Source organism: Xiphias gladius, chromosome 9, assembly GCF_016859285.1.
Source record: "Xiphias gladius isolate SHS-SW01 ecotype Sanya breed wild chromosome 9, ASM1685928v1, whole genome shotgun sequence".
Taxonomy (NCBI): Eukaryota; Metazoa; Chordata; class Actinopteri; order Istiophoriformes; family Xiphiidae; genus Xiphias; species Xiphias gladius.
In genome coordinates this window covers 17,083,072-17,139,632 of record NC_053408.1, presented here as the reverse complement: position 1 = coordinate 17,139,632, position 56,561 = coordinate 17,083,072, and the positions used below count along the sequence as shown (strand labels likewise).

Genomic DNA, 56,561 nt, shown 5'->3' with positions numbered 1-56,561 from the left:
GAGACATTTATTTTCCTCCTATGTATTGTCACATGATTAAGGCTGAGTGTTTCTTATTTCTCTGCTGATCATCTATGGTGCTTATTTATTATGGATCTCCACTATTGTAATGGACATGTATGGGAATAAAGGTGACAAAGATAGTCTGTAAGACCTTAGTGAACTTGGTGTATTTGATCGAATCTGTCAAACATGTCTGTGTTTTCATTTCACCGAAATGTGACTACTGTTGAAATAGACATTAGTAAAATATAAGGTGACAGAGGCAGAAAACACAGTGCCATATTGCAGACTATTAAAAAAACATACTGACCAAGATCTTTTTAAAGGCTCCTTCAAAATGTAGCCGAGAAGTATTCCACAATACACTGTGGGTGGTCACTTCTATCATTGTGATATACAGTATTATGAACAAATTACAGTGGGCACTTAAGTGGTGTCAAACCTTTGGACCCCACTGTATATTAACAGATCCTTACATTCAGGTGGTCATCAAACACTGGTATTACTTAACTATAAGGCTGGGTCATTTTATATTTTTTCCTATTGTCAACAAATCCCATTAAAATGCTAAAACCAACAATGTACTGATTGTACTAACAAGTATTTCCTGTGTAGCCACGGCCTGATACGCAGTCCAGACCATAAGTCTGGACAGTTACACATTTGTTATTCAGGCTCTGTTTTTCAGCACATTCAGTTTGAAATAAAAATAATGAATACTGCATTTAAGCGAGAGTCGCAATTTAGATTGAGGTGGAGTTGTGTGTCAATATGGGGAGTCAAGAGGTGATCGTGCCTGTGAGGCAGATAATCATGAGGCTCAAAGAAAGCAAAAAATCTGTCGGAGAGATATCAAAAGTAGTTGGTTTGCCAAAGTCAACAGTTGGGTACACTGAAAAAGCAGGTGCACACAGGAAAAACAAAAAATGTGTAACTGTCCAGATACTTATGCTCTGGTACTTGGGGCCACCAAAATGCAAGGTTACTGTACTGAATGTTTGGCAACTTGTTACTACAGAAAGACGACATACAACCACAAAACAAAGTGTAATTCTTTTATTTGCAGTACATGTTTTTGTTATTTTTTAATATTTTTTTTTTTTTAAGAGGTGGCATCATCAGATCCCAGTGCGTGTATTCTAGTAGTGCACTTCTTTGTTGGTTGCGGTTTTAGGGACGCGCAGATCCAGGAATTCTTAAAACTACTTGCATGGCTGGATTCACTAGCAAACATTACAAACCAGCACCATACATATAATGATTTCTTGTAGGTATTTACTCATCTTTTTTGTGTTTATTAACATAATTGTCCTTACCACGCCCCAAATGAAAATCTGTCAGCCATGTTGTGACTGAAAGAACTTCCGGTCTCTAATTCAAACACTAGGTGACAGATTTGTTTGGTGGGTAAGACTGATTACGTAACATTATGACTATAAACAAGTCACAGAAATAAAAACTGATCTTATTCATAAAAAAAAGGAAAACATGGATTGACAGTACCAAACATTTTCTTTACCTTCAGGAGACAGCTAACAAAGGCTAGGCCCATCACATACTACTAGCACAGTTTGCTGAAGGTATTGCACATTTAGTTTAAAAACAAAACAAACAAACAAAAAAAAAAAACAAAAAATACATAAATCAATTCTCTCACTTCTAGGTGAAGTATACATAATGTACAAAACTAGAAGTCTGTTGAAACCGACAAATAGTACACTTTCAAATAAATAAATAATGGAATCTGTTATTCACACGTCTTCGATAGCTAATTCTGCAGGCGACTAAATATATGCAAGAACTGGCAGAAATTCAGCGTGAGGTAGTTCATCAAAGCCGACTTAAATCAGAATGACAGTTTGGAGAGATGTAGTAATAAAAAAAAAAAAAAAAAAGCAACAACAACCCAAGAAGAAAAAGAAGAAAATCAAAAAACTCAAATTAAAGCCCCTAATGTTGGGCTAGAAAATTAAGAGCACTTTAGACATCAAAGTGTTTTTTTTCTGATTGATTCTCTTTAGCTAATATGACAAACGGATACGTGTCGCCATTTTAATCCCCGCTATTGCTGCCTTCTTACAGATGTGACACTGTTCAAGTCCTAGTTTTTACTCCTTGTCTGTCAAAATACCACTGCACATTTACTACTGGACAGTTTCATTTTATGCCTTTGTAATCTACAATAACTGACTGCAGACTGTTGTACTGTATTAATAAGGCTCTGCAGCTGATAACTCTATACCTTGCTAGCAAACCCTTGATGCTCAATAACTACCAAACCATTCTTTTTCCATTTCCGGTCACTGAAAAGACAGCGGGAGCCATTGCACCAGCTGTTCGCAGGTTCAAACTTAGTCTAGTTATAACGTATAACGGGTTTAACAAAATGAAGATTTATGCATCACAAAATTAAAATGGGTGCACCACACAAACCAGCTCTTATGTGGAGTTAAGTTGTTACTACATATTTACACCCAGTACTTGCCAGGCGTGACTGCTGTGTAGCTAACTGACAAAGCTAACGTTTGTTTGCGTTATATACAGTATATTACCCGTTAACACGGAAGAGTATAAGAGGTAATGCAATATGGTTGACGCTCCTGCCGCACACTTGATAAAATGCTTTTAATAATGATGTAAACTGAGAAGTTTTTGAAATTGAAAAAAATTCTACAAAACGCAACAATATACTATACCCCAAATCATTAAAAAAACATTATGCTCATAATGTTAGACTAAGTGACCAAATAAAACTAATCAGGTTAGAGGTATTTTGCACTTATTCTAAACTGTTAATTCTGAAACATGCATACTTCCTTATGCACATAAAAATAAAACCTAGTAATACCGACATTTACAAAGGACTGGCAATGTCATACATTGTTAGGCCTACTAAAACGGTCGTTGGAAGTTATGTTACAGCCTGTGATGACACAATTCCAGTTTACATAGTTGACTGATTTCGACTTGACAGAGCTACAGATCATTTTTGGCAGCCAGTTTACCCATTCCTCAGGCATTTACTAGCGAAGACGTTCTTCAAGTTGTAATGGTGCAACCCAATTTTGTAAATTACTAGTTTGAAACAAGCAAGTTGTTGCTAAGAACTTAGGAAGGACACACACACACACTTGGCAATGGATTAAACGAATAGCTGGTGCAAGTCCAAAACTTCAAACAGAGAATGAGCCGTAGTGTGGCAGTATTTGAGAAATCACGCAGGTAAATGAATGGTTACGTCTGTGTTTAGCCCTCCATAGTTGGCAGACAATAACAAGTTGAGCCTAAGCAGAGCACAGCACAGCACAGCACAGCACAGCACAGGGCTGCAGCGTATGCCACAGTCTAAAGACAACCTTTTTTGCCACTTTGCTTTGAGCTTACTAGATAAATGTCCATGTCGAAGACCAGGACAGGTTCTAGACAGACGCACAGTGATGTTTAAGCCTCTGCTGTCTACATCCACAACACCTGCTCCTGATCTGTGACAGAGTACAATACATCCAGACGCTGCCTCTTGCAGAAAGGAGGTTTAATTATGCAAACATTTCTAGCAGGCAGAATGGCTGCTTGAAACCGCCACAGCTGGTGCAAAAGCTGAAATAGAAACACCATTAACTCCTTTGTTTTATTCATTTATGACCATGATGGTCATGATCTTCAAAAGGTCAATAAACAACTTGCCTTGATAGATTCAAGCTTACACAGCTAGTTCAAACTTTTCAGTTAGTCATTTAAAAATGAATTAGCCAGAAACACTGTGGTTGTTTGGCTCTGCCTCTCAGAAATGTGTTTGTGACTAAAGCATCAATTTGCCTTTTAACCGTAAACATCCAAAACCATTCACAGAATACTGACAGTAACGCAGAGTTCAGTCATTTAGTTTGCTAAACTTCACTTTTCAGTTCATTTCTCCTTTACAATCATCACATTGAATTAGTACTCAAAAAAAGCCGAAAAACTGTTACTAACCTATATTTCGGTTGCTGTCACTGCAAAGAAATACTTCTTTTTACTTTGATGAAAGACCTTGATAAAACTGCCTTTTCTTCGGAAATGACTCAAATACATGCTTAAGCATCTCACCGCATACATCATCACTTTCTTACCCTGCAAGACACCACAGTCTCCCACCCAAGGGTCAAAATCAAAACAAGTAGAAAAATATACAATACATTTGTGAGAACTACAACCCCATCATACATTATTGGTTTGATATGGACACTGCTGCTTTTATCCAGACGCCATAAAAACCTACATCTAATGAATACATTTCCTCCTATGTACTCAGGAATGAATGACAAACAACAGGCACTTTTCCTTTCAAAACAAATCAGAAAAACTTAAAAAGGGCACTATTATTGCATACAGTAACAATAATTTCTCTCTTTTGACTCGGCTTGTTTGTGCTGCTGTTTGACATGCTAAGGTTTAGGTTCTTTTTGCAGGCAAGTCTGGTGCGCAAAGTGTTTGGCCAACTTTTAGAAGAAAGAGAAGAAAAAAAAAAAAAAAAAAAAAAAATCACTTTCAAATTTCCAAATTCACAAGAGTACATTACTAATAACAGGATCTGATAGTAGGAAGCAGACATCTTTCCACAGTTTTCCATCAGGCTACAGAATCGCTATCCCTCTGAGACACCGAATATCAACACGTTCACATGCGTTCTCAATATCACAATTCCCTACTTGACAGAAGCACATTCTACTTACACCTTCACCAATTTTATAACCTCACACAACTCTACGTCTTGAAAAACCTCCCGAAGCACGACAAAAAAACATTCTAAAGTCCTGAACTGTTAGCAATACATCACTGTCAAAGCAAGCCGAGGAAAATGTGAAAGAGCTCTGTGCAGTCAGTCCTCCAAAGCAATAACACCACTCCAGTTCCATAATGTCATACTGCCTGTTGCAGACAGGAGAAGAGGTACTTTAAAAATACATGAGACAGTCGTCAAAACGCAGGTTATCTTGCAGGAACTCACTTTGCCATTACCAATCCCATAGCTTAAGTGTAGATCGTAAAATTAATCATATGGTGAAAGAAATTCTCAGTAATTTGAAATTTGGACTGAACAGGAAGTGAAGAATGAGCAAATTATAAAGCTTTCTTTAAGTTGAAATTTACAATGTAGGCTGTAGTAGTGACTCACAAGAAAAAAAAAAAGAAAAAATTTTACAAATAAATCTAAATGACCTCAGTTGAAATAAATGGATATGTCATATGTATTATAACAATATCCATATAATGTGAAATAAAACAGGTAAGGGGAGTACTAAGAGCATACATTTTTCAATTAAATTATGTTTCAATGGCTCACTGCAAACTCATATAGAAGATAAAACTACATCTACCATAAAATCTGTACAAAGTCAATCTACATTTATATGGCAAGTTGTAAAAGCAAGTGGAAACAAATGACTTTCAAAAGAAAAATAGATCACATTAACATTTTACAGATATTTCTTTAAATTCTCACTGTCGGTTAATACAAACCGGAAAATAGTGAAATCATAAAAATTCTCTTATCATCTTAGGTTTCTGAAAAATTAAGAAATGCCACAATAAATTACAGCCAGGACTCAAATGAAAAGAAATCCTAATTTAAAAAAAAAAAGACTATAACTTTCATAAAAAAAGGAAAAGAAAAAAAAAAAAAGAAAAAAAAAAAAAAGAAAAAAGATCTGTCCTTTCAGAAATATTTCTCAAAAAGCTAGCTTGCTAATCGCTACACTACAGAGGACAAGCACAGAGAAGAGGTGGGAGGAGGCAGATGCAGGGGGCGGGGCCAAGAGCCAGTGTCAGGCTGGTGGTCTCCGGGGGGACCAGGAGGTGTGGCCCAGCCCAGCCCAGGACCAGGACCAGGACCAGGACCAGGACCAGGAGGAGGTTTAGATGATAGTCATCTGCAGCAGCCCAGGGGGCCGGTGGCCGTGGCAGCAGCGTCGGTGGCGGCGGCGGCAACAGCGGTGGAGCCGGCCGTCTCCAGGCTGCTGTCGGTTTCCGTCAGGGTCGGGTCAGTGGACATAGAGGAGACATCATTGGCGGAGGCGGAGGAGGATGTGGAGGGGTGGTGCTGGTGGTGCTGGTGGTGGCTGTTGCTCACTGCTGCACCTGTGCTATGAGAAACAGGAGAAGGCCTGTGGTCAGCCATCGTATGTTATTGTGTGACTGTAGTTGAGCTAGGAAATCTGCGTAATTCTGGTGAGATGGGGCTCGTTTACACTGTATTCAATGATACTTTGGCCAAGTTTCACAGTCTAATCCAAGTTGTAATGTTACTTGTTTTGTAAGTTTTAGATATAACTAATACAACAAGGAAAGAAGAGAAAATGGCAAGGAGTGTTTTGTTTGCTGAACAGTTCCATGAGAAAAAGAGTAATATTAAATATTAGATATGTTGTAAGTAGCTTACAATGGTTTTATTGCATGGCCCCTTGTGCTGCTGTTTTTTTTCTGCCTGACAAACTGCCAGCTGGCTTGTGTTTCTGACCATAGTATCTACATATGAACTCCTATCAATGCAATAATATCATTAGCAGTGAGTAACTCATACCATCATTCTATCCCTTCTTCATCTACAGGAATGCAGGAGAAATTATATTAATTCTGGATGGGGGAAAAAAAATAATTTTTGTATTAATGTCGCTCCTCAATATCATATCAGATATTAAGTTTTTGCTAAAAATGGCAAGTTTTATTTAAAAGATGACACATTTGATCACAGCCTTCTACACTGTTTTTACACAACAAAAAAGTACTGAGAGGAAAATGAACACAGCCAGACGCTCTGAGGACTTGGGAAACACAAAGATCAGAGCCAGTTTTATTGTGCAATATAATGGATTGATTCCTGTCTAACGTTCAAAAAGAGCAGTACTACTGTCACGTTACATGGTGGATAAATGCATTGCAGCAAATTTATTATTCCTATTCTTCTTCATAATCCTGTGTTATTTGTGGATTTAGGCCAAACCCTAAGCAGGGGAATTAGAGAACATGCAACAAGTGTCTAACTAGACAAATCAGTGTGCTTGTTCAGTCACTCTCCTGCACACACACACTGTGATTCCATTAGAGGAATTGCTGAAATTAAGCATGTTCATACAAAGATGAGCTCAAGAGAAAATGTCTTTACCTCGACAGAAAAATTATAATCATGTGCAATGCAGAACTATAACTGCACAGTTGCAGGCCTTTGATATACACAGTCTCCACTTGCTGAGCACTTTATTAGGAACAGCTGTACAGCAGCTTATTCATGCAGTGGTCCACTCAGCCAATCATGTGGCAGCAGTGCATAACATAATCTCATGCAGATACAGTTCAGGAGCTGCATCAAACAATTAATGTGATCTCAGTGACTTTGACTGTGGCATGGTTGTTGGTGTCAGACTGGCTGGTTTGAGGATCTCCTAGAATGGGTTGAAACCATCCAGCGGGGCTGACAGAAAGGCTACTCAGATAACCGCATCTCAGAATGAGCAACACATCGAAGCTGGGAGTGATGAGCTACAACAGCAGCAGACCACATCTGGTTCCACTCCTGTCAGCCAAGAACAGAAATCTGAGGCTGCAGTGGGCACAGGCTCACCAAAACTGGACAGTTGAAGACTGGAAAAACGTAGCCTGGTCTGATGAATCTGGATTACTGCTGAGGCACACAGATGGTCGGGTGAGGTTTTGGCATCAACAGCATGAATCAATGGATCCAACCTGCCTTTTGTCAACAGCCCAGGCTGGTGGTGGTGGTGTAATGGTGTGGGGGATTCTTTCTTGGCTCACCTTGGGCCCTTTAATAACAATCAGTCGTGGTCTGAATGCCGCAGCCTATCTGAGTATTGTTGCTGACCATGTTCATCCCTTTGTGGCCACAGTTTACCATCTTCTAATGGCTACTTCCAGCATGATAATGCACCAGGTCACAAAGCAAAAGGCCACTGGTTTCATGAACATAACACAAGTTGAGTTTACTTCAGTGGCCTCCCCAGTCACCAGATCCGAATCCAGTAGAACACCTCTGGGATGTAGTGGAAGGAGATTGGCAGCAAGAACATGCAGCTCACAAATCTGATGATATGATCATCTGAGAAATGATGTGATGCCATTATGTCAACACGGAGCAGAATCTCAAAGGAAAGTTTCCAACATCTTGTGGAATCAACGCCACGAAGAACTGAGGCGGTTTTGAGAGCAAAGGGAGGCCCTGCCTGGTATTAGTATGGTGTTTCCTAACATTGTGCTCTGCGAGTCTATGTGCATAGATGTGTTGTGCAGCGCAATCTTGGTCAATTTTCCATCTCTGAGAGGTAAAAGCTAACTTAAACAAGCAGTCTCACACGCAAACACACAACAAACTCCACTAACCTATGGACGCTGACTGTCCCCTGATGACGCCATTCTTTGTCCTTTCTTCCCAATCCAACACTTCTTTATATATCAACTCTGAAAAAAAAACAAAGTACAATCATTTGGTTCAGTGTGGAGATGAGAAAAAACAGAGGTATGACTGCTTTGAAATCTTTAGCATTTTATCAGCCTCAATCTAAATCTTAAACTGTAAAAGGGAAGAGTATAATGGTACAAATCATATTGTGTGGTAATATAGGAATGCTTATGCTATATCTAATTTTTAAAACCTATCTCCTAAATAGATGTTTATCCCAAGAAAGCTGGGCTCGCAAACATAAAATCTTTAATATGGTGTTATTTGAATATTAAAGTTTATCCGTTTTACTCTTATCTGGCAAAATAAAATGCATGCCCATTTTTAAAGGATAATTAATTCTAAGGAAAGAGACATGGGATGATACATGTATGTCCTCCGCCAGTGTGTGTGTGTGTGTGGACTAAACTCTTCATTTTCACCAGTTTTTTTTAAGCCAAAATTGGGTCACTTTTGTCTTTTACCGACTTCGGATACTCAATCTGTTTTTATTCATCACAGCTGGATAGTTTCGTTATTTGAAAATAGCACAGAATGATACCTTATAGTGTAAAATTTTATTTCACACAAGAGCAAAGATTTGGATGCAGATAATCAGTTATATAATTTCCGTGTTTCAGGCAGTGACAACAGGAAACCAAGAAGAGATGTACATTAGTACACTTATGAATTCAGACAGACTATGCAGAGGAACATTCAGGTTTGAGAATGAAGATTAAATGTCCCACAGGCTGCAAAGCGCAAAGATAGACCAACCTTATGCGACAGCAAAAAGCTAAGCACTTACGGCAGCTTATCGGAGAGGATCTTTCCTACCTTTCCAATCCTCCACTGTGTGCTCTCTCTCATCCAGCTGCTTGTCTGTGATCACTGGCGGTGGCTGCGAGAAGACAGACAGACATATATTTTCTATATTTCTGTCCTCTTACCAGATGTTCATTCTGAGCATGAAGTCCACAAACATCACAGTGAGGTATATTTTCTTTGGCCTCAAAGAGAGCAAAGTAACAATCCTAAAATATTTCAAGAAAAAATATACCTTACATTCCAACAGAATATTACTTAACTTTTACTTGTGTGATCGAGCGAGTTTTTTTTTTAGGCCTGCAGCTAACAACTATTTTCATTATTGATTAAACTGCCCATTATTTTCTTGTTTTTCGATTTGTCTTTAAAACATCAGAAGATTGTTAGATAGATAGATAGATAAATAGCTTGTTAGAATTTCCCACAGCCTGAGGTAATGTCTTCTCCTATCTGATCAACAGTCCAAAACCCAAAAATTATTCAGTTTAATATCATGTATAAAAAAGAAAAGCATCACATTTGAAAAATTTGGAATCAGCAAATGTTTGGCATTTTGATTTGAAAATGATAAACGATTATTCGATTTTCTAAATAGCTGACTATTTATTTTCTGTCAATCAACTAATCGACCGTTCACCTTATCAATTTTACCCAACTAATACTGGCTATTAATTGGTATTATACTCATGTGATTTAAGTCATAGGACTATCTAACCACTCAACCACCCTACGTTCACACAAAATTATTTACATCTTACCCATTATCTGCTTCTCTTTTCAATCAGTGACTAGATATTGGTTTGTTGCTTTACTGTAGAGGACATGAATAATGATAGTGGCAATTTGTAACCTTTGAATTACAAAGACGGTTTATCAGTCTGTCCAACTACCATACCTCAACTTTTAAGTCCTCACTATGTCAGCCTGTAAAGTACAGCAGCTGAATACTGTGATGAGCAAGACTCAAGCTAGAGGGGAAACTTGGCTGCTGCAACTCCCAGCTCAACCTGAAAACCTACATGCTCAGCTAATGATGAAACGAGATAGAAAACCGCTGCACTAAACCTTCCTCACATTAAACCCATTTAAAACTGATTTTTTTCTGCTTTGGTGCACACAAAACCTTCTTACTAAACTTACTGAATTCAAATTTATAGCACTGACAGAGTTTGAATAAACTACAGCGAAGCCTGTTGTGAGATAGAGCAATCTGTCCTCCTCAGAGTCAAACTGAGATCTGATATATTTGTGCAGTGTCAGAGCAAACTCTGTATACAAATCTGCACTTTTCAAGGCTGAACTGTCACTTCCGAGGAATCCTTTCATGCCACAGAGGAGAGGGGAGGGAAGAAAGCAACAATTCACTTCATCTCCCAGTCCGCTTGATCACAGGCAAAATCAATTTGCTCTGGCTGAGTCATTGTGTTTCCACGAAGAGCCCAAGGGATTATCACCAAACATGAAGTCTCAACTTCAGAAACATTTTCAGACTTTCTGAGGACCATGGACTTCCCAGCACAAACACACAGTTTGCACGCAGAGAACATTTTCACAAAGAGGAGGCAACAGAGTTTTACACTTTGTAGTCCTCCGACCTAAAATGGAGTTTTTATTTCTTATGGGCTCTTCTCAAATTTCAACAGGCTCTTCTCAAATTTCAATTCAGAAGCACAACATCGCTTTACTTTCTACTTACGTGGTTAGAAATGATAAAAGCGCGACGAACAAAACTGGGTAAAGGTGGTGTTTTTGAGCTAATCAGAATTTGGCAACATTTGAGTCAAAATCAGACGACAGTTGAGTGATTGTTTGCTCATGTTGCAAGGCAACTGTCAATCAAATCTGATCAAACTAGGGCTGCCACTAACATTCTTTTCATTATCGATTAACCTATTATTTTTTCAATTCATTAATTAGTAGCTTGTCTATTAACTTGCCAGAAAAAGGTGAAAACTGCCCATCACATATTCTTCAAATGTCTTGGTTTTGTCCAACCAACACTCCAAAGCCCAAACGGTCATGATAATGCAGGTTAGTTCAGTTTTTGAGCATAAATTCAATGTATTAATAATTGAAAATACTAGTACTTACCGCCTCCACTTCAGTTGGGTCGTACCACACGTTGATATATGGGTGCTGGAGAGCCTCGTCCACTGAGATCCGTTTTGACGCATCGATTACCAGCATCTTGGATAGTAGGTCTCGGGCTTGGCTTGCTGAAATGAAAATGCGGAAGAAAATGACTTAAGAATGGTAAATATTTAGCTTTCAACTAAACAGATTTCCATTCTGCGATTTGCTCCAGTTGAGAGTGTCTGGCCTTGTTAATGTGAAGCATTCCCTGTTGAAACAGGATGTTGAGGTAGGGCACAATACAGGGAGGGACCACTCAGAAGAGTAAATGAATTGAGTATCAGAGGGAGGAAATGACAGTTTAATTTGACGGAATTGGGTAGGAATGACAACTGTTCAAAAATCTAACAGTTTCATTGGTTGGAACGTATGTGCACGAGCTGGTACGGGAATTTGACACAATCAGGTTTCCAGACAGAAATGGTTTATTTAAAATGGTGCACTGTGGAGTTTTCTTGTGAACAAAGTTATGTTTACATTCTGTATATCCCACTAAAACGCTTTCTGTGCATCATTTACGCCTAACATCTTGCATGCTTGTGTACAATAAAAATAAGACAGGGACCCACTCATAAAAACACTATTCTATAGCACTACTTGTGGTTAAAAACTTCACAGTGCCTTTAAGTCTTACCTTTTCACCTATAAAAGACTATCAAAGCTACAAAATATGCAGTTTAAGCAGACTACTTCAGGAGAATACACTGCTGTCACATATTCCTGCCTGCGTAAATTAACGAGGACAGAAAAGGATGAGGTACTTTTTTCTTGCGACATCTTGCAACAACAGTTCGGCAGGCGCTTGCTCTGAATGTTCCTGTCATCATCTCTCCATTTACACATGAAGACATGCTGGAGGTAAATTCCTCTTCAGAGTAAACAACTTGTTCCTGAACTGTCAGCTACCGTAATAAGTGCTTAATCTAAGACAGCCTCTGAAAATTTATCTGTCACTTGGGCTTTGCTGTCAGCAGATTCTATGTGTGTTTGTAGGGTTGCAAAGACATTTTACAACACAAACGGATGCAATATGGAGGATAAGTTCATGTTTTTGTTTTTTAAGTGCATGGATACGTGTTCACTGAGCCACCATGGAGCAATTATATTAATCCTCCATTTACAAAAATAGCCATTTAAAAAGTCACCCATGATAAATTCTTCATTAGCCAAAAAGAGCCAGCTTTAGTCTTTTGTACAAATTTTAAGCAGTAAAATTGAAGCATATTGTGGCATTAAACTCATGGCTCTAAAAACACTGATTGCCTCATTATTCCTGGAACCTTCTGGTAAGCAATAAAATAGCAGTTTAAATTTTCCAAAAATGGTTCCCCTTCAGGCTGGACAATCGCTGCACCTGCAATAGAGTAAGTGTGCACCAAAAAGGCTTTAACTCTTAGCAGGCAATAAATGTATAACCTCAAAACCAATTTTCTTGTGCTTCAGCAAGCCTTTACATGATTTACACAACAAGGGCATTAAGAGAAACGCTGCCTTTACCTTTCAGTTTGTTGTGTTCGGAGTCTGCAGGAAAGAGGACATCGGGGAAGAGCTTCTCGAAGCTGTAGCCAGCATACCGTGGCCGGTTCTCCACGTAAGTCCTCACAGACTGGTTGAGTTTCATCAGGAACTCCTGAGATGGTGTCCCCAGCTGCTCAATCACCTTATTCCACTGATCGATATCTTATGGTTCAAGTATTAAGAAAAGGCCTAGGCTGGGTTTGGACAAAAAGAGTGGCCGTTCCAGAGTTGGTCTGTGTCATTTTGAGGAATATTTCGAACTGATAAATAATAAAAGAGAGAGTTCGCTGGAGTTGCTATGTCTTGTACTATATTGTTCTTAGTTGTTCCTAAAACACTTGTGCAACTGTAAATGTGTTGAAAAAGAAAATTTCAGATCTTTTACTGGGCACGGGTCAAGATTAGGGAAACAGCAGATAGTAACCTCTGCTGTAAAGTGGTGCATTTAGATTTATTGGATGAATTGGGGTAAATTTCTCAAAACAAACGTCTGTGAAAGGCTGTCTGGAGAGTGATATGTTTACATGTATTTGAGTATTCAAACCTGTGGAATATCAGTCAGGATGGACTGTTTGGGACACATACACTACGAACATACGTGTTGCAAAAATTATTTCAAACATCTGTACGGTGCAATACTACATGTTAGGTGAGGCAGGTGATGCTCACCTTAAATAGTCCAGATGCTGGAAATATGTATGCAACTGTTTTTTTTTCTGGAGGACAATAACACACAAACACAGATGTAACATATACAGACCTACCTGGAGGACACACAGAGATTCTTGTTCACATCTTTGTTCATCCTTTAACAATGAATGAACAACAAGGAGAAGCCTAACCTGGTTGGAAAAACAACCAAGCCAGTCAGAACTTTGTTGGTGAGATTATCTTCCTATGCCAGAGCAAGAACAGACAAATTGCCACAACAAGGCAGCAACCATGGATTACCTCAAAGCAGCTATTCAGGTTGTTGTAAATTGACTTACAGAAATAACAACTCTTAAATCGGAAAATTTCTTTGATCAACCTGAAAAACATAAAGCTAACTGTTCCTAGCATCACTATCACAGTTTCTGAGTCAACTGAAAATGACTATTGTGGGAAAGATTACTGATTCGCTACTAATTTTTAGGGGAGAAAAACCCTCCATAACAGAAACAGCTGACATTAACAGAGTGTCAGACTGATTAATGAGGACAAACAAATGGCAGTTAAGTCTGACTGTTAGGCTAGGAGTAGCCTGATTAACTGCTTAAAGCTGAGTTGACCAGTTATGCTGAAAACTGAATTAGTGAATACAATACAATAATACTATTACCAAATGAATGTTGTCACTATTAAATGGCATGAAAATTTTCATGACAAAATGGTAGTCAAATATAGAGTTAGACTAGACTTATGTTTTCCAAATCACCGAGTCAATGTTAGCTAAAGTAAATCCTCAATGTAGCGCAAGCTAAAGTTTCAGCATTTCAAGCTAGCCTGTGTTCAATTAGCCTTGGTCATACAAAGTATTTTTCCTAGTCAGAGTTATTTTCATCATTGTCTCTCTAAAAACATCCTCTCTTCCTTTTTTAGGGGCTCTGAGCACAAAAAGGTTTCCCAAATATTGATATACACCAAAAGACCTCAGTCCTAACAGTTACACCACGCAGACAACATTAGCAAAAATAAAAAAACCCTTAATGCAGTGTGCCCTATGCTAATTAACTCATTAATGAGAACCACCAAGCAGCAAACTGTTCGAATAAACTTACGTTTCAGGAAAACATGCAAAGCAAAAATAACTAGGTCAGTATCACCAACAAAACGATAAAGAACTACTCACATTGGGGTCATTCATGCACAAAGAAGGAAAGACATTCTGACAAGTCATTGTAGGAAAACCACTGGTGTAACTAATTACTTTAATGATGGCTGCACTCCATGTAGGTTAACCAGTTTCAGGTCCTTAGTACTGAGCTTGGTTAGCTCACTGGTGTGGTTTACTGGGTCACCTGAATGGAATGGAGGCATCATTAGCATTATTAATCACACTTGTGCTTCACCTGCTGCAAGGAGTCAAAAATTTCTACCATGAAAAAAGATGTATTCTCCTCCACTCAGTTACTGAATGAATGCCGACACTGAGAATGATTACATCATCGCTCATTAACAGTAGCTCGGAAAGTTTGCTCTCTAATGATTATTTACAGGAGCAGCAGTGGTAGCAGCACAAGAATAATACCAATAGTTATATTTCATTTTAGCTGCAAATGACTCCTGGCCTCCCATTGTGTGCAAAGATATGAACAAGATGTCAGACAAAGGACGAGACAAGATTTTGGGGGTTTGGATGGAGGTTCAACTCAAGGATACGATCAGTGCCTGGAAACAACACACTACCCCGGACCATTTCAGCCATGATGCAGCCAACAGACCAGACATCAACTGAAAATGACTATTGTGGGAAAGATTACTGATTCACTACTAATTTTTAGGGGAGAAAAACCCTCCATAACAGAAACAGCTGACATTAACAGAGTGTCAGACTGATTAATGAGGACAAACAAATGGCAGTTAAGTCTGACTGTTAGGCTAGGAGTAGCCTGATTAACTGCTTAAAGCTGAGTTGACCAGTTATGCTGAAAACTGAATTAGTGAATACAATACAATAATACTATTACCAAATGAATGTTGTCACTATTAAATGGCATGAAAATTTTCATGACAAAATGGTAGTCAAATATAGAGTTAGACTAGACTTATGTTTTCCAAATCACCGAGTCAATGTTAGCTAAAGTAAATCCTCAATGTAGCGCAAGCTAAAGTTTCAGCATTTCAAGCTAGCCTGTGTTCAATTGGCCTTGGTCATACAAAGTATTTTTCCTAGTCAGAGTTATTTTCATCATTGTCTCTCTAAAAACATCCTCTCTTCCTTTTTTAGGGGCTCTGAGCACAAAAAGGTTTCCCAAATATTGATATACACCAAAAGACCTCAGTCCTAACAGTTACACCACGCAGACAACATTAGCAAAAATAAAAAAAACCTTAATGCAGTGTGCCCTATGCTAATTAACTAATTAATGAGAACCACCAAGCAGCAAACTGTTCGAATAAACTTACGTTTCAGGAAAACATGCAAAGCAAAAATAACTAGGTCAGTATCACCAACGAAACGATAAAGAACTACTCACATTGGGGTCATTCATGCACAAAGAGGGAAAGACATTCTGACAAGTCATTGTAGGAAAACCACTGGTGTAACTAATTACTTTAATGATGGCTGCACTCCATGTAGGTTAACCAGTTTCAGGTCCTTAGTACTGAGCTTGGTTAGCTCACTGGTGTGGTTTACTGGGTCACCTGAATGGAATGGAGGCATCATTAGCATTATTAATCACACTTGTGCTTCACCTGCTGCAAGGAGTCAAAAATTTCTACCATGAAAAAAGATGTATTCTCCTCCACTCAGTTACTGAATGAATGCCGACACTGAGAATGATTACATCATCGCTCATTAACAGTAGCTCGGAAAGTTTGCTCTCTAATGATTATTTACAGGAGCAGCAGTGGTAGCAGCACAAGAATAATACCAATAGTTATATTTCATTTTAGCTGCAAATGACTCCTGGCCTCCCATTGTGTGCAAAGATATGAACAAGATGTCAGACAAAGGACGAGACAAGATTTTGGGGGTTTGGATGGAGGTTCAACTCAAGGATACGATCAGTGCCTGGAAACAACACACTACCCCGGACCATTTCAGCCATGATGCAGCCAACAGACCAGACATCAACTGAAAAAATGAAATGACAACCACCGAATTAGCATGCAGGACTGAAAAAGAAAGTACGAAAAAAAAACAAACACAAATCAAAAGAACAATAGGGTAAAATAAAAACAAAAAGAAAACATGATGTACATGCCAGGTGATGTGTGTGATACGTGACAAAAAATGAACTGCATGCAGTTGAGCGCACTCTCAAACCTGGGTCAGCATCCCACAAGGCTAAGGAAAATTATTATTATCCTTTTTGACTAGCATTAACTGCATATACTGCATATTTCTGTAGGACAAGCACTATTACAATCCAAAGAGGAAATGTTTAATATTCCTTCTACTTCAGGTGCAATAAATCATTACTTTAAAGAAGTGAGAATCGAACTTTCGAGGTCACCCTCTGTATCCTCACTACAATACATGTCGTCGGAGTTAAACTGGAATATAAGGCCAGAAATTATTATTTTTGAGCTTTATTGTCAAACCCACGTGTGTGACATTGCAGACTGAGAGCTTCACAAATATTTGTCAATATTTGGCCTCTTTTTGTGTGACTGCTGCTATGGCCTCTACAAAGACATATGGAAAGCAGTTTGAGGATAGTAGAGGGTATTTTTTTGCAGTTCAGTTCTCCTGCTATGGAAGAGCAAACTATTAAATTCTATTCTGGGTTTTTCATGTGACTGCCATGGAGCTTGAGTCACCAGTGCTGCTGCTAAGGTGAGTGAAGAGGGAGCCGTGTGAGTTTGTGTATCTGTAAGAAGAGCAGTTGGGTGGATGCAAGTCGAGGTGTCAGGCAAATCCGAGAAATAGAATTTCTATAGTTGCTTACAGGATATGATCTCCGTGCGATCCACTTAATGAAAAATAATGGTTTGTGCTGTTTGTTTCACAAGTAATGCCAGACACTGCTGCAAGCAGCTCAAGGATACAATCCCTTCCTGGAAAAAGGATTTTGTGGCGAACCATTTCTGCCATAATGCAGCCCACAGCCCAAATATCCACTACATATGCGCAGCATAAAAGGAGGGAGAAGAGAATGAGCAAAAAAATGCAACAAGTCAGCAGGAAAATTTAGTGTCAATGTTTTTGGTCAAAGGGACTAAGGATGAGAGAACATTGGCATTAAAACGTTCTGTTGTTACGGAGCATATGATGCCTGTACTGAGGGGAATTTTTTTAATCTAAAAATTGAGATTTGCTTAAATGGCTATTATGCATCTCAACTTAATACGTCTAGCTATTTGCTAAGTTAATAGTCAGGTCTCTATTAAAAGAATAGTTAAATATTCTGGGAAATACATTTGATAGCTTCCTTGCCAAGAATTAGATGGCTGGATTGATATCACTCTTGCATCTGTACACTAGATGCAAAAGCTACAGCCAGGACATGGTTAACTTAGCTTGGCACAAAGACTGGAAACAGGGGGAAAACAGCTAGCCTGGCTCTGTCTGGCACATCTGTTACCTTTGGACTGAGCCAGGCTAGATGTTTCCCTCTGCTACTCGTTTATATGCTAAGATAAGCTAACTTTATCCTGGCTCTGGCTTCTAACAGACAGATATGAGAGTGATAGCGATCTTCCCATCTAACACTCGGTGAATAAGCATATTTCCCAAAATGCGGAACTTTTTCCATACGACCATCTTCCGTAAACTGCGATACGTTCCCAGCAGGAGCGCCAAGTGAAACTGCTGAAGCATGCAAGTTACTGTATCCATTTTTTTTTTTGGCTTGGTTTTTTGCCAGGCTGTACTGAGCTCAGGGCAGGCAACCTGTTAATAAAACATCAAACACATGCTAAAGCACTGCTAGGCACTGGAGTCCCCTAACAAAAAGTTTCCCACAAAGCAGTGATGCCCCACATGCCAGCTTCCCCTGTGTGTGACCTATGCAGGAACAGGGAGAGTGAGTGGGTGTGTGTGTGTGTGTGTGTGTGTGTGTGTGTGTGTGTGTGTGTGTGTGTGTGTGTGTGTGTGTGTGTGTGTGTGTGTGTGTGTGTGTGTGTGAGTGAGTGAGTGAGAGTGTGAGAGCGCGAGGGAGAGCGTGTGCGTGTGTGTGTGTGTGTGTGTGTCTGTGTGTGTGAGGTGCTGTTGAAACATCTCAAAAAGGGCCATGCAGCAGGCCAGGCAGCAGCTCCTCATTGGCCAGTCGCTGTCAAGAAGCCACTTCCTCCACTCACCATTTGCCTGGTAGCCCATGCCCAGGATGACTTCAGGGGCGCGGTAGTAGCGGGTGACCACGTAGGGCGTCATGAGGAGGCCAGTGGCGGCCGTCCTGGCCAGGCCAAAGTCCAGGATCTTGAGAGTACAGTCAGACTTCACTACGATGTTACTGGGCTTCAGGTCCTGGACAGAAAATACAACACTGAGAGTTAAAAACCTGATTTAGACTGAGATGGAACTTGACGAGATGTACTTTTATTTCTTTTTTTGCATACATTTCCTGTTATCAAACCTGGCTTGACTGAATGTATAGAAGCTAACAGGGCTTCCTACAGGTTGAAACTTTATTTTGTGGTGTGTGGTCATTGTTTATCTTGGTCCAAATTTTACTTTCATCTTATTTAGCTTTTCCCTGAGTGCTGCGTTATGTACTGCACTGCTTCATGTCAATCACCTCACAGCTATGGGAAGAAACTCAACCCTCGGCACTGGTAGTCTCCTTACAAGTGTCTTAACTTTGCTGTCGAATGACCAAAACAAAGAGCTTTTGAAATGGTTTGACTTGTAGAGAAAGTGTTTTCCCCTCTTCTGAAGCTGATTCTAACAAACAAATCTGACATTATCAACTGTCACCAACCGCATCCTGTCATAAACAAGGCTCATTGCCAATGGCTATAATATACAAATGGCTATCTGCCAGTTGATTTATCACAACAACTCATTTGCCAGCCATGACAGGGTTGACTAATTAGTATTCAGTGTAATTTACATAGCAACACTTGCTCTGGAGATTTATGCAATGACTGCTATGACAACTCCCACTGACACGGCCTAAAATGTCAAAGTGGCTGCTCACTAGCAAAAATTACAACACTCATCTCAGGAAAACTTCAGAGTATTGGAGGTACAACTCCTCCTCAGCATAATCAGTATCATCACTTCCTGATAATGAGACTATCAAACTAGAGTAGAGTCAGTTGTGCTTGACTGCCTTGATGGGCAGGAAAGACATTGGAGAGACAATGCCCACAAAAACAAGAGAGCATAATCTTCGGCGACGATGACTCATATTGTATCTGTTCACCGTATGAAAGATTTGCGTGCCAAGCCACGCCAAAGCGAGCGAGGCTTGTTAGCTCTGCCCGTGGCTCAATTAGTTCTGGCTGGCAGAGCAAGAGGAGCTCTGCTAATCTACTGCTGCTTCTTTCACTGAGGGTGATTGGATTGACAGAGTGCCGTCAGTGTGTGTGTGTGTGTGTGTGTATACAAGACGGATTCTTTGTATATTGCTGCTGGTGCTTCAGGGTGTGTGTGTGTGTATGTCATACCGTATCTGTTGTTTCAAGGTGAATATGAGCACCTGAGTGTGTAAATGTGTTTGTATATCTGTCGTTTTAGTCATTTTTTTTAAGGAAAAATATTAAATATTAGTGGTATCTAGCTTCTCCAATGTAGAATTTGAAGCTTTTCTTTGTCACACATGACAGTAAACTGAATATCTTACGATTCTGGACGGTTGGTTGAATAAAGGAAGACATACAAAGAAGTGACCTTGGTCTGTGGGAAATTATAATGGGCTTATTTCACTATTTTTTTAGCATTCTTTAGCCAAAACAATTAATAGGTTAATCGGAAAAAAAAATCTTTGCTTAATCCATAAAAATAAAAAAAAACAGAGTGTAAAAATGACAGGTTGTTGTTTTCCAAGGGGTTATGGGCCTGACTATTTCTTGGCTGGGAGCAGTGACTTCCTGGGACAAGAAGGAAGTCACTGCAGCCAAGCAAATAATTGTCCAATCTGCTCATCTAACTCATCTCTCATTAAGAAACTAAATAAGCCTATTTCCCAAAATGTTAAACTATTCCTTTAACTCCAAACCTTTACTTTTAAAAACTGTATCTGTTATAAATTGACAGTTTGTTGCTACTGAGTTGGCTTATACCAATAATAATTTTATCGACATATCATTAATGGAAGCCTCATTATTTGCTGATTCCTCTAAATTTCTGAAGCCAAAACATCCAACAAATCAAAAAATGTTAATTTACAGCTGTATATTGTGTGGCCTACTATCTGGAGCTAATCCATGCCGTTTTGAGGGTACACAGTATATAAGGTATATTAGTGAGACTCGCCCTGTGTATGATGCCTGCGGAGTGTAGGTGCTTGATTCCGCACAGCATCTGGTAGAGCAGGTAGGACAGCCTCTCGTGGTCCAGCTCCATCTGAATCACCTGGCAGAGGTTTGCATCCATCAGCTCCATCACTAGGTAGCTGCAGGGAAACCACAGAGGGTAAAACAAAGAGGCAGGCGGACATACATGCACAGAGAATCCCAAATACACAGAGGTTCCATTGGGTTGCTTATCACAGAGTATTTTACATTAGCTAATAATTGTTTCTCATGGGATTTGGCGTATTCTTTATGACCTATGTGACAGTGTAATACTACTAAAACACATTAAAAATGTAATATGTAATATGATCAAAGTGGTTGGCAGTCACCTGAAGTATTAGATGAGTTATTAGTCTCCAGATAGCCCTTAATCTACATGGCTGTGTCTATGACTAAATGTGTTGTTAAACATAAACTATTATAACTCCAAAAACTACATTTTGGACTACATTTATTTCCTCAACCACGCAGAATTTCATTTTCATGGCATTTAGAAAGTGACGATAAGGGTTCTCCTTTTCTAAAAAGTGATGACTTTGTTATCTGGGCAGCTGTTACAACATCGGTCCCTTCAATCCTAGAAAAAGTAACACTTTAGTGTCACAGTGTGCAGTTTACACTGTAAAAAGTAGGAAGATATTTGTGTATGCTCCATATTTTAAAACCATACAAGGACAATGGGTAAAATACACCATCATGTAATGTTTTTGTTCAAATTTGAGTGTAAGCACACATTCACACAAATGTATATGCTCAAATCCACATATATATTTTTTTTTTTATTCTTATAGTGCACTGTCGTGGATTTGTAATACAAGCATACATCCAAGTATACAAACGCACAGGCAAATGGAGTCTTCTCCTTCATCCTCTAACTGTGTGTTTGCCCTGCAACCCTCTGGCTAGGATTTGGTAAGTTTCCTTTTTAGCTCCACTCAAGCAGACACACACACACCTACACACACACTGGGCTTGTAGAGGATGGTATTAATCATGTTTGTTCCCATCACACTCTGCGAAACCCTCATTCCCCCCACATTTAGTTCTAGTATTCCCCTCTACGATTCTACAGCCAGTTTACATTCTCATGGACATCTTGTTGACTTCCAAGCACCCCAAGGACGCTGCTAAATATGCCCCGATGTTGCTCTTATTAAATGCAGAGTCCACACCAATGTAGAATTTATGACTACAACAAACATAGGACTTAGCTATTTTCTGTAAGTGCTATGCGAAGGCAACTGGACTTAGCATTTACAGAATGATAATAATATAGAGAGTTGGTCATTTGTATGTTGTAGGTGTGTGTGTTATGATACCCTACCTCAAGATCAAATATGATCATTTAATTGTGACTTTCATCAGTGTTTATAGATATGTCAAGATGAAAAACCTCTACCTCAAAATCGACTAAGTGAATCTAGTTTGTACAAAAAAAAAAAAAAAAAAATCACCCGTATCCTGTGATTACATGTGTTATGAATATATGCATTCCTTTAAGACATCTCCCTGCATTATGTATGTATTGTAGTAAGGCAGGATATCACACTAACCAGAAATTGAACTAAGCTGCACAGCCCCCTAAAAGTAAGAAAAGATCATCTAAGCCCCCAGCATGCCATATCCTGTATTGATTTTACAAACAGTGAGCAGATGTTATTTGGCTCAGTTATACTCACACATCTTGGAATTCTTCCAGTGTCTTCTGTGGCGTGAACACATTTAATAGGCCAATTATCTGCAGAAATTTAAAAAAAAAAAAAAAACTACAGTTATTACTGTTCCAGTCCGAAGGAGAGACAATCACCACCTCGGCATCCCTGAACCAGCAGGGTTAAATGTTCATCTGAAAGGCTCCGCCTGCAGCAGCCTGAGCATCGATAATGAATAACAACAGGACATTCTCTAATTCAAAACACTACACAACAAAACATGACACAGCAGAGAAGGATTGTGGTAATCCTTTCAATCCTTTTGAGATCAACTGTCAATCAAACATGGTGGGCAGCTTTTTGGATCACTAATGACTCTACAGCAGAGAGTTGCAAGATGGAAATGTACAGAGCTTCTGTGAAAATGACACAGATTTGACATTTTAAACTCAGAAAAAAACCTGTGCATTTAAAGCCAGATGTGACAGTTAAGGTGTCACAGCTGAAATTTTACAACCCCTAAAAGTAGAGTTGATATACAGTAACATTAAATATAAACATGCAAAAAGAACAGAAAACTCAAGCTCTTACGTTCTTGTGGTTGACACATTTCATGAGCACCAGTTCCCTGTAGGCCCGTTTTGCATGAGTTTGATTCTGAAAGGGCCGGCTCAGCTTCTTGATGGCAACGTTCCTCTCCAAGTTGTGGTCATACGCTGAACTGGGGTGGGGGGAGCAAGAATTCAGTCAACAGTAATGCATGTCAAATAAGACCGTAAGAGTATCAAAAAACCTCTCTGGCGACCACAGACATTCACACATTATTTGAGCGCTGAACATTTATCCATTTCCTCTCTTAAACCACCGGCTGGGGACTTTCTCTAACTTTGTCCTTCTGTTCTTTGGCGCTGGGCAGGTAGCGTACAGTCAGTTTTCAGAGTAGTTTTTCTCAAACTAGGACACAACTAGGGCACTAGGACACAAAAACACTGCAGGCCTTGAAAACCAAAACAATGAGCTGAAGGATGCTTGAAAGCGCAGTAGAGCTGAGGGGAACTGCAGTGTCAGGTGATAATTCTGTGTGGTTTCGTCACTACAAGTGACCCCTTTAATATTCAAGTAGTCATTTGATACGCTGTTAATATAAAATATTGATTATAAATCTTTAAGATGTGTGTGTGCGCTGACCCAATTCTGTGGGATGTTTTTGAGACTGTACTTCTTGGTATTGTTGTATCGGACTGCATTATATTGAAGGTTCTTGGTAATATTTTGTACACCTCATATACCTATATGGGGAGGGGTATATCTATCTATTTGTCTGTTCATCTCTCTGTCTGACATAGACCTGAGTGATCCTGAGATTAAGATTCAAATGTTTCAACACCCACCTTTCCCCTAATCCTCTCACATCTCCAGAAATCCACAGGGAACACAGTACCATGCTGCACTGTCAACAAACACTACATTATGCATTGATTTCTGTGTTGTATGCTCATCTAACATCTGATAGCATCAACTTTCAGAGTCAACGACTGGCAAAGTCTGAGCACTGCATCAGTAGATTCCGTCATCTTTCATGCGGAAACTTTAATAAAAGGGAGCCAAAGGTTAATCTCATTCAAAGAAGGTCTGAATTTTAATATAAGATGTGAAAAGTATAGTAAACTGATTAAAGATGAAAAACTATGAGTGATATTTGTGATATTAAAACATTTTGCTGTTTGATGTTTTATCAAAATATATCAAAGTTTTTTAATAAGTTTTATGTGACAAACATATTAGTATCTATGTTTTCTAATCTTATGGCACTGTCTCAAAATCTATTGTAAATTAATAACAAAAAAAACCCCAACAAAATAGTCTGACAAAAGGATCCTAACTAGAGGTCTACTTACTAGAATTTTCCAGAGCTTTCAACCACATCTAATGGTGGTCAGCAGCAGATAGAGCGGATAGCTGTCATCACGTGACCTAAGTAGGTGACCTTAGCTATCTCCATGACAACTGAGCAAACTCCTTTTGCTAATGAAAACCCTGAAACTCAGTTGAAAGCACCAGAAAAAGACCTTGAGTTAAGATTATTTTGCCCTACTACTATTTCCAAGGTTAAGAATGTTACACACTCAAGCAGAATGGCACTCAGTAGAGCGCTGACCTCCACCAAGGCCAATGTCAAAACAGCATAAACCAGACTTCAGAGAAAAAATTCATTGTGATTAAATCCGAATCTGCCCCATCATTTAATGGGTTCTTCCCTGGCCCATGCCCCATCCCTCCACCAAGTTTGGTGCAAATCAGTTCAATTCTTTTTGAGTTCTTCTTTTTATTTCTTTTGACTCACCAGACAATTCCCTGTGCTCCGGATCCAATGGGTCTGAGGTTCTGGTAGCGCTTTAATACCATAAAAGTTGAATCGCCCACATCTATACTGTAGTACTCCTTTTCACGCTTGTTCCGGTTCATGGTGAAGCCTTGGACAAAAACTGTGACTGGGCATCCAAGTGGAGCTCTCCTCTCAAGACCTGCTGAGCGTGAAGAGAAAGAGAAGTTTTGTCCTTTTTTTCGCCCGTTTTCAACCTTTGGTTTAACACTTTCAATCCAGCAGCCAAAACAACCACACTGAATTAAGATATAGGGGTTTCAAAATCTACTTCATATGCCTTTTTTTAAACACAGCTCCCATTTGCAAAACATTTTGTCTGTTTTTTCAAAAGATTTATGAGAACCACTCTTCTTGTCAGTGCAGAATATTTTTCATTATTTTGTTACCAAGCACTATGTAGAAAGGTTGACTTTTTTCTGCTTGACCATAATAGATTTTAAAAATATAAATATCTTAAATTCTGGCTGTGTCAAACCTCACACTGTCCATCAAGTGATATTATGACTAAATATTTGTGCCAAACAAATATTTAACATGGTGGGTGAACAGGCCCTGTCTACGTGGTACCAGCATCAAAGCAAGTGCTTGGGACCAAAGCCAGTGAAGCTCTGGCAAACTGCTGTTGTACTGCTCAGATAGTAGATCTGTCCATTACAATGTCCCAAACTAAAGGCTGTCCGGCACAGCTTATTACCTCCTCGCCACAATCAGTCGACTGAAATCAAACACTCCTAAGGTTGGTATTATCTGGGTGCCTCATGTAAGTCAATTTTCAATCTGCATTTCCTAAAATGCAAACAAATTTTATTTATTTATTTAAAAGAACTGTCAATTTGTCGGCGCATGCTAGAGCAGAGTTTTAATCTCATCTCAATGCCTTTCGCCCAATAACAGCTTTATTCACCACCAAAAGAATTCATTAATCAGAAACTCAAACCAGCCATGCTTACAAAACATTGAGGTTCATCAATTATAATCACTACTAAGTCTCTGAGAGACAGAGGACTTTATGCACAGCCCCTGTGGGAGCTATAAAACCCAAAGGTCAGAGAAATGCAACGATGTTCCAGGCAGAGAGAGACTAAGAGAAAGTAGGAAGCTGGGTTTGATGCCGGGTATAAAGACGACAAAATCATTAGTGGAATTTGGAACATTGTGGTGAGAAGGTCGGCTTTGTGATGATAGCTGAACGATCCACGGACCATGACCTGACCTCTGGATGTCTCTGACTACTGCCAGCCCACCCCCAACCTTTCACTATCAGTTAGTCTTACCTTCTCTTCTCTTCACTCTGCCCTCCACTACACTCATCAGTCTATTCTTGGTTCCCGTCAGACCTTTGCTCTTTTCTTCTATTTTGCTTTCTCTTTACCTCGCAGGGCTGCAGTCACGACCACCTGAGTCAAGTCCTATTCAATTCGGAGACTAGGTCCAGCTGGGTTTGAACTAGAAGAGAGCAGAGCTCAAATCCTATTCAAAGATCACTAAACACATCAATTGTTTGCTCTGTTATAAGATAGATTTGTGTGTGTGTGTGTGTGTGTGTGTGTGTGGGGGGGGGTTTAGCTACAATGCAAAAAAGTCAAATCAAATTCCCGAATTGGCTGAAATGCTGCAGCCGTGCCAGCTCGCCTGTCTTCCCTGTGCCACATCCTCTCGCCTCATCCTCCCTGCTTCTCCTCATCTTTTTTGCATCCCTCTCTCCTGCCTTCTTCCCTTTGACTCGGATCATAACGTCATCCTCTCTTTCCTTCTGGACAACCTTGTCAACAGTCTGCAGCTGAGCCAGGCGGTGCAGAGGTAAACGGATGGATAAAAGGTTCACATAAGAGTCTGAACTCAGTTATTTTACCTGACGGCAAGAGACGTATTGCCAAATGTTTGGCAAAAAGACGTACATGCTCTCCACAGCCGCACGCTTGCGTGTGCAGAAACAGAAGTAAGCACATTTATGAAGCTTCTAGCTTACTAAACAAATTCAGACAAACAAATTCATTCAGATTTGTCTTGTGATGGTGACAGCCATTGTCAGGTGGCTCTAAGTGATTATGTTAGCCTGTTTCCCTGTCGATATGTCTTCTCTTACCTTAACCTGCACCCCACCGTATCCCTAACCCCAACCAATCATCTTCTGAGATGCTTCACCTGACCCCTACCTAACCCTAACCCTCACCCGTTTTCTTTGCTACACCTAACCATATTCTAACTGAGGCCTAACTCCAACCACGGAGGGAAGCTCTAATGCAAAGGAAACATGATCTGAAGGGGGGACAGACTTTGTCAGGCACGAGACCAGTTTGTGCAGGCTGGGTGTGACTTTCACTAAATTTGAACCTGGTGCACGTGCACGCGCACACACACACGCACACACACACACACACACACACACACACACACACACACACACACACACACACACACACACACACACACACACACACCCAAACATATTGCTGCTTATGCAGACATGAACTGACAGCTTTGTGCGGCACATAGACAAAATACCACGTATACAGTAAATAATATGGTCTAGGAGAGGCATTCTTTGCAATCGCACTATTTGATTCAATTGCAATTTTTGGTATCCCAATTCAATTCAAGATCAATTCTCGATTCAATAAAAAGAAAGAGGGGCACTGTTTTTTGGCTCTTACTCCAGTGCACTGTGTGCCAAACCACTGAGTCCTGTCCTTTGCCCACTGAGCTGCAAATGAAAGTGTACTTCATGAGGGTCATTTTCTGACTAACAGGAAAAAGCAGAGAAAGGTGTGTGAAAGGAAGCAAACTTTTTGATCTGGGTTATTTTTAAAGTTATGTATTTAGCTTAACTGTATTATCATGGAAGTATATTATAGTTTTCTGTCTGTATGAAAATAATGAAGTGAAAGTGTCCAGCATCACTGGTGAAATTTAACCGTAGTTGGTATGTGTGTTCTGTAGTAAAGAGGTGAAAGAGGGAGAGAAAAAAAAAGCGGAGTGCTCTGCTGTATTGTTATTAACATTATGTCTCCAGCAGTACGGGGGAAAGCCATTTTTATCAAAATTGCTGTACCGAGGCAGGGCTTTTGAAATGAAACAGACTATGGACCAAGTTCATTTCTTCGCCCCACCACAGTGGGTTGTAGATTTTCAAAGTGCCGCAGTGTGTGTTGGTCAGCCGGTCATGTTTGTTAGTGCTGGAGTTTGGTGCTCCGCTCCACTAACATCAGTCTGTAGGTGATAAGGTAAAAACTATCTACAAAATACTTTAAGTCATTAAATCCAATATGCGTCCAAACGCTTGTCTTTTTTGAAGATCTACTACTAGATTATTCTAGTGAGCGTTGGTGTAGACCATCCACATACTGCACCATGCCATCGTGGTTGACTTCTGCTTTTGTCGTTCTGTCAGCATAGCCTTATTAACTACTGTGACTACAAAATCAATTTTTGGCATTTGTGACCCGACTCAGAATTGTAGACGGTAAGAATCACAATTCTTATGTGAACTGATTTTTTCACCCACCCCTAATACAGACGGGTTAACATGGCTGACTGCAAACGGAAATGTTTCTGTAGTGTCTTTGCTACAACTCACAAGCTGTAAAAAGACTAACTTGAAGTCTAAAGCAAAGCCTTGTCCTGTGATTACTTAAATGTAGCAAAGAATCAAGAATTTGTTTGTAAGATTATGACTGCTATAATAACCTTGATACATAATGTTTATTTTATGCTGTCACATCCAATTTAAATAAGGACCCACACCTTACAGAAAATAACTTTTTTTTATATATAATCTTTAGGCTGATCCACCAAACACCAAAAATCTCAGCTTCATTCGCCAGTGGTATATGGCTGCAAAAGAGATCAGAAATAACATCTGAGCACTGCTAACATGCTTTTCAGAAAGTTTCATTTGGTAAATCAAATATAGGCCACATTGGATGAGAGAGAGCGTGCAGTCATGCTGTACCAAGGCCATGCAGGTCTATCTACAACCTGCAGAATATGTCCAAGCTGATGTTAGGCTCCAGCCTATGGTGTGACATGATATTCTCTCCCATGCGAAGACAGAGCCGTATATATCAGGGTTACTGTGAGGCTGCATGTGAAAACGGGGCTGAGCGGTACGACGGAGTGTGTCGGGCTGTCAATCGGAATCCAGCTGGTAGGACGCAGACAATCGCGTTGCCCTCCATCGCACTAGGTTATAAAGCCAGGACCGCGCACAAATGAATGACAGGACGTGTGTGAACGCTGTTGGCTCTGCAATTAAGTGCGTTCTGTAATTTTATTCATTGACTACAGCAAAATTTCATCTATCGGATGATCACATGACACCATCCGTGGTCAAAGGTCATTCAGATTTATTGGTAATCCTTCAGAGATGCTGCAGCTCTTACATATACAGTACATATTGAGGTTGCAGCTGCATCACAGAAAGAAAAAGATATAACTATATTAAAAAATGTCAATTGTGGCCTTTTTTTTTTTTTTTTTAAACAAGTGAAGACAAATTAACTTTGGCAGTCCTGTCCAGCTACACTAACCCCCCCCCCCCCCCCACTGCTGTCCATCACACAGTCTCTGGTGGGAGCTGATCTATCTCTCCCTGACTATTACAGGTCTGCTCCTCTTTCACTCAGAGTGCAGTCACTCTACCAAACAGATTCTTGCAAATATCAAACAGATTTGTATTATCTGGGCAGCCGTGATTGAGTCCACTAGCCATTTAGGACAGCTGGATTTTATCAGTGAACCACTCGCATTCAGCCAAAGTAATGGCTGCTGATAAGAGCCCAAGAGGGCACATTCTATGCCAAACGTTGGCACCAAAGGCCCTAAACCACAACTCTCTCCTGATTGTCTGGAGGGACAAACTAGGGGTATTTCTGAACAAACTGCCTTTCATATCAGCTAATGTGCTAAATCACAACAATTAAGAACTATATTTGGCTACCTTAAATTCAGTAATACAATCATACAATTGCGTCCGGGAGCATGATATCATTTTGGTATCAAAAGCCAGATAGTTAGATGTGACAGACGAGCACTCCATCTGAGGAAACTTTTCCGTGTCGGACCAAAGCGAAAGCTCAACAATCACAATGTCCTTGAATATAATAGGCCGTTGAGGATAAAAGAGCGATCAAGGCGTCAACAGAGCGGCGATATTTAGGCTAACACCTCATTTGGCCATGCAGTGAATGAGACCTCAAGCCAGGTTACTTTATGCAGATTTATACTGACATGTATGGAAGTTTTTCTTTATTTTTGTACAATTTATTAAAGATATATATGCGCTATATAGATAGATAGATAGACAGATAGATAGATATATAGATCCACAAGGATAGAGCAAATGCAACAAATGAACAAATGAAGCACCACATTTTTCAGGAGAGAATCTGAACATGATCCAACGGTGTGGAAAGACATGAGAGAGTGATGAATCTTTCTCAGGGAAACTGCCGTTGCTCTCACCAATGTGTGTATGAAATGTGGCATGCTGTTTCGTTTGTGTCAGTGCTGATCTTGATGCCAGGTTAGAGCGTTTCAACCAACACATGCCGCAGTGGAGCCCGTTTTTTTTTAATCAAGTAATAACGCCACCTACTACGGCAAATCACGTTTTACACCTGTGGGGGTAGACGGTGACCTGTTAATCGAGTTTGGATACAAAGAGTCACACAGTCCATTCAGTTTTAGCACAAAGGGACTGAGAAATCAACAGACACTGACACACAGTGTTTCAGTCATTAAGGAAGACGAAAATGATCCAATATTTAAAATCAATAGGCCCAAAAATGTGTCAGTATTAAGCAATCAGATGTTCAGATATGAATGTGGGTTCATCATGTGTTAGCCGGGACTCATAATCCCCTCTCCGCAGGCCACCTTTCCCGTTTGGTGCAGGAATCAGATTTCTTGATGCTTTTGGCTGACCACTGCTGTTCTCTTGGCAGGTTGTTCAGTAAACCTCGCTAGCAACGTGCAGTGCAGTCTGGAAGCTGCATCACACAAATATGCCTACAGGAACACGTTAGATAGATAGTATAACCAAAGATGCATGCACTAGACACACACAGGCGTAAACTTGTGACAATCTCAGCCTAGTCCACCTTTGGCCGGACAATTCTGACAAACCAGACCACGTTATTAATATCACTGATAATTTGATGGACTACAAAACTTCACACTGGATCACCCGGCCTGATAAAATCGCTTACAATGTAAAAAGGTGGAGACTGTTATCTGTTTTATGACAGCAACAAAGATTAACCAAACTACAACATTATGCAACACAAGGATATTCACACTCATCCTGCAATTTGAAAGTCAGGGAGACATTTAACACCCGTACAAAATCACACAAAAACCACACAAACGGAAAGACTGCAGCTTTGTGTCCAGCCAGATATTGATATCCTATCTATGCCTTGTTTGTTATTGACTCAACAGATATGCTGCTGCAGTATAATAACCAGTGTAAACCCACCTATGTTCAGTTTCCAGTGCAGGAATTGAGTTTACTCGCCTTCCAAGCTAACAGGAATATGTAGCGAGACGATTTCCCAACAGTAAATATCCGCAAACAGATGCTAGCTAAAAAAAAAAAAAAAAAAAAAAAAAAAAACACGGTGTATTCAAGGGGTTTCTGTTGACATGCAGGATGTTATTGTCTTTAAGTTACCACAGACTGGGGAGGGGGTCACAGCGTTTTAGTTGAAACCTTTCACTAGTTGTTTGACTGGCAGCACCACCCGGTTCACAGTTTACAGTGTAAGCAGCGCTAATGTGTGTAGCGCTGATGATATTACAGGTTATAGTAGTGTGCTTCCCAGTGTAGCCCCTCAGTCTGGTTGCCTTTTACCAGTTAGGCCAGACCTGTCCTGCCTGCTGCGGTGCTCACCATATATGTTAGAGTAACACCTATTCACAGTAGCGCGTGTGTGTGTCTGTGTGTGTGTGTGTGTGTGTGTGTGTGTGTGTGTGTGTGTGTGTCCAAAATTTGGCTGTTCCCATCCCCCAACGGTTGACAATAACAGGTCAAACATGTCTCATAGGGAGAAAAGAAAAAAAATCCATATGTCGAGCTCACCCCTCTCCGGTTAGTTCCAACAGTCTCGACCCGCAGTCGCCGTTCGCTGCCTGCTGGAGACACAACCCGGCCGTTTTTCCTTGTTTTTCTTGTTTGGAGAAAAACAGCACTTTAATCCCTTTTCCTCCTCCGGATGTAGTCCCGTTTCCCTCACGCTAGCAGGCCGGGATCACCGCAAAATACATGTGTAGCTCCTACGTAACCTAATCTTTGTGCTTCCGTGGTAAGAGCAGTTTCTGCCATTTCATACCGACGTCGTCGGAAGCTTGCGATGTTTCCTCGGCTGCACAATGAGCAGCGGGGGGACGTTCAAGACCGCCTGCGCGTTCCCGGCAGCCGCTCCGGGAAAGCGGAAGCGACGGTTTCGCAACGTTTTGAAGTGACACTGCAGACAACAGCGAAACACTAATATTTTACACATATTCATAGTAGTGTTTTCAAGAATGTTTTCAAATTCGTAATATCCGTACATAACGTATACATAAACACGTATACAAACGATATAGAAACGATTTTGCCACTGAGATAGCATTTAAGATAGTACGTAAAGGTTTATATTTTTCCATTTGTTGTTAACAGTTAGCTAACAAATAAAATTGGGCACTCAAAATTTCATATGCGTTAATTCGAATAAGTTATAGGTTGGCTAATATAGCATATAACTTTTATATAAAATAAAATTTTAATATGTATATAAAAACTGGAATGCAGTAAGTTGAAACAGTTTCAGAAAGACCAAATAAATACTTGAACTTTTTTGAAAAAATAATTCTCTCTGTTGTGGCTTTCTGGTGACCGCAATACCCTTAATGCTTACAATACTTATTAACACTGTGATTATAAGCATTGAAATATCAGGCTACTCTATTTTTCACGGTGGTGGAAAGTAACTAAATTTATTCAAGTACTTTAATTGTACAGTAGTTGCAATTTACTTGGGTATTTTCTTTGTATACTACTTTATATTTCTACTCCACTACATTTACTTGACTTTTTAGAGTTGGCGTGTTTAACCATTATCATAAGTGTCAAATTTGACCCTTAAGAGAGCTCATGTTGGTGGCGGGAGGTCCCATGCAGGCATCACCTCGAAATGTTCTTGCACAGGTCAGTGGGATAGTTGTTCCTTGGGCTGTACAGGACAGGTGTGTAAATCCGGACTAAGTTACAGGGGCCTCTCTTGATGTTGTTGCTGAGGGTGGGGTGGGGGGTAAGTATGTCTTGCAGGGTGAGAATGTGGAGGGAAAAAATTTAATTTCAAATAATTGGCACATACTTTGCACACAAAACAGCAAAAAAAAAAAAAAAAAGTAGTAGGAACAACAGCCCTGGATACTGTAACTTTTGAGAATGTCCATTTGCAAGAGGCTTACTCTATACTCAGTAGACTATTCCATGACATTCATGACGTCAAATTACACTCTTTACTCCACTTCATGTATCTAACATCTTTACTTGTTACTTTCCATGTTTTTAAATTTAGGATATACACTAAGCAAGCACATAAAAGATGATGTAATGCTAGTTTATTTTACACAACAGACTACAGGGCCTAGGATCATACCCGCCGGTATGATCTGAAACATACTACTTGACTACTATGTTAACACATCGGTGTAACCTCACATCAAGATCCATTTTTCAAAATAGTACTTTACTACTGGGATTATTTTATCTGACATTTGAGATTACTTTTACGTCCATCAGTTTTTTAAATGCAACGGCATTATGGATAGTGTTACTTTAATTAAGTAAGTTTTCGCATTCCTTTCCAATCACTGAAGCCGGCAGAAAGCCATATACAGTATGTAGCATGTTCATCGAAATCTAGTTATTTAGAAAGCCTTATATATTAGCCTGTCATCTGTGTGTTAATCTATGTAAGGCACTAACAGGAAGTGGCACAATTAATGTCAGTTGTGGTTGAAACATCAGATTAACACAGTGCCGCCTACAATGGATTGGTCCTTTGCTGCCCCATCTGCCGTTAGCTTGCCCTGCAAATCCAATTATGTTCTTATGTTCCCCAGTCTAAAAATAGTTGAAAATGACGGAAAACACAGAAACAACGGTTAGTAGTTGGTAGCACAGAGGAATTTATGTTATGGAGCTGATATATCCTTTCCTTGGAGACGATTGATCTGTCATGTGTGACAAGATGCCATGACAGACAGAAGCACTCAGACCAGGGAGAGGAGGGTGGAATGGCAGCGGGGGAAGCATAACACGAAGGATTAGAGTCTGAAGGAATTTAAGGAGAATCTCTTCAGATACCGGATGCAATAAGGTAGGCCACCTAATGTGTCAAAACCAAGTTATAATCTTTCTAGTCTGAACATTACTCATCAAGCCACCTGTAGGCCTAGAAATGTGTGTTTACAGACTCAGTGCTGACTGCAGTGATTACAACCAATACATATTACCTATGCTATTCTCTATTATTTATGTAAACTGCTGTAACAACTCAATTCCCGTCTGGAATCAACACTTTAGCTGTTAGTTTGCAGGACAGGGTGACAGTAAGCAAAGCTTTAAACTCATGCAGAATGAGTGAGAAGCAGGATGTTGGTGAAAAAGAGCCTGTGTGCTCAGCCAGATTTCCCTGGATAAATGAAAGAATTTTACCGAGCCAACCTTCAGTTTTGCTTTTTTTCTCTACAACTCAGTCAACATGTGTTTCACAACTAAAATCATTGTCAGATGCTCTGTGAGAAGGGGATGGCAGTGGAATTTGCCGTTCTGATACAAACACTTCTGCCTAGGCAGTAATAACACTAAAAGGGCTAATATTGTTGGGATACAACTTAACACAGTTCTTTTGTAATTTGGCATGTTAAAGGTGGTTTAACTAGCATTTTTCATTTTTTTTTCATTTTACATCATTAATGCCAAATCAACTGTTATACTTAGGTATAACCACTTTTATTTCCATGCCCACTCATGATTACATGGGATCATAAAGGCAGTAAAATAATACTGATTATCGTAGCCACCATGTAAACACCTCATCCGAGGTTATCTTGGTTGAATTAAATCAGAGTACACATAACCTGATTAAGAGAGCTGGGTTATTTGGCAGTCTATCAAATTACCGTGGCAAGTCTGGTTTCTATCAGTGATGTGACTGTGCTCATGTGCCAGAATGAATGCAAAGCAGTGTCTCTGTACAGTGTCTAAGCAACAGAAATACCAGCAGCAGTAGTTAAACTAGTACATTCAGTTAAAATAAAATAGATTAAAGTAAGTTAAAGAAGTAAAATTATCCGGTTGGAAAACAATAAACATCAACAACATTCTTCCATTTTCCTCCTCTTATCCTCTAGTAATCCATGGACCACTAAATAATTAAAAACTTCCTAGAAGGATTTGCCCAGCTGGTTATTTCCATTACTACACAATTTCTTATTTCAAAGGTAGGTGATATATAGACCATCACGGAAAAAAAAAAAGAAAGAAAAAAAAAGCTGGTAATGGAAAGAATTCTGTGACCAAGCCTAAACATTTCCATTTTCTAAACATTTCCTGCCAATAGCTACTTTCAAGTTGAATATGCTATAACATTAATAGGACCCTCAGTCCTGAAAGTTTGGTTATGTCAAAAGAGAAAATATGTAATATTTATATTTGATGAACCTTAAGCTCCTTTGTCTATTTCATATATAAATTCTAAATTTTCTATTTTCCCTCAGGAGCTTTTGACTGTATCCGTGCTGCTTGCATTATGAACTGGGCCACCATTTTTGGGACAGAGCCTCCTGGGGAGTGATACAAAACCACATTTTGTTCTACAAGTGAGTCCTATTTAGCATCAAAAAATTTCTCAGCTGCGAGTAAAAAAGAGCCGTGAAAGAGACTTATCGCAGTTAAGTTATATCAAACGCTGCTAATATCAGTATGACACTTTCTACATATTACTACATACGTTTAAAACTTTACTGTCAACATTGACCAGGCTGGGCAGTATTACATTTTAATGATGGCTTTTTGCCTCTCGAAGGCCATTGGTAGTGACCCACCCTCCAGTGCTTCCCTGTAGACCTCTACATGAATTGGTTTACAATAAGAATATCATTGTATTCTCGTTTTTTCATGCCAACCAGAAGCTCAAAAATGAGAAAATCCAAATAAGATTTGAAGTGACATCTATAAATGTTTATTTGCAAAACCAAAAAAAATGACTGGGAAAAAAATAAAATTGAAAAAACAAAAAACTTGCAGCCCTGTATGGAATTAATGCACTTGATTGATAAAAACTAATCACGAAATGCGCATGAATTACACTGCTTAGTGTCACCTGAACTAATGATGTTTTGTTGTCAGTGCACTGGATATTTTCAATTACCGAGATCTTCTCAAGGTAATTTGTCATGTCAGAGGTCCTTCAACATGAACACATGAGTGCGTTAAAACTGCTCAACACCAGGCTCAACTGAACAGACTCTGAGCTGGTGCAAGTTGATACAGTATGTATCGCAAAAACAAAAGAATACAATTTAACAAATAAAAAGACAAATAATGTACAAATGTGTTGTATTTGTTTGATATGGCTTCTCCATTCTGTATGTTTTTATGTCAAACTAGCTGTTGACATCCCTTTTGTTTTGATAGGTAAAGTATAAAAGCAGTTGGCAGGAGTGTCAGATTTGTTTCCAATTAGATTTAATTCCACTAAACCCTAAGCTTGTCTGTCTGAAACACTGACCTCTGACCTCTAAAGGTTCACTGTGTCTGAGGCACATCTCAATGGGATTCTACTCCATTGTTGCTATCAACTCTCTCAATTCAATAAACATACAGTATAGTAATATGTATATAAATTTAGTTATTCCCTTAGAGTAAATCGGCTTGTTCTAAAGATAAACTCAGTTCTGTCAGGTGCATGAAGATTTGGTGTCACGTATAAATCAAAGATCAAGGACATTTTTCAAGAGACTTTTGATACCACAAAAAAAGGAGTACCCAGTCTTTTTCTAATGCATAATAGGGTAGTACAGTCTATTGATCTGCAGCTCTCAGTAAATGTCTATGTTGTGTGTGTGTGTGTGTGTGTGTGTGTGTGTGTGTGTGTGTGTGTGTGTGTGTGTCCTGGTAGGATGGGTACGTTTGTGACCCTGGCAGAGGTATTGGAGGCCCGGGGTTTACCCTTGGATGAGGATGAGGTCTGGTGTCTGCTGCTCGCCACCACTGAGGCCCTACTGGACATCTACAAAAAACGTAATCAAAACCCCTCACCAAGTTGTACTTGCTCCCAGATCCACGTGTTACATGGCTACAGGGCTTGGTTAAAAGGCAGCCTTCAAGAGCATCCAAACAGAATGAGTTTAAAATGTATCGCTTACCATGGACCTTTGTACTCACAAAGGTTTTTACAAAGTGTGAAACCCTATATAGCACAAGTGAAACTTATCAAATCCCTTGAGTAGGTAAATGTCACCAGTTTCTGTTCTGCTCTCTGTTCAGGTTCAGGCAACATGTGCAGTGTGCTAAGCCCAGGCTCGGTGCTACTTTCAGCCAATGGGAGTCTGGCCTTCAAGAGCTGTGTGCGATATGAAGACATCGCCTCGTTCATGGCTCCTGAGGTCCAGCAGGCTCACGCTGCCTCCACAAGGACTCCAGCTGAAAAGGTCAGAAAACTCTGACTTGTGTAGTTGTTTTGGGGACATTTAATACAAAATATTTGGAGACCCATCTGGGAATTATCATGGTGTAGACAAGTGGTTCTAAACCTGGGGGTCAGGACTACCCAAAAAGGCTTGCCAGATAAATCTAAGGGTTCATGAGATGATTTATAGGATAGAAAGAATCAAAAACATAAAATCATATTTACTTTTCATCTTTTCTACATGTATCATTGCTATTTTGTTGTGAAATACTGGGTGTTCTTTTCCCTTTAGGCTTCTAAAAATTATTAGAAATTTGAAATTAAACAATCTGATGGGGAAAAACCCTCATAGGGTGATGCAAAATGTATTAAACCTATAACGGGGTCAAAATATAAAGGTTTACAAGGGGAAATTAGTTTGTTGTAAAAGGACAACATTAAAAAAAGTTGAGAACCACTGATGTACACCATCAACAAATAAGAAGAAATAAGGTCCATAAAACTTGTTATTTTGAAATAATCATTTTATAAGCTATTTTACATAGCCTATGTGCTCTGATAATTCCAAAGATTGTGTGTGACCTAGACCCTTTAATCCCAAAATGCAGAAGTTGTTCAGAATCAGTTAATAGCATGAGTTCCACACGTACAATATCACTGTAGTCCCCCAAAAAAGAGCTTCAGACGAAGGGTTTTTAAATGAGCAGGAATAAATGTCTGAATCATTTCCTTGTTCTGCTTTCCATCAGATGGTTGTGTACTCCCTAGGGATGACTCTTTACTGGTGCATTGATTATCATCTACCTCAAAATCAGGTACTTTCCTCCCTCTTATCTTCTATCTCTTGCTCAAACTTATTCTTGCATATTCTTAGTACTTGCACATCATCTGTTTTCCTGTCACCTGTGTTCTTGCAGCCAGTCCAGCTGAGTGCAGAGCTGGAGGGTTTGCTGCTTAGTATGTGTGAGGACATGGTGGTGAGAAGGACCGACCTCCTGACGGTGCTGGAGACCTGTGAGCTTCACCACAAGGCCGCGATGCTGCCTCCTACTGAACGCCTCGTAAGACAGCTGGTTGAAGATGTCTACAGAAACTCAGTAAGTGTGTAGGGGTGGTTGTTTGGTGTGGTTTGATTTAAGCTGGTTAGGTGAAGTCGTGTTTGGTTTTGACTGGTTTTAATTTACTTTAGTTCATTTTTTCTTTTGAGTTTACCGATAGCACCCACTCTCTGCTTGAGCTGGACAATGATATCTTTGCAGGTTGATCATGTGTCCATGGCTGAAAATGGATCCCAGCTAACAGACCGCAGTCAAATGGTCAGGGACAGATTACACAGTAAGAAACTGATCTTTTTTGTCAGATTTGAGGCAATGGTTTCACATTTTAGAAAATGCGCTTTCTTGCTGAGAGTTAGATGAGGGGACAAAAAGAGCTGCAAAAACTACACTGCTCCCGACCAAGAAATAGTCCGGCACTAATCTCCCATTAACGTGTCAATATTACACTTTGTTTTCTGTATACGAATTTTAAAAAATGAGACCATAAGTAACAAAATTTACCTAACGGCACCTTTAAAGCTCATTAATTTACACATTTAGATTTTTTTTTAGGAATTTTAAAAATTAGATAAAGTTTATTAGTGAGCCATGTTCATTTCTTTTTTTTTTTCCATTTTGGATAGAGCCAGACTAACTGTTCACTCATGCTTTTTTGCTAAGCTAACCTAACCAACTGCTGGCAGTAGTTTCATGTTTATCATACAGACGCAAGAAGGGTAGCAATCTTCTCATCTAACTGTCAGCAAGAAAGAGAGTAAGTGTAATACTAGCATGTGGACAAAAGTATTACGTACCAATTTGTTTTTCCAGGGGGCTCTTTTAGTAACTCAACATGGGCTCTGAAGAAGAAGATTTCTAGAACATTCTCAGGAGCATCTTATCCATCAGAGCACACAGGGTATGAAGACTGTGTCCAAACATATTTTACACACATCATAACAGACATTTGCATCAAAGTAGAAATAAAATACTGTAAAATCATATGTTGTTTATTTAACACTAAAACCAAATTCAAGTTAAATTTGAATAGTTGTTTAAATGATAAAAACAGTGAGGAATAAGAGACAGATACTGTGTAGGGAAGACAAACCCCACCAAGGAACTCTAGCTAATGCGACAAAGCTAATGCGAATAAAATATATATTGCCTGGTTGCAAGCCATCATTTCATGAGTGACAGAACTTGACTCCCATTAGACTGAGAATGGAAAACTAATTTTTCCCAGGACTCCCTCGGGTGGTCGACACAGAGAGAGTTATGGCAGCTGGCAGCAACTGACCCGCAGCCCCTGTAGTCCGTACATGGAAGGTAATCGACACGCCAACTTGAGATCCCTCACGCAGTTTGAGTCCACAATGAGTCTCAATGACAAGAAAGTCAAGGTGAGCCAAATTATTATACTATGTAATCAAATTTAATATGCTACATCTGTAGGTTCACACTACATACTGCTGACATTGACAGTTACATGAAATTAGATTCTTGTTTTCAACTGTCCGCAATTCTTCTGGCAAATTCATCTTTGGCTTACTGCACTCTGAAAAATAATTCATCTCATTACATTGCAGCATTAAAACAAAACAGACACACCAAAGTGCCATCTAAGCTACTGACTGGTTATGTTCCCAACATTGGTTGACATATATTTACCTTTCTCTTTCCCTTTTCTTTTCTGTTACAGGACATGGGCCCTGAGTTTTTTCGAACGTTAGATGAGCCACTGGTTGTCTTGGAGCTGCCTGGATCTATTGTGGTGAGTTTTTAAAACAAAAAAAAAAACCTAAATTCTGTCATTGTGAATTTTTGAAGACGTTTACAGCAATTTAAAGTCTCACAGATAGTCAAAATGTGTGTGGAAGACATCCACTGAAACTGTTCTCTCTCAGACCATCAGCTAGAAGTTGGGCTGATCACGGAAATATGAGGAGTGGATTACATAATGTGTCTCACTTCTTGAATCTCCCGTTCCTTGTGAACCACCATTTCAAGTCTTTGTAAATATAGAATACAGCATGATTCATCAGCCGCATGTCATGTCTCTTGCCTCAGATTTATATAGAAACAAATTTCCTTCAATAATTAAGGAACAAGTTTTTCCCATTACACAACAGCTAAGCAAATGGTGTGTTCATCCATTCAAATATGGGAAGGGTTCACCCTGGTGTTTCAGTTGAGGACAGTATTTGTGATTCATTTGTTGTACAACCTACTTGAAATGATGCCTGTCCTAAATGACTAGAATACAAAACTGCACTGAATAAAATTGAAAATTGCAAGAGTTCCATATGTGGTACCTTACCATGCGTATTAACATTTTTTTTAAAAAGTAGTTTTTACAAAAATGATGTTCCAGAAATTCTTTCTTCGAATGTGTATTCTCTTTTTGGCAGTCAAAGAAAGGGAAATCTCTAACCACCCAGAGAGAGCTGAGTGTGGTGATGCCAAACGGTCAGAGCATCCTGGTCAAATGCGAGGTGAAATCCCGAGGAGGAGACGTCTTTGACATGATTGTGGCTCACTCCAACCTGATGGAACATTTCTACTTTGGCCTTGCTTACACTTATGGTAAAGAAACAGACACATTTAAGAATGTTGAGTCAGTTAGTGACTCATTCACTGACACCCCTAGTGAATGACTGACTGCATACTGCATCTGACTGTTCTCTAGAGTGATAAACTCCAACCCTTACTAGTCTAAGAAGTCATACATTATTATTCCACGTGATGTATCCACTCAGATGTTTCTCTTCTCTGGTCAGATAATGAGTTTTTCTTTGTGGACAACGACACCAAGATTTCCAAAGTTGCTCCAGATAGCTGGAAGAAAGTGCCTACAGCCACCTTTGTTCTTTTCTTCAGGGTCAAATTCTTTGTCAGTGACATTTCTCTTCTTTTGTAAGTATCATTCTTTCTTTCGTTATCGTGTTAACACCAAGTTGTTGCAAAATGTGTCTCGTAAAGTCGTCTAGAATCATTCAAATGTGTGTGGTTTTCTCCGTCAGGCACAAACAGACCCGCCACCAGTTTTACCTCCAGCTCAGGAGAGACCTTTTGGAGGACAGGCTGTCCTGCCATGAGGAGACTGCTTTGTACCTGGGAGCTCTGGCCTTGCAGGCGGAGTATGGAGACTGCATGCCTGAGGTTGTGGACCTAAAGCTATTTTAGCAAAACCTGTGGTTTCAAAGGAATAGTCTCCTCATGAACTGTTAAAGGAACCCTCCAGAAATGTAGTTTTGCACTTCCATTAAGTTAGGTGATTCACAATACGGATGATCAAGCAACAGAGGCTGAGAAATCTTGACATTTAGTCCCTAGTATGAGTCCAGGTCCAGAAACGCTGAATCCCATAGTTCCCATAAATAGCATCTTCCCTCTATGCCATATGAATGTCAATATCTTTCAGTCCATACCCTTCATTTGTAGTTAAGTCTAAGCCCATGCTGAGATAACCCTACTGACATAAGTATGACATCATCTGGGGTAATTTTCTTAGCTCCTGTAGAGCCACAGAAGACATTATACGACCATTTTCACAGACTGAGTGATACTCCTAATGACTAGTAAACTGATTTTCATGTGTAAATTTGGTGTATTGCAGCTTTAAAGGCAACACCAATATAAAGGTTGATGGATAATAAATGTTAATTCAGTTGTCGTAGTATGGAATAATTACTGGAAACAAAGGAGACCATGGTGGAGACAAGTGGTAACCTCTTTAACGCCACTGGTTCTTTAAGAACACATTTTTGATAAGCCCACCGCTGCTTTCTTAGGGAAAAACAGGTGATAACGCTTCCATCGCCCTCCTTATGAGCATTTGCTTTCTTTCCTAAGACTGTATCATGATTTTCCAATATAATGTTACAATTTCAAATTCATAAAATGGCATTCCATATGAATGTTTTTATTGGATTCTATAAACACAAACCTATGATCTTTTGTGTTTAGGTGTACGGTAGGAACTACTACCGCCCTGACCAGTATGTCTCCAAGAGTGTGATGGAGAAACGTGCCTTGCCTTACATTCAAGAAGAGCTGCTACGACTTCACACCAACAACGCTCAGATGCTCACTGACGAATCAGAGCTCGAGTTCCTCAAGGTAGCATAGTGGTCAAATTTCAAATTAAAAATCAATATTTAATGATGATGAACATGCTGCACCTATGCTACTATTACCATTGGTATCATATGAAGTACAGTTGCCACTTTCTGTTTCTCCATTCAGGTGTGTCAGCAGTTGCCCGAATATGGTGTGTTGTTCCACCGTGTTATGCGTGAGAGAAAGCCTTTAGAGGGAGAGATTATCCTCGGGATTTGTGCCAAAGGAATCACTATCTATGAGGTTAAAGACAGCTGCAGATCCACCAGTCAGCATTTCAACTGGAGGGAGACTGCAATCATCTCCTCTAATGTGAGTGATGATGTTGTCATTTCATTCCTTTTTATTTATGAAATTCAAATCAGTTTGGTTCCAAAATAAAAATGTAGAACTATTGGTTTGTACTGACATTTTTGTTTTACCTTTTATTTTCTAAAAAACATTTCCTTCCTGTTACCGCAGAGGCGTAAATTTGTAGTAGAGAGCCGTGGCAGCAAGAAGAAGTACACCTTCATCACAGATAGATCGAAGATAGCCGAATACCTGTGTAACCTATGTTCAGCCCAGCACAAGTTCAACAATGAGATGAACTCTCGCCAGCTCAGCCACAGCCTGGTCTCAGGTCAGTTACTCAACTCAGCAAGCATAGCACATTCATGAAAACACAAAACTGGCTACCACTCACTGAAAACTCCATATTTCTCTGCTTTTGCCTCCAGAGTCAAACATTGTGCAGTATGCAGCAGTGTGTCGTGCCCGAAGCAGCCGGCTCAAGTCCTTCTCATGTTCGGAGACACCACAGGACGAAAGTGGTCTTACCACGCCTCAGGATGAGTCCCTGACCAAGCTGTGTGACGACGTCGCAGCCAGGATCGAGGCTCGCATTAAACAGCAGCGCCAGAGCCTCAATGAGCAGAGGTACAAAGTCATCTGGCATTTTTTTCTCCCAAATTAAAACTTCAGCGTCAAATAGATATTTTTCCACAGATTCCAACTACAGCAAAAATGAAAGAGTATCTAGCATTTGAAAAAAATTGTTGAACTTTCTTGGTGTTGTGAACATGAACAGCTTTTATTTATTTATTCACTTATTATTTATGAAGAAAAAATTTGCTCTAGACTTTCTCACTTTCTGAAAAAGTCCGAAAGCTATCACGAAGTAACTGAAGATAGTTTTTTTCAGTTTTCCCCTTTCTGTGTTTGTTCTGCAGTACCTGCTCCAGCAGTCAGCGCAGCAGCACTGGTATGCGTTCCCCAGCATTCTCTCAGAGGAGTGGATCTGAAGCCCCATCCAGTTCTCCAACAGTCAGAGGTCCAGTATAACCAAGCATACTGCTCTCCTTTCTTAACTAATAACCTATACGTCAGTGAGTTTAACAAAAGTACTCTAGCCAGCAAGCATTACATTACATTACATTTACTCATTTGGCAGTTGCTTTTATCCTTGGACAACATTCAAGCTACAGTAGAAAACCTTGGAGCAGGCATTCAGTACTAAGTACGTTGAATAAGACAAAATGCAAGGAGATCAGGTAAAGAAGTGTTTTGTAATTGCACTGTAAGTGTGAGTTAGGGTGTTAGGATGTTAGAGGTGTTAGGAGAGGAGGTGCTCTAAGATGAGATGAGTCTTCAAGAGATTTCTGAAGATAGAGAGGGGCACCCCTGCTCTGATAGCATTTGGTAGCTTGTTCCACCATCGGGGAACCACAGTTGGGGATAATCAGACCCAAGGAGGTGGTGTATATTTGCAAAGAGAATGGGCCCTACCACTCAGCCTTGGGGCACCGCTGTGGGGAGGTGATGGGAAATAGACGCAAGTCCTTGCCTCAACACATAGAAAGAACGCTCAATTAGGCAGGATTCCCACCAAGAAAGCGTGTTGCTGGAGATCATCATCAGAGAGTACAGATAGCGGGATGCGGTGGTTCCCCAGGTCAAAGGCTGCTGATGGATCCAGCAAGATGAGAACTGTGGACTGAGCTGCAGCTTTAGCTTCCCTTAGGGCTTCAGTCACAGACAACAGAGCCATTGTCAGTGGCCTAGCACATGTAGTCTCGCTGGTCACCTTTAACAGGTCTTGCCACGAGGAGGGGCTACACACGAGGGCTGATGATTATGCTGATGCTTCAGAGACAGTCTCTATTGATATTTTGGTCAGTGCACAGTGCAGTATCAAGCAGAGTGATGCCGAGGTTGTGAGTTTGATCCTCACCTGGAGATACCGCCCAAATGATTTTAATTTGAGAAGGTTGCCTATCATGCTTTGCTTGATCATAAAGTCATTCCAATAAGCCTGTTTATAAGCGCTTAATGCTTTTGGGGATTGCCAAGAGTTAACTGTAACGTATAGATTAACGTTTATGTGTTCTTCCACTGTATGTCTCACAGAAACCCAAACTAAACTGGGGTCATCATCAGAGAGAGAAGTCATATGTGTTTCCTTAAAGAAAGACCCAAAGCTTGGCCTCGGTAAGCTGATCACACCCATCATACACCATCAGCAAAAAGTAGTTTATCCAGGCTTCTCACAATAGTTGTGTCTAGTTCTCAATAAATCATAATTTTACAGAAAAGTTCCATAATAGTGACCAAAGAAAGGCTCTCTCTTTTCTTTTAAAAAAGTGTACTTTTGACACACCTGTGTTTGTGCCCATCAAGGTATAGTGATAGTGGGAGAGGACACTGTGGGGCATTATGACTTGGGCATCTTTGTTACCTCCATTGTGCCTGGTGGACCAGCTGATAAGGATGGACGTATCAGACCAGGTAGGGAATCATGTGGATCATTTTTGCTTTCACTGTAGCAACACTGTATACAATGTGTTGCTGAAGTTTTCTTTTGAATGTCTGTAGAACTTTGCTTTCCCATAGAAAAATCAAGCTTTGCCCTCATCAGCCATTAATCTAATAGATATAGCAGTTAGTTTTGGAGTGTTTTAGTTCAATTTTATGTATTCTTTTTTTAAAAAACAACCCTAATTTGTTCTACTTAAGTGCTTGATACCTCATTTTGGAGCAAACTCCTCATATTTGGTGAGTTATCTGGCAGTAAGTGTTCTTCTTTTGAATTCATCCAGCATCTCCTTGCATTTTAAGAAAATGGATGCAGAGAATGTGAAGCAGGAAAGTGCAAATGAGGACAGAGAGCGTATGGGAGGTGTCTGTGGGACTCAATCACGGGCTTCTGGGTCACACATGGGTTCAGAAATGGAGGTGGGGGTCTTCACTTCTCCGCTGTTACTGGACACCAGCAACATTTCACTATGACCTTTGCCCTCAGGTGGTCGTCTGATCTCTCTGAACCACATCAGCCTGGAGGGCGTCACCTTCAGCGATGCAGCAGAGGTCATGCAGAGCAGCCCTGAGGAGGTGCAGCTCATTGTCTCACAGCCAAAAGGTGCTCTGTGTGTCTGTGTACATGTGGTTCCTGTATATGTGTAATAATAGTGTGGCTGTGACTTTTGCCCCTCTTTGTTAGCATGTATAATATGGGTGATTGAGTGATTAACCTATTCTACCAGTGCACCTTCTCTGAATTAATAAAATGTAAATATTAGATTAGAGTTTTTTTTTTTCATAGTGGTGAACAGTTCACAGTTTAGCATGCGTCCCTGGGTATATTTTTTTCGCTCTCCACTATGATATGCAATACCGTGTCAAAAATGTATTTTATTGTATTTTTATATAATCTTTCCACCTTTTTGTCTTCCTGCAAAATGTCACTTTTTGTTGATTCAGATTCCATTTTTGTAATTTTAAACCACAAACTGGGTCCATTTTGATGATAAATATACTCTGCTTAGACTGAGAAAAACTTCCACTGTTAACATAGTGTTCTCTCCACCTTTATATTTTAAGTGCTAAAACAGCAGATTTTTTTTTTGTTTCACATCTTGGTAAACGAGCATACTGGTTTTCTTGCTGAGAATTAAATAAGAAGATTGATACCACTGTCATGTATATACAGTAAATATGAGGCTACAGCCAGTAGCCAGGAAGCTTAGCTTACCTTATCATTAAGACTGGAAACAGGGAAGGAAAGCTGATTTGACTCCGTTGTAGCTTAACCTCCGTGGTAACAAAATGCAAAATCTCGTTGGACTGCTATGACCTGCAAGGCTTGGGTCACATGACTGATGGAGACAACCAAAGGTGTCATTAGGCTAGTTTTTGGTAGCTTTTCCAGCTTCTCTGCCTGTACCATAGAATCTAATTCTTTCTTGCAAAGAGTTAGATGAGAAGATCAGTACCATTCTCTCATATCTATACGCTAAATATGAAGCCACAACAGCCTTAGCTTATCTTAGCACAATGAGTGAAAACAGGGGGAAACAGCTAGCCCGGCTATGTCCAAAGAAAACTAAATACACATACCAGAACCTCAAAATTTCACTAATTTACATGTTGTAGCTCTTTTTTGTAGCTTGCACAAAAGCTTATGTGGAACAACTATCTGTTTCCCCCAGTTTTCAGTCTTTGTGCTAAGCTAAGCTAACTGGCTACTGACAGTAGTATCAATGTTTTAATCTAAATCTCGGCAAGAAAGTGAATTAGCAGATTTCCACCCTCAGAGAGCAAAACAGGAAGTATAATTGGTTACTCTTACAGTCAATGAACAATTTCAAAATTTTCTACTTCAGTATTATGAGGTATAATAGTAAGCATCTGTTATTTTTGTCTCCAGTCCCCCTCAGTCCCAACAGCGTGCGCTCTCCTCTGTTGAGGAATTACGAATCCCAGACCACACTGATGGCAGACGGCCGATCGGGAGACGACAGCCTGGATGACATCGTTTCGGTCATGATGACGCCGAAGACTGGCAACAGGCTGCACGTCCCCTGTGAAGTACGAGCCCTTGGTGCACAGGTAGAATCACGGTGATGGTTCAAGTGTTTTTATGGAACTATCTTTATGTAGATTTATTTTAAATACAATTTGAAATCAATAACCTTTAAGACCCCATACAGGAGGTCAGAATTACTATTAACAATAAAAACAACTTATTGTACCTCCAATAAGTCCTATTCTTTATTCAATGATAGTGGCCTAAGTTGGAAAATTGATTTATTTAATTAATTATTTGTTTATTTATATATTTATTGAGTTTGGAAAACCAGCAATAAAACAAACAACCCGTACAAATATATTGTATTGTGGTAATCTTGTAGTACAGGGCAGTACATATCTGACTGGGGCTGAACTCACTGTTGTTTCTGTCTGTGTTCATTTCAGGACAGCTGCTCTCTGTCTTCCTCTCTAAACTGTGTGAGGCCTGAGGAGATCACTGTGGAGCTCAGGAAGATAGCGGGAAGCCTGGGCATTAGCATCTCTGTGAGTTTATGAAATATTTGTAACTGCAGTGACACTGTGTTAGCTGACAGTCCGAGAGTTGTGTTAGTTGTGAATAGGTGATCTTACTCCTGGCTTGGTGTTTGATTACTGATGTTGACAACATGTGAAACGGTGTCATAAAGAAGGCTGAAACGTCTAACATAAATTCATTATTGTTAATGTTGCCAGGGGTAGAGTGCTATATTGCTCAGGTTAGGTCTAAGATTAGAGTTTTAATCACAATCTGCCATTGTGCCATTATCACCCCCCCCACTGATATCAAATGAAATTCTGCAATGAAACTTGGCTCTTTATGTTTTATGAAACTGATAACCTACCCAAATCAAATTTATATTGTAAGCTTAACTGTATGGTGATAGCCTTGTAGGTTGAATTGAAATTTAGTGTCTCATGATCCTCTAAATGCTTTTACAGATGATTTTTCATCATCACAATAATAAAACGCTGGGGGAAAGGGAAAACTTTCTGTTTTCTGTTCTTAAAATACTGTGTGTGCATCCAAAAATAATGGTTTGAGTGTCAGCCTGCAAAATCCTGTAGCCATCTAATTAATGTGTTTACAATGTAAGAATTTAATTAAAAACATTGGGAATGAACAGTCAAGGAGGACAATTAGTACGACAACTCATCTTCAGCAGTGGGATACAAAGTCTGCTCCTCTCAATCTGATTAACATCTGCAGTCTGACACGATTAGAGAGAGGGAGAGAGAGAGCGGTTGATCCATATCACTTCACTCACACTGATCACAACTACACTATGAGCTGCGAAATTCACAAAACCACAGTGTAAAAATACTCCACAAGTGAAAGTATTCAAATTTTTCTCTAGTAAAAGTATTTCAAAAAGGAGGAAACACCAGTCAAATGTGTTTTTACAACCCGGAAACCCAAAGGTCTACCTATATATGGCCTATGATTATTTTGTGAAGCCTTACTAATTGATTTAATATTAATAAAGCCCTTAGTTACAACACTTTATGAAGTATGCGTTATTCGAAAATGGCACCAAATATTTTAATAAGGTAGCTGCTTGAGGTGGTGCTAATTTTAACAACTTTATATATCTTTAGGTAGTTTAATCTATAACAGCGCATTAGATTTTGTGTGTAAAATCTTATTTAATCTGCAGAATAACCAGTAATTTTTTATATCAGATAGATACAACGGAGTAGAAGGATCATGTAGCAGGAACTTTATTTTACTCAAGTAAAGTACGTCAAAAAAGTACTTAGGTAAATGTACTTTCCACTCCTGAATGCAACAAACACTGCATTAAACATGACCGCCCCAAGTTATATTTATTACAGCTCTGTTTTTCCTCCTTACCATCAGTATATCACTGACGGTATCACTATATGTTGTGTTATGAATGAAAGCTGAACCAAAAGCATCTGTCATTGATTGTTCAGGGTGGTGTCAACACTAACCTTCGTAATGGAGGAATCTACATCAAGAGCCTGGTTCCAGGAGGGGCTGCTGAGAGAGACGGACGGGTACATACAGGTATTACCGCTCAATATCAAATCCAACATTCCTAAGTCCTAGATGTGTCCTTGTGGTGAAAAATCTGGTATTCTAATGGTTTGTTTGATGTGTATCCAGCCTTTCGATGCAGCTCCAGGAGTGGACAAGCAACATCCTGTTTAACACTGTGACACTGAAATTCAACACCTATTGATACTGGAAAATTTGATGTGCACATTTTGGCATCTACCTGATGCTTTCAAACCAAATTGAATAATATTACAAGCCAGAATTGGAAAGCAACACAAGGATCTAAGCTGAGACACACTCAGTAAAGAACTAAAACAAGTACAGGAAAATAAACAAAAAATAGTTAAATAGCAATTAATCTTTTTGTCTGTCTATTTGCCCCCACCGTTTTCTGTTACAGGTGACAGACTGTTGGAGGTGGATGGGGTTAGCTTCCAGGGCTTCACCTATCAGCAGGCTGTGGAGTGTCTGAGTAAAACTGGAGAGGTAACGTGAGAAGACTATTAGAGACCCATGATTACCTATTTTAGGTGATGATAATCTTGTTGTTGCTGATGATAAACAGATTATTTCCTAATTTACTGCTCAAACCGTTTGTATTCCTCCCAGTCACATCCTTGTCTCTCCTCTCCTCTAGGTGGTGACCTTGGTCGTGGAGAGGGAGCTGATGAACCTGCCCAGGGTTTCTCTCAGTGCAGACACCAGCAGTGTGTCCAATCAGAGCCTCAGTCCAGCTACCAGCCAGCTGAGACTTAACAGCTGCTCGCCTGTCAGCACCCCTCCGAACACGATCAGGGACCGGCCAAGGGACTACAGCTTTGTCACTGATGGTAGGACACCTCAGCTAGACCAAAGGAATTTTAACATAAGTGCACAGAATACATATAGCTGCCTCTACTTACAAAGAAGGCCCAAGATCTCTTTCTGGGAACTGCTTGGAAATATTCGCAGAACATTCATGCAACTATTTCGATCTGCAGTTCTCCCAGAGAGACAGAAGGTAAAGTCACAAGACCTTACGATACTGAGAAAGAACGTTCGTGAGAGAACCCGTCAACTCTAAGCTGTTTTGTGCTTTAATAGCTGGCCAGGTGGCCAGGTTAGACTGACTGCTTCAAGGTGAACTTTCACACACTTCCTCTTCCTCATCCTGATCTTCCTTACTGACCCTGACCTTCCACTTCTTATCCCCCTGGCTTCCCTTATCCTTCAGCCTGTCCTACTATATCTGTCATTCCACCTCTCTCCTCTGTCCTCTCCGCTGAAAATAACACAGTGGATCACGTGTTTCAATGTAATACAGAGTCAATTTCATCCTGTTTAGCGGTTATCTTGACAACCATAAACACATTACATGTGAGGCAAAAACAGCCAAGGACTAATTGTCCTCCTTGACATCCAAACCTTCAAAATGTCCCTCCTACCCATTTCTGTACAGACCTGTATTGTCGCTTAAGTTTATGCACCGTTATGTACTGTATGTCTTTTTTATTGTATAGTATAACTGGATAGAATTTTATTTGAATGGGGTTTCATTAAGTTTATTTATCAAAATGGTGTTAAAATGATTTTACTGTTCCTTTGCACCACATCCACAGAAGATGAAGAGGACATGCAAGTGATGACTTCTTTATTTCAACAATGAAATAATATTTTTTTTTAATATTTGTCTCATGACAAAATTGTTATTATGTGGGAAAAAAAGAACATGTTGTAATTAAAAAAAACAAACCTCTGAACTTGTTAAAATTGTCCCTTTTGGGGTAGGCATCAATGACTTTAGTCTGATCAAAAACCTCTAAAATGAGGCCAGCTGTCATGTCACCAGGATTGGGGAGTGATGACAATAACTTCCCACCCTAGAACCTCAACTCATGGCTGGATGCTAGGGCGGAGGGGGTTCACGAAATGCAATATATACGACAGTACAGCAACAGGCACGACAAAGCTAAAGAGTGAGCAGAGCACTGACGGCTTGGGCTGCATTCGGATGGACTTTAGTCCTGCATGAAAAAACACAGCCCCTACATTCATTCGGATGAGGCCTATCCAATGTGGGGACATCCGAAAGGAAGGCTGAACCTGGCTAGTCTTTTGCCGCAATGCATTATCTACCTAACAGCACCTTTAATTCTCACTAATTAACATGTTCTATCGCTTTGTTTAGTCCGTGCACAAAATAACATGTTGCGGTTTTATTGGTTTTACTGGTAGGCGTTGCACCTTTAGACTGAGCCAGGCTAGCTGTTGCCCATTGTTTCCCGCCTTTATGCTCAGCTAAGCTAAATGACTCCCTCAATGTAGCTATATATTTACCAGACAGGCAAGAGTCTCACTATCGTCACTCCCCAATCCCGGTTGTGTTGACCTGGTTACATCCAAGTGGGAAGTGTCGACGTCCAAGAATATACACCCATCATCAGTTCTGCATTAATTTAATAGTATATTTCACACGTTGGATGACGGCGCTGTAAATGTTCTGTTTTTGCTTTAATTTTTGCATTTTATTCATTTTTATTTTTAAATTTAAAGCTCAACAAGAAGAAACGAGATTAAAATAAACTTAGTCAAATTAATTTTCTAAAAACAAGATAATCAGCTTTATCTTTTCTATTCTCTTCCTTCCACTTCATCCATCCACCTCCTCTTTCCGATGTCCTTTATCTCCTTACATCCCTACATCTACACCTCATCATTATCCCATTACTGCCTCCGTCCTCCCACCTCCAAACCTTCAGACAACACGCAGGAAGTGACCCTGACCAAGAGTGCCAACGGCCTGGGCTTCAGCTTCCTAATGTGCGAGCTGGATCCACCCACGCGGGACTTTGGCAGCCTTGTCCGAATAAAGCAGCTTTTCCCCGGCCAGCCGGCTCAGCAGAGCGGCAGGATCCAGGAGGGAGATGTCTTGTTGGCCATCAACGGCCAGTCACTCAAGGAGCTGTCGTATCCAGTATGTGCAGATTTCAAACTGAGATCCTTTCAATCTTTATTCATTCATGTTTACTCAATTGGTAATCTTTGTTTTTTTCGACAATTAAACTTACTTTTCTTTAATTTATCGTGTACTTAAATGTACTATGAAACATTACATATTTTAATCAAAATGTATTTTAATTAAAATATCGGTCTCTCCAATATGACAGGGGTCTGCGGACTGTTCTAAATAAGGTTAAGCTTCGTCTTGGTTAAAATACATACGTGCAATTGTGTTTAAATTCTGTGTCTGTCCAATTTTGAATGAAACCGCAGGGATCTGGGGTTGTCGCAGGCAAAAAAAAAGTGATAGGATGTGGTGATATGGCATGGGAACCATGTGAAGATAGGCAAAAGGGTGGCATGCTGCAATTGTGGAACAGGGTAATTAACATGCCTAACAATAGACTTACTAAACAACTCTTTTATTGGGATTGCTTAAATAATTATCCATGGCCAAGGGGACTTGCAGAGTTATTCTCTAAATTTGATTTACAGTATATATTTAGAAGTAAGTTGCCTTTTAGTATTAATTTACTATTTTAGTAAAATAGTCAGAAGAAATATTAAGCAAACCAAAACTGAGAACATATTGTGTTATTAAGCAGATTAACCACCTTGAGCAATATGTCTCCCCTCACATGAGCAGTGCTCCGTCAGGATCTGGCAGAAAGTGTCACCTGTGTGATTTGGATAACGTTCATACATTTTACATTTTAGTGTCCTTTTTATCACGATCCACCAGTTATATTTTCCTGGAAATGTCTGCTGGTCTTCCCAGTCTGCTTGATACGACAGATGAATATAGATCACAGTACGTTTTACATATAAGACATTTGAAATAGCTCAGTGTTTGTTAAATGCCTGTCATCAACGTAGCGCTGCATGTTTCATTTTTTCAGTTTATTTCTGACATCATGTGTTTGATGCATGTATCAGTACCATGTATTGGCTCGCTTGCTATTTTTGTTTTCTCTGGCCTCTGAAGGTAACATGAGTAGTGGTTTGTAAGCTCATTGAGGGCTGGGCACCTTGAGGTGTATGACACTTGAATAAAAATATTCATTCATTTCTTCATTCATTCCTATAGTAGGAATGAATGCACTGTTTCAATATGCATGGAATATATACAACTACTCTGATTTTAACTAATACCGTATGAGTTGTTTTTTTCTCATGTGATTCTCTAAATAATTGTAATTTTCTCAGTGTGAAAATTATGCATTTTGAAGATGTTAAATACCTGCTACAAAACATCAACTCTCTGAGGCTTCATTGTCATCTGAAATCCTGGTAACAGGTATTTGCTCTCTCTATAGAAGGTGCTAAGGCTGTTCAAGACTTCCCCACCTGAAGTTCGACTGACTCTTTATCGCCCTGCTCCCGGTACACACACACACACACACACACACACACACACACACACACACACACACACACACACATTCTGACAAACACATTCTTGCGCCGCCCCTACAGTACTTAACTCGCATGTTTATCCGTTTTCTGTAGGGATCCTTCCTTCCATCAATCAGTTCACTGGCACGTGAGCGATGCTACAGTGGAACATGGCTGATAAGGTCCCCTGGTCAGTGGAGCGGAGCATCGAGCTGATCTTATCAATCGACACCAAAACTGCAGAAGGGTCAGTGATGTTCCACGATGTGACACGATGTGATTTCCCAGGACATGTTGTGACAGGTCTATTTAGTTTTGTCATATCTGATCGTATTTTCACCTTCTGTCATTGTCGCAAAGACACTAGGAGGTCTGTTGGTGTTCAGTATACCAGAGAGGTAAGCTGATCTTTTCAATCCACTCAAACACTACTGCCAGGCACCAATATTAAATCAAGAAGTCGTGACACAACGTAGCATCATTTGACACAATGTAACACTCTGTAATATCTTACACAACATTAATATTAATTATTATTAAGAAGATTAGGAGAGAATACATAGCATTTTCAGAAACATAATCCTCGGTGGAAATCTGATTCTGTCCCGTGTCTGTGCTTCGGTCTACAGTAGTAGTGAAGTTTTTGTCTTGTTTGTGTCCAGGCATACTGAAGAAACCAGCACGGGTCAGGAAAGCACAGAGGTTGGAGGCCGAGCGAGGGCTACGGTAGTTTGTGAAACCCCGTGGATTTGTGAGGAGGATAACTGGATAAACAGGTGAGTGACTAGATCACAAGAGAATATAATGAAACTGTTTTGTCTCTGTTCTGGATATGAGGTGTCTTTTATTTATTTCTTTGATTTGCACGTTAATTTCATATAGAGACTAGTATTTGGGATTCCTGCGGAAAACAAACTTCTGATTTGATTTGAATTCACTTGACAGATTCCTCTGAAATTTGTCTTGAATCACACGATGTACAGAGTCTCACAATCATAACAAAGCACAACATTTAGTCAGACACTACAAAAATATATAATATAGCAGACATTTCAGATAAGCAGCAGCAGTGCAGTTTTATCACTTGCCTTCATATTCAGAGCTTACTGCTTAGCTTACACAGGTACACACCTCTCCGAAGAAAAAAGCAGTGTAACATGACTCCTGGCCTACCAACACCCCACACTCTGGTTTAACAGTTTGACAGACTGAGGAACAAAAGAGTTCTGTAATCTGTTCAGTGTAGCCTGTGGGGCTTTCTTCTTCTGTTCGATGGCAAAAGCTGATATTTTCAAAATAAAACATGGGAGGGGTCCGATGTGATGGGATTACTAGCCAGGACCTAATATTTGCAGTTTGAAAAATTTTGCAGTTCTGTCACCTGCAGAAAGATTTTACGACATTTCATTTCAAAATATTTACTGTGTGGATGGAAACTAATGTCAGGAAGACATTTGCAGCTATAATCAGACCAAATCTTCTTAGGCTTTCATAAAGACAAAACAGCACAGCACCTCATTTACTGATAAGTACTGTCTTTTGGTGATGAAAATATTAAAATCTGTGAAACTGTCGCTTGGTGTGTTCGGTTAGATTTTAAAAAAAAAAACTAAAATAACCCTCATTCCTCTGTCGGTTCATGGTAATGAATCGCAAGATATCTCCACATTTATGAGCAGAGACAGAAATCCAATCCACACTCTTACCCTAACCTTAACCACACCAGTTTACCTGACCCCGGCCCAGACTCATCTGAACCTAAACCTAACCATTTTCTACATTAAATTAAACCATCTCAAAACATTAACAACCCTCAACCACTTCTATTAACTGTTCATATCTTAACCACAAGGTGGAAGCATAGAGCTACAAATAACAAGACAAGTAACAACACTTGTCCTCTGTTTTGTACTCAGTAATCATCAGTGTTGGTCTCATTTTCTCAGATAACAACATTTCTTTTTTTTCTTCCGCAGCAAAGGAAAAAAAGACATTCAGATGACAGCAAAGGAAGAAGAACATAGTAACGAATTGTAAAAGAATCATTCTTGAAAGGACACAAACACACTGCAGATATGCAGGGTGCAGTCATGAATGCACTTGAGTTTACCACATAAGCCTTTCAGGTGGATGCAGAAACGACATAACATAAACTGTGCGATATGCCATTTCTATATCATTAAAGGAATTTTAACTCAAATTAAACTTTTCTGTGTGGTAACTTCTTTTTCCCTAATTTTCTCACAAAAACAAAAGCCATTAAACCGAGTCTGACCTGAATATGGATGATCCACACATCCAGACACTCATTTAATATCTGGACAAACCAAGAGGTGAATACACACACATTTGCGCACACACACACACACACACACACACACACACACACACACACACACACACACACACACACACACACACACACACACACACACACACAC

At 39.8% G+C, this 56,561-nt stretch overlaps 2 protein-coding genes across 2 annotated transcripts; one reads left to right on the top strand and one right to left on the bottom strand.

Moving 5' to 3' along the window:
• Positions 1-5,908: 5,908 nt before the first annotated feature.
• On the bottom strand, positions 5,909-32,409 carry mapk8b (mitogen-activated protein kinase 8b). Its single transcript, XM_040135442.1, has 12 exons — positions 32,139-32,409; positions 25,016-25,196; positions 23,263-23,392; positions 22,699-22,757; positions 20,979-21,117; positions 18,860-19,025; positions 16,620-16,691; positions 12,890-13,072; positions 11,351-11,475; positions 9,269-9,332; positions 8,374-8,451; positions 5,909-6,120 (listed from the first exon to the last, which is right to left on the bottom strand). Exons 2-12 carry the CDS (start codon positions 25,135-25,137, stop codon positions 5,909-5,911), a joined length of 1,350 nt encoding a protein of 449 aa, XP_039991376.1. The 5' UTR covers positions 25,138-25,196; positions 32,139-32,409.
• Positions 32,410-37,231: 4,822 nt separating this feature from the next.
• On the top strand, positions 37,232-56,178 carry frmpd2 (FERM and PDZ domain containing 2). Its single transcript, XM_040135803.1, has 30 exons — positions 37,232-37,352; positions 37,599-37,762; positions 38,490-38,555; positions 38,658-38,837; positions 39,000-39,075; positions 39,609-39,696; positions 40,024-40,180; positions 40,480-40,551; positions 41,189-41,363; positions 41,558-41,693; positions 41,801-41,939; positions 42,747-42,899; positions 43,026-43,211; positions 43,362-43,521; positions 43,619-43,817; positions 44,111-44,211; positions 45,288-45,368; positions 45,558-45,665; positions 46,180-46,296; positions 47,584-47,765; positions 48,132-48,230; positions 49,662-49,755; positions 50,147-50,232; positions 50,384-50,576; positions 52,485-52,699; positions 54,042-54,108; positions 54,235-54,367; positions 54,481-54,518; positions 54,783-54,896; positions 56,097-56,178. Exons 1-27 carry the CDS (start codon positions 37,232-37,234, stop codon positions 54,270-54,272), a joined length of 3,453 nt encoding a protein of 1,150 aa, XP_039991737.1. The 3' UTR covers positions 54,273-54,367; positions 54,481-54,518; positions 54,783-54,896; positions 56,097-56,178.
• Positions 56,179-56,561: the final 383 nt, after the last annotated feature.

Bases quoted from the DNA above. Each gene is read 5' to 3' on its own strand.
- mapk8b (XM_040135442.1), bottom strand. From the start codon at position 25,137: ATGAACCGGAACAAGCGTGAAAAGGAGTACTACAGTATAGATGTGGGC. The intron at 16,692-18,859 runs GTGAGTGGAGGA...TCATTTTTTCAG, and splicing joins CATGGGCTACCAGGCAAATG to TTGATGTCTGGTCTGTTGGC. The intron at 9,333-11,350 runs GTAAGTACTAGT...GTCTTCTCGCAG, and splicing joins ACCCAACTGAAGTGGAGGCG to CCACCGCCAGTGATCACAGA.
- frmpd2 (XM_040135803.1), top strand. From the start codon at position 37,232: ATGGGTACGTTTGTGACCCTGGCAGAGGTATTGGAGGCCCGGGGTTTA. The intron at 37,763-38,489 runs GTCAGAAAACTC...GCTTTCCATCAG, and splicing joins CAAGGACTCCAGCTGAAAAG to ATGGTTGTGTACTCCCTAGG. The intron at 50,233-50,383 runs GTAACGTGAGAA...CCTCTCCTCTAG, and splicing joins GTCTGAGTAAAACTGGAGAG to GTGGTGACCTTGGTCGTGGA.